The 60,948-nt window shown below is 41.5% G+C and overlaps 2 pseudogenes; both read right to left on the reverse strand.

Annotated features, from left to right (window-relative positions):
- Positions 1-27,406: 27,406 nt before the first annotated feature.
- Positions 27,407-30,692, reverse strand: LOC147003562 (kinesin-like protein KIF11 pseudogene; annotated as a pseudogene).
- A 59-nt stretch (positions 30,693-30,751) lies between these two features.
- LOC147003563 (oocyte-specific homeobox protein 4-like) lies at positions 30,752-54,936 on the reverse strand (annotated as a pseudogene).
- Positions 54,937-60,948: the final 6,012 nt, after the last annotated feature.

Below are 60,948 nucleotides of genomic sequence, written 5' to 3' on the forward strand. Positions count from 1 at the left end.
CCAGCTACAAAGGGACATGGAGGATCAGAGTTGTATGAGGAAAACTAAAATTACACTCAGTCCCAGGGATGCTAACTGTAAATATCCATACATGTGGAGAGCTCTTGGGACTGCTTCTAGGAATTGGGCAGGAATTTGACATTAGGCGAGGACACGGAAGTAGGCTCAGGCAAGAATTTGACTTGGGGCTAAGATCTAGATCTTGATCGTCTTGTACGTCCCTGAATACCACAGGGCTTTGTTTATTGCCTTGCTTGTGCCTTGACTTAGAACTGACCTTATTCTTTGCATGTGCTTAGAATGGACTAGAAAAAACAGACTAGAGAAAAATAAACCCGCTTCAGGCTCAGCAGTGGCTTGAATCGTGTTATGATGTTGTCTAGTTGTCTCTTTCTTTTCAATCCTCAGTCCCTCCCTTGAGACCCTGTTGACTGACTGAGCTGGCTTGGTTACACACAGGGGCTGATTTGTATGATACACATTGAGAGGAGATGTGAGGTCTGGTAATGCCTATTATTAGGTAACCTGGGATTAGGTTTGTTCCTAATGGCAGATTAGATCAGGGGGAACTTGAAGTCTGCCTCTGACCATAATTTGGTATGTTTGTAACTCTCTAGACAGCTCAGAACAACAAAGAATTCTGCTGTGTTCCTTATACTGTTTAGTATTCTATTCCTAAAGTCTCTTTATATCCTGTTCTGATTGATGTAGTCTTTGTATTCCTTGGGGTCCAGACATTCTGATGTTCTCATAATGCCTAGAGCCTATTGACCTATCCTTCTCAACCCAAGGTTTGTGTATTCCTTTACACTTTCTAAATAGGGTCTTGGCAACACTGTGTCTAATTGTGGTCATGCTTCTTATTCTTATGGTTAAAATAGACTAGATATTCTTAATTTAAAAATTTTTTTATTTATTTTATGTATGTGAGTACACTCTATAGCTGTCTTCAGACACACCAGAAGAGGGCATCGGATCTCATTACAGGTGGTTGTGAGCTACCATGTGGTTGCTGGGAATTGAACTCAGGACCTCAGGAAGAAGAGTCAGTGCTCTTAACTGCTGAGTCATCTCTCTAACCCTGTTCTTAATTTTTACTGCAATTAATTTTTATATTTAGTATTGGCTCAGGTTATTATCCTACTTTTAGCTTGACAGTATTTCCTTGTTTTTTTTCATTCATTCATTCATTCCATTTCATCCTGGTTCACATATATCCCAAACTGTCTTTGAATTTTGTAGCTGAGGTTAACCTTGAATTTCTAATACGCTTGCTTCCACCTTCCTAGTGCAAGGAATACAGATGTGGGCCACAATGCTCATCTTTCTGTGGTGCTGGTGTTAGAACTCAGAGCTTTGCGGCAAACACTGGTGACTGAGCTAACTCTTTAGTCCTCAGAATTTCTTAGCTTTCAAAAGGACTATTTTGATTGAATAAGTAATTGGTCCCTTTTTTAATATTTCAAATTAAATAATCCTGGCTGTTTGGCCGACTATTATTGTGTGGCAGAGTTGTGGGAAATAGCCATTGACTGACAGTTTTATTTTAGATGTCAGTGTGTGTTTGTTTATGTGGCTTATCCAATTGTTCAATAGAGAGCTTTATTATTTTAAGGAGGCAAGTTCTCTTTTCAGTTTTAAGTTGGTTCTTATTTTTAAAAGTTAAAGTTCGTTGATGGTGGTGCACACCTTGAGTCCCAGCACTTTGGGAGGCAAAGGCAGGTGGATCTCTGTAAGTTCAAGGCTAGCCTAGTCTACAGGGTGAGTTCTAGGACATCCAGGGCTGCACAGAGAAACCATGTCTTGCAAAACAAGCAAACCAAAAAAGTTAATTACATGCTTTTTATTTGATTTAGTGTGAGTGCATGTGCGCGCGCGTCTGCGTGCACACACAGACTTTCATACCACAGTGTACGTACGTGTGGAGTCAGAGGAAAGCTTTCAGGAATTGGTTCTGTCCTTCCATTATGTGGGTTGCAGGAATAGAACCTAGGAGGTCACATTGAGTAGGAGGTGGTTTTACTCGAAGAGTTATCTCAGTGGCCTGAAAATTGATTTTTAAAAAGCTTACATTTATTTATTGTGCATGCTTGTATTTCTGCACTGCAACATATGTATAGAGGTCAGGAAATAACTTGAGGAGTTTGGTTCTGTCCTCTCATCTGCAGGTTCTGGAGATTGTGTCCACGTTTCTAGGGTGGGCAAGGTTACTGGTCTCTCAAGGTTAGGGTGTGCTCCTGGTGGTGGTGGTGGACTGGACTGTATCCAGTGGGGCAAACCTAACGTCTGCCTTTTGTGGATCAAGCTTTGCTTTTGCTTACATACTAGACACCTGTGAATGGTTATACACATCCAAAACAAAAGGAAACACTAGCAATTTTGATTTAAATATTAGATGTGCTTGTTTTATAAATAGATGAAATAGACATATGTGCTAAAACTATGGGGAAAAGGTAAAAGAAATAAATAACATACTTAAGAATCCAATATGATTTCCTTTTTTTTTTCTTTGTCTTTTTGTCTCAGTATGTAGGCCTGGCTGGGTTTATCAGGCTGGCTTTCAACTCACAGTGATCTGCTTGCCTCTGCCTCTTAGCGCAGCAATAAAAGTTTTGTGCCACCATGTCCAGCTCAGTGGGTAACTTTTCAAAATCAGTGAAATCAAAGTAAACCAGGCATAATAAGAACATAAGATTCATAAATTAATTTTCACGTGTGTATGCACAAAACTGCAATAACTTAAACAATACTGGGGAAAAGGTCCTTTAATAGTAGAATCATAAAAATGAAATGCGAATTTGTTGGGCCATGCAGAGAAGCTCTTGACCTGTTGAGAATAACTTTTGAGATGCATGAGTAAACTTACATAGTTGAAAATGCCTGTGCTCCAGAATGAGAAGCCAGGGTGTGTCATTTATTCCCTTCCTCATTAGGTTCAATAAAATTCCAAATATTAATACAATGAGCTTTGGGGCAGCTTGGCATCTTGAGCTTTGTTTTATACTTTCCTCTAAAATGTGAAGGAAAGAATCTACTCTTCTAAACAAGATGATTTGGATTGGATTCGAATTTAAGGAGAAATGTCCACAGAAATTACTTGTTCAAAAATGTTCTTTTGTGGATGTGATGAACTATCTTGACAGCCTCAGCAAGGACTCTTTTGATGACTCTATTAGGATTCTCTAGAGAAACAACTGAATGGACAAATGAATGAATGGATCTGTCTATCATCTATATCTATATCTATCTATCTATCTATCTATCTATCTATCTATCCATCTTATCATCTATAATCCATCCACCCATGGATAGAGGGGATTTATTAAAGTGACTTACAGGCTGTGGTTCAACTGGGCTTACAATGGCTATATACCAATGGAAGGTCCAAAAATTCAGTACTTGTTCAGTCTAGAAGGCTGGATGTCTCAGCTGTAAACATTAGAATCTCAAACAGGTAGGATCTAATGCCACTGAAGTAGCGGATTTGCCAGAGAGAGCAACAACAAACTGAGTGAGAATTTCTTTCTTCCATGTCCATTATATAGCCTGGGCCACAGCAGAAGGTGTGGCCCAGGTTAAAGGTAGGTTTTTTGACCCCAAAAGATCCTGATTAAAAGTGGGTCTTCTTACATGACTGTGGTGGCTCATGTCTTTAATTCCAGCACTTGGGAGGCAGAAGCAAGTGGATCTTTATGAGTTCAAGGTCAGCCTGGTCTATAGATCAAGTTCTAGGACAGCCAGGGCTGTTCCACAAAGAAAGTCTGTCTCTTTTTTAATTAATTAATTAATTAATAATTAATTCACGTTACATCCCAATATCAGCCCCCTCTCCTCCCAGTGCCCCTTCTTTCAGTTCCTTTCCCATTCCCTCTTTCCCTTCTCCTCTAAAGAGAACCCCTCTCCATATCTATACCCCACCCCACCCCTCTTCATCAATTACTGCAAGACTAGGCTCATCCTCTCTCACTGAGGCTAGACGAGGTGACCCAGTTAGGGGAATGGGATCCACAGGTAGACAACAAATTCAGGAACAGCTCTTGCTTCAGTTGTTGGAAGACCTGCATGAAGACCAAGCTGCACATGTGCTACATAAGTACAAGGAGCCTAGGTTCAGTCCATGTTTGGTTAGTAGTTCAGTCTCTGGGAGCCCCCAAGGGTTCAGGTTAGTTACTCTGTTGGTCTTCCTGTGGAGTCCCTATCCTCTTCAAGTCCCTCACTCCTCCTGACTCTTCTATAAGACTCCTCAAGCTCCATCTAATGTTTGGCTATGGGTCTCTGTATCAGTTCTCATCAGCTGTTGGGTGGACCCTCTCAGAGGACACTTATGCTAGGACCCTATCAGCAAGCATAACAGAATATCATCAATAATGTCAAGGATTGGTTCTTGTCCATGGAATGGGTCTCAATTTGGGCCAGTCATTGGTTGGCCATTTCTTCTGTCTTTGCTGCATCTTTGTCCCTGCACATCTTGTATGTAGGACACATTTTAGGTCAAAGGTTTTGTGGATGAGTTGCTGTCCTTATCCCTCCACTGGAAGTTCTGCCTGGCTACAGGAAGTGGCTACTTCAGGATCCATATCCCCCACTACTAGGAGTTTCAGCTAGAGTTACCCTCATAGCCACCCTAAGGCCTCCTTCATCCTGTTCTAGGTCTCTGGCATATCCTAGAGATGCAACCCCCAGCCTATTTCCATTCTCCACTGCTCTCCCTACACCAGATCCTCCCTTCTCCATTCTTCTCTCCATCCCTTTTCTCACCCAGTTCCCTCCATCCATCCACCTCTGATATCTATTTTATTTCCCCCTTCTGAGAAAGATTCAGTCAGCTTCTTTTTGGGTCCTTCTTGCTATTTGGCTTCTTTGGGTCTGTGGATTGTAGAGTGGTTATCTTGTACTTTATGGCTAATATCCACTTATAAGTGAGTACACACCATGCATGCCCTTTTGGGTCTGGGTTACATCACTCAAGATGATTCCAGTTCCATCCATTGCCTGTAGAATTCATGATGTCCTTTTTAATGGCTGAGTTGTGTAAATGAACCACATGTTTTTTTTTATCCATTCTTCAGTTGAGGGACAGCTAGGTTGATTCCAGTTTCTAGCTATTAAAAATAAAGCTGCTATGAACATAGTTGAGCAAGTGTCTTTGTGGGATGGTGAAGCATCTTTTGGGTACATACCCAGGAATGGTTGGTAAAACTGGGTCTTGAGGTAGAATTATTCCCAAATTTCTGAGAAACTGCCAAATTGATTTCCAGAGTGGTTGTACGAGTTTGTACTCTCTTTCCCTTTCTCCACATACTTGCCAGCAGGGGCTATCACTTGATTTTTGATCTTAGTCATTCTGATGGGTGTGAAGTCACATCTCAGAGTTATTTTGACTTGTAGTTCCCTGATCTAAGGATGTTGAACATTTTTCTAAGTGTTTCTTTGCCATTAAGATCCCCCTGTTGAGAATTCTGTTTAGCTCTGTACCCCATTTTAAAAATTGGGTTATTTGGTTTGTTGTTGTCTAACATCTTGAGATCTTTATATATTTCGGATATTAGCTCTCTGTCAGATGTCAGATCTCTATGAGTTCTAGACTATCCTGATGTATAGGCTGAGTGTATGGTGTATAAATTGAGTTCTGGGACAGCCAGGCTGTTCCACAAACAAACAAACAAACAAACAAATCCACAATGTATCTTTAAAAAACAAAACAATATAACAACAAAATGGGTCTTCCTACTTCAAATGATTTAATTAAGAAAAAAAATCTCTCACAGGTGTACTTGGATTTTAGTTAATTCCAGATTTAGACAAGTTGACAACCAAGAATAGTTGTTATAATGACATTAGACTTCCACAAGTAATTCAAGATAGTCTCTCTCCGTCACAAGATAGTTAACACAGTTCCATCTGTAAATTTCCTTTTGCTATGTGAGGTGGTGTTCATACTTGCTTATCTGTGGGTCATGATGCTCTTCAGTAGGAAAAAAGGGGCATTATTCCAGCTACCATAGGAAAGGTGTCCTTAGATCCTCCTGGCCACAGATGACACATCTACTTCTTAGTTGTGAGCAGTTAGGAAAGAGAATAGCCAACACTTTGACATCTAATGAGGGTACCAGGTTCTGTTGCACCAAACAAGGATGAAGACAGTCACAGGTAAGATGGAGGTCAGCTTGAATGAAACAAGGATGAAGACAGGCACAGGTAATATGGAGGTCAGCTTGAGTGAAACAAGGATGAAGACAGTCACAGGTCATATGGAGGTCAGCTTGAGTGAAACAAGGATGAAGACAGGCACAGGTAATATGGAGGTCAGCTTGAGTGAAACAAGGATGAAGACAGGCACAGGTAATATGGAGGTCAGCTTGAGTGAAACAAGGATGAAGACAGGCACAGGTAATATGGAGGTCAGCTTGAGTGAAACAAGGATGAAGGCAGGCACAGGTAATATGGAGGTCAGCTTGAGTGAAACAAGGATGAAGACAGTCACAGGTCATATGGAGGTCAGCTTGAGTGAAACAAGGATGAAGACAGTCACAGGTCATATGGAGGTCAGCTTGAGTGAAACAAGGATGAAGACAGGCACAGGTAATATGGAGGTCAGCTTGAGTGATACTCATCTGCTCCAGGGGATACTGTCAAGTTGAGTTTTTGGATTTGAGGGCGCTTTATGGTGTAAGTTTCTGGAATTACTGATAGCAGAGATCTTGAATTGAGTGAAGTCTCAGAGTCCATGGGGCAGTCAGGAGATGGAAACCTTGGCAGAAAGCTTAATTTGGCAGTGCTTGAAAGATGGCTTTCCATGGTTGATAAGGGGAAAGAAAGGGTGAGTATTTCCTCCAATTAGGGAGGAAGCCACATTTCAAAGGATTCTTAGTGAGCGAGAGCAACATCTTTAGGGTTCGTGTGTGAGACTACCTCACTCATCACTTGTCTAGATGTTCTGTTAGGAAGCCATGATGAGGATGCCTGGCAGTCCAGCAACAGGGGTTAGTCCTCAGTGTAGCCATATGAATTTATTCTGTTTCCGCTGTCTCTGTGATTAATCCACAGACCTATATGTTACTCTGATCTGAACCACTCACTGAAAGGTATCTTGATGGCAATTGGGTTAAATGAATGAGCATGAACTGGGAAGCCTACAGTTTCGATTAAAGATTTGGAAAATATACTAGGTTAGAAAATGGCCTCTAAAATTGTCAGGCCCTGATCCCTGGAACCTGTGACTATTATTCTCCTAGAGGACCAGAGACTTTGCATAAGTATTAAATGTGTTTGTGTTAGGAAGATTATCCTGGATTACCCATGCAGCCATGTGCCCTTATAAGAGGCAAGCAGAGAGATTTGAATAGACATAGATGTACATAAAAGAAGGTATTGGCACCACAGAGGCAAAGGTTGTAGTTATGTATCCATAAACCAAGAAACGACCAGGAGCTGGTAGAGGCATGGAATTAATTCTCTCCTGAAGCCTCTATGTGGAGCTTAACCCTGCCAACTCCTTAATTTCAGACAGTGATACTCATTTTATACTTATGGCTTCCAGAGTATAAGAAAAAAATCTTTATTAAGGCTTATCTCTTGTTTTAAGAGACTAAGTAATGGAGTTAAAGTAGCCATAGGAATGCAAAAGAAGCACATTCTGCCTGTGCTGGCAGCTATCATGTAATTGGGAGCTAATACGAGAACAAGTCATATATGGGGTGAGAGAGATGTATGGGTGGCTAAGAACACTTGCTGCTCTTCCACTGGACCCAGTTTCAGTTCCCAGCACCTACTTTGTGGCTCACACTTGTTTGTAACTCTAGTTCCAGGGTGATCTGACAACCGCTTTTTTGGTCTTTGGGGAGTCAGGTGTGAAAATTGGCAAAGCACCGTACACATTAACAAAAAAAAGATAACCAATATGAAGACAGCCTAGGAAAAAGATGGAAATTACTGTTTGGAGTGATTGCTGAATGGCTAGATCATACTGATACTGATGTTATATCTGAATTTTTTTTTACCTAACTCTCCAAGCATATGAATGACAAATTCTCTGATGGTCTTAGTCCCAGGTGGGCTAACTATTAGTAGCTACAGAATCTCACTTATAAAACAAGATCCAGTTTTCTGTTTGCTTTTTGTTTGGGTTTGTTTAAAATTGAAGCATGAATCTCTGTGTCTCATCAATTGGCATTTAGTTTTAAATATTTTACTATTTTAAAATCATGTGTATGTGTGAATGTGAATGTGTATATGAATGCAGGTACCTGCAGAGTCCAAAGACAGCATATCCCCTGGAACTGGAGACACAGGTTCACAGGCAATTGTAACCTGTATTTCCTGATATGGGTGCTGGGAAGTGTACTTGAGTTCTTTGCAAAAACAGTATGTCACTGAGCCATCTCTTCAGCTCTTAAAGATTAATTTTTATTTCTATTTGTTTGTGTGTATATGTGCACATGTGTGTGCAGGTGCCCTTTGAGGCCTGATCCCCTGGAACAGGAATTTGTGAACAGCCCAAAGTGGGTGGTGGGATCTGTACTCCAGCTCACTGATAAAGCAGTAAATGCTCTTAATTGTTCAGCCAACTCTTCAGCCCTGGCATCTAGTTTTTTTTTTTTTAATTTTTAATATTTTTATTACATATTTTCCTCAGTTACATTTCCAATGCTATCCTAAAAGTCCCCCATAGCGCCCCCCACTTCCCTACCCACCCATTCCCATTCTTTTGGCCATGGCATTCCCCTATATTGGGGCATATAAAGTTTGCAAGTCCAATGGGCCTCTCTTTCCAGTGATGGCCGACTAGGCCATCTTGCGATACATATGCAGCTAGAGACAAGAGCTCCGGGGTTCTGGTTAGTACATCATTGTTCCAACAATAGGGTTGCAGATCCCTTTAGCTCCTTGGGTACTTTCTCTAGCTTCTCCATTGGGAGCCCTGTGATACATCCAATAGCTGACTGTGAACATCCACTCCTGTGTTTGCTAGGCCCCGGCATCGTCTCACAAGAGACAGCTATATTTGGGTCCTTTCAGCAAAATATTGCTAGTGTATGCAATGGTGTCAGCGTTTAGAAGCTGATTATGGGACGGATCCCTGGATACAGCAGTCTCTAAATGGTCCATCCTTTCATCACAGCTCCGAACTTTGTCTCTGTAACTCCTTCCCTGGGTGTTTTGTTCCCAATTCTAAGAAGGTGCACAGTGTCCACACTTTGGTCTTCATTCTTCTTGAGTTTCATGCGTTTATCAAATTGTATCTTATATCTTGGGTATCCTAAGTTTTGGGCTAATATCCACTTATCAGTGAATACATATTGTGTGAGTTCTTTTGTGATTGTGTTACTTCACTCAAGATGATGCCCTCCAGGTCCATCCATTTGGCTAGGAATTTCATAAATTCATTCTTTTTAATAACTGAGTAGTACTCCATTGTGTAAATGTACCATAATTTCTGTATCCATTCCTCTGTTGAGGGACATCTGGGTTCTTTCCAGCTTCTGGCTATTATTAATAGGGCTGCTATGAACATAGTGGAGCATGTGTCCTTTTTACCGGTTGGGACATCTTCTGGATATATGCCCAGGAGAGGTATTGCTGGATCCTCCGGTAGTACTATGTCCAATTTTCTGAGGAACCGCCAGACTGATTTCCAGAGTGGTTGTACAAGCTTGCAATCCCACCAACAATGGAGGAGTGTTCCTCTTTCTCCACATCCTCGCCAGCATCTGCTGTCACCTGAATTTTTGATCTTAGCCATTCTGACTGGTGTGAGGTGGAATCTCAGGGTTGTTTTGATTTGCATTTCCCTGATGATTAAGGATGTTGAACATTTTTTCAGGTGTTTCTCTGCCATTCGGTATTCCTCAGGTGAGAATTCTTTGTTCAGTTCTGAGCCCCATTTTTTAATGGGGTTATTTGACTTTCTGGAGTCCACCTTCTTGAGTTCTTTATATATATTGGATATTAGTCCCTTATCTGATTTAGGGTAGGTGAAGATCCTTTCCCAATCTGTTGGTGGTTTTTTTGTCTTATTGATGGTGTCTTTAGCCTTGCAGAAGCTTTGTAGTTTCATGAGGTCCCACTTGTCAATTCTCGATCTTACAGCACAAGCCATTACTGTTCTATTCAGGAATTTTCCCCCTGTGCCCATATCTTCAAGGCTTTTCCCCACTTTCTCCTCTATAAGTTTCAGTGTCTCTGGTTTTATGTGAAGTTCCTTGATCCACTTAGACTTGACCTTAGTACAAGGAGATAGGAATGGATCGATTCGCATTCTTCTACATGTTAACAACCAGTTATGCCAGCACCATTTGTTGAAAATGCTGTCTTTCTTCCACTGGATGTTTTTAGCTCCCTTGTCGAAGATCAAGTGACCATAGGTGTGTGGGTTCATTTCTGGGTCTTCAATTCTATTCCATTGGTCTATTTGTCTGTCACTATACCAGTACCATGCAGTTTTTATCACAATTGCTCTGTAGTACAGCTTTAGGTCCGGCATGGTGATTCCACCAGAGGTTCTTTTATCCTTGAGAAGAGTTTTTGCTATCCTAGGTTTTTTGTTATTCCAGATGAATTTGCAGATTGCACTTTCTAATTCCGAATGGCAGAGAAACACCTGAAAAAATGTTCAACATCCTTAATCATCAGGGAAATGCAAATCAAAACAACCCTGAGATTCCACCTCACACCAGTCAGAATGGCTAAGATCAAAAATTCAGGTGACAGCAGATGCTGGCGAGGATGTGGAGAAAGAGGAACACTCCTCCATTGTTGGTGGGATTGCAAGCTTGTACAACCACTCTGGAAATCAGTCTGGCGGTTCCTCAGAAAATTGGACATAGTACTACCGGAGGATCCAGCAATACCTCTCCTGGGCATATATCCAGAAGATGTCCCAACCGGTAAAAAGGACACATGCTCCACTATGTTCATAGCAGCCCTATTTATAATAGCTAGAAGCTGGAAAGAACCCAAATGTCCCTCAACAGAGGAATGGATACAGAAATTATGGTACATTTACACAATGGAGTACTACTCAGCTATTAAAAAGAATGAATTTATGAAATTCCTAGCCAAATGGATGGACCTGGAGGGCATCATCTTGAGTGAAGTAACACAATCACAAAAGAACTCACACAATATGTATTCACTGATAAGTGGATATTAGCCCAAAACTTAGGATACCCAAGATATAAGATACAATTTGCTAAACGCATGAAACTCAAGAAGAATGAAGACCAAAGTGTGGACACTGTGCACCTTCTTAGAATTGGGAACAAAACACCCAGGGAAGGAGTTACAGAGACAAAGTTCGTAGCTGTGATGAAAGGATGGACCATTTAGAGACTGCCGTATCCAGGGATCCATCCCATAATCAGCTTCTAAACGCTGACACCATTGCATACACTAGCAATATTTTGCTGAAAGGACCCAAATATAGCTGTCTCTTGTGAGACGATGCCGGGGCCTAGCAAACACAGGAGTGGATGTTCACAGTCAGCTATTGGATGTATCACAGGGCTCCCAATGGAGAAGCTAGAGAAAGTACCCAAGGAGCTAAAGGGATCTGCAACCCTATTGTTGGAACAACATGATGTACTAACCAGAACCCCGGAGCTCTTGTCTCTAGCTGCATATGTATCGAAAGATGGCCTAGTCGGCCATCAATGGAAAGAGAGGCCCATTGGACTTGCAAACTTTACATGCCCCAATATAGGGGAATGCCAGGGCCAAAAGAATGGGAATGGGTGGGTAGGGAAGTGGGGGGCGCTATGGGGGACTTTTGGGATAGCATTGGAAATGTAATTGAGGAAAATATGTAATAAAAATATTAAAAATCAAAAAAAAAAAGAAATTTTGGGAACTGAACTTGTTTCTCTGAACTGGTACCTAAGATTTTGTTTATCTCTGAGCCCCATTTTTAATGGGGTTATTTGATTTTCTGGAGTCCACCTTCTTGATTTCTTTATATATATTGGATATTAGTCCCCTATCTGATTTAGGATAGGTAAAGATCCTTTCCCAATCTGTTGGTGGCCTTTTTTGTCTTATTGACTGTGTCTTTTGCCTTGAAGAAGCTTTGCAATTTTATGAGGTATCATTTGTCGATTCTTGATCTTAACAGCACAAGCCATTGCTGTTCTATTCAGGAATTTTTCCCCTGTACCCATATCTTTGAGACTTTTCCCTACTTTCTCCTCTATAAGTTTCAGTGTCTCTGGTTTTATGTGGAGTTCCTTAATCCATTTAGATTTGACCTTAGTACTAGGAGATAGGAATGGATCAATTCTTATTCTTCTACATGATAACCGCCAGTTGTGCCAGCAGCATTTGTTGAAAATGCTGTCTTTTTTCCACTACATGATTTTTTTTTTTAAAAGATTTATTTTATTAATATATGTAAGTACACTGTAGCTGTCTTCAGACACTCCAGAAGAGGAAGTCAGATCTTGTTGCGGATGGTTGTGAGCCACCATGTGGTTGCTGGGATTTGAACTCCGGACCTTCGGAAGAGCAGTCGGGTGCTCTTACCCACTGAGCCATCTCACCAGCCCCTCCACTACATGATTTTTGCTCCTTTGTTATTCCAGATGAATTTGCAGATTGCCCTTTCTAATTCGTTGAAGAATTGAGTTGGAATTTTGATGGGGATTGCATTGAGTCTGTAGATTGCTTTTGGCAAGATAGCCTTTTTTACTATATTGATCCTGCCAATCCATGAGCATGAGAGATCTTTCCATCTTCTGAGATCTTCTTTAATTTCTTTGTTCAGAGTCTTGATGCTCTTATCATACAGATTTTTCACTTCCTTAGTTAGAGTTTGTCCAAGGTATTTTATATTATTTGTGACTATTGAGAAGGGTGTTGTTTCCCTAATTTCTTTCTCAGCCTCTTTTTCCTTTGTGTAGAGAAAGTCCATTGACTTGTTTGAGTTAATTTTATATCCGGCTACTTCACTGAAGCTGTTTATCAAGTTTAGTTGTTCTCACGTGGAATTTTTAGGGTCACTTATATACACTATCATATCATCTGGGAAAAGTGATATTTTGACTTCTTCCTTTCCAATTTGTATCCACTTCATCTCCTTTTGTTGTCGAATTGCTATGGCTAGGACTTCAAGTAAAAATGTTGAACAGGTAGGGAGAGAGTCGGCAACCTTTTCTAGTCTCTGATTTTAGTTGGATTGCTTCCAGCTTCTCACCATTTACTTTGATGTTGGCTACTGGTTTGCTGTAGATTGCTTTTTATCATGTTTAGGTTGGGCGTTGAATTTTTGATCTTTGCAAAACTTTTTTCATGAATGGGTGTTTGATTTTGTCAAATGCTTTCTCATCAGCTATGGCTAAGATAAAAAAATCAGGTGACAGCAGATGCTGGCGAGGATGTGGAGAAAGAGCAACACTCCTCCATTGTTGGTGGGATTGCAAGTTTATACAACCACTCTGGAAATCATTCTGGCGGTTCCTCAGAAAATTGAACATAGTAATACAAGAGGATCCTGTAATACCTCTCCTGGGCATATGTCCAGAAGATGTTCCAACTGGTAAGAAGGACACATGCTCCACTATGTTCATAGCAGCCTAATTTATAATAGCCAGAAGCTGGAAAGAACCCAGATTCCCCTCAACAGAGGAATGGATACAGAAAATGTGGTACATTTACAGGATGGAGTACTACTCAGCTACTAAAGACAATTGCCGCAGACCCTCTGGGTCCCTGTGTCTGCGTGGAACGGGGTCTCTCGTCGCAGGTGGGCAAAGCGTGGATGAGCGAGTGACAAACAGACACACACAGGAGAGTTCGTGTGTAGAATCTGAATGTAATGTTACAATTCGAGCTTCAGACTTTTTATACAGAAGACAATAAAGAAGTTGGGTGACATACCCCCAAGGTACAAATGAGGTAACCGGATGCTTAATGATTCTTACACAGAACAGAGGAATGAAAACGCAACAGGTCTAACAGGAACCACCTGGGATAAAATTCATTGATAACAGCTGGGATCAATAAGGGCTCCACCTAAGATTCACTAATCTTAGAAGCCAGGGGCAAGGGCTTCGCGCCCTTGCCATAGTTCCTATTTTAGTCTCTTGTATAGTCCACCTTCCCCTTAGACCATTGTAAATACTTGTGTATGGGTGTAACTCTGTTACATTTCTAAGTGTCTATTCTGGTTTCTCCTTTGGTCTGAAACTTCCTTATTCCTAGTGATGGTAAATTCCTGTGTAAGGGAGTGACTTAGCTTTTACAATCTTACTGAATTCTAAGGCCTCGATCTTGGTCAAGGATGCCCTTGGACTTTTGGGACACTGGCGAAAGGGTTTAGCCATTTCGGAATTCTAACTTAGAAGGCACTTATAATAGGAAAATACTGGAAGAGAGCACATGGATCCATACACTAGACTAACGCGGGAATGGAACACGGGAATGAAAAATTACTGTATGGGTAGGGAATGCCAGACTCCAGGAGGAAGGTTTCCTTGAAACCCCTTTGCCTCATGAGTGACCTTTAAGCCTCTCGGCTTGTCCAGTTGACTCGACCGGGGCGTAGCAGACAATGAATTTAAGAAATACTTAGGCAAATGGATGGATCTGAAGGATATCATGCTGAGTGAGACAATGTCATCACAAAAGAACACATATGGTATACACTCATTGACAAGCAGATATTAGCCCCGAAATTTAGAATACCTAAGATACAACTTGAAAAACATATGAAACTCAAGAAGAAGGAAGACCAAAGTGTGGATACTTAGCTCCTTCTTATAATTTTAAATAAAATACACGTGGATTGAGGTACAGTGACAAAGTTCAGAGCAGATCTTGAAGGAATGAGCATCCAGACTGCCCTACTTGGGGATGCACCCCATAAACCACCACTAAACCCAGACACTAGGCAGATGCCAGCAAGAGCCTGCTGACAGGAGCCTGATATAGCTGTTTCTTATGAGGCTATGCCTGTGCCTGGCAAATACAGAAGTGGATGCTCAAAGTCATCCATTGGACTGAGTACAAGATCCTCAATTAAGGAGCAAGAGAAATACCCAGGGAGCTGAAATGGATTGAGTCCCCATAGAATAAACAACAATATGAACTAATTAGTACTCTCAGAGCTCCTTGGAACTTGTCTTAGCCAGGGTTTCTATTCCTTCATAAACATCATGACCAAGAAACAAGTTGGGTAGGACAGGGTTTATTCGGCTTACACTTCCATACTGCTGTTTATCAGCAAAGGAAGTCAGGCCTGGAACTCAAACAGGGCAGGAAGCAGGAGCTGATGCAGAGGCCATGGAGGGATGTTCTTTACTGGCTTGCTTCCCCTGGCTTGCTCAGCCTGCTCTCTTATAGAACCAAGACTACCAGCCCAGAGATGGTCCTACTCCATGGGGCCTTTCCCATTTGATCACTAATTGAGAAAATGCCTTACAGTTGTATCTCATGGAGGCCCCTGACCAGTGTCTCTAGTTGCATATGTAGCAGAGGATGGTCTAGTAGGCCATTTTTGGGAAGAGAGGCTCTTGGTATTGTGAAGACCATATGCCCCACTACAGGGTAATGCCAGGGTTAGGAAGCAGGAGTTGGTGGGTTGTGAAGCAGGGCAAGGGGAGATTATAGGGGACTTTTGGGATAGCATTTGAAATGTAAAGGAAGAAAATAGCTACTAAAATTAATTGATTAATTAATCAATACACAAATACATGAATACATAAATAAATAGATGCCAGCAGAGTAATTGAAAAGGTAAAGGGAGGTGCTGGCAGCGTGAGAAGGCAAGGCAGTTTTGCAGAAGATTTTGTTAGCATACAGTTTGTCCAGGAGAAGCGAAGCTGAGAATGACAGTAGGCTAGATCAGTTGTTAAATTTAGAGTGTGGCATTGTGAAACTTGGAGAAGGGACTGTTTAAGCAATCTTTAAGAAACCAAGGGAGGAACTGTTGGTATAAATTTTTAAAACAACTGGTCGGGAAACTTGGAGTGAGCAGGGACTTAAGAGAATTGTTCAGTGAAAATAGCCACTTTACAAAAGAGTCCCCCAGGTGGTGCTGGTTTTGAAGATCTAACAGGAGCATAAAGAGCAGCTGAGCCTGGGCACTCTGTAGCAGAGTTGGAGTCCCTGAAGGTAGTCCAGGTGAGGCTACTGGTGAAAGTGCAGGCCAGTTGTAGCTGAAAACCCCAGCATTTTGGAGATAGCAGTAACCATGGGATGGTTACCCAGAACACCAGCAGCAGTGAGATGGATCCAAGCCAGACCCTAGGAGACAAGCTTCTGTGATGCAGAGGTCAGAGCTGCAGACATTCTAATTGGAAAATTGCATTAAAGTTGTCTTTTTTACCTTTTATTAAACATAGCTTCTCTTCTCATACAATATACACCGAAAAGAAATTTCCCTTCCTCTACTCCTTCCACTTCTTTTTCCCTCCTCTTCCAACCGGTTCCACACCATTTCTCTCTCTTACTAGGCTTCTAAGAGGTAACATTAAAAAAAAAAAACAGTAAAATATAGAAGATGAAACAAAAGCTACCATATGGAACTTGGGCCTAACAAACCAAGAGAATTATTCCTGACAGGAATGTTACAGAAACAATATGAAAAACCTGGCAGGAATGGAACAAAGTGGCTACAGTTATGCTAGGAGGGGGGTAGTTTTCAACAACATCTTTTTCCCACTTTATATAAGGTCACTGTATCTGGTATTATGTTGAGGTCTATAATCCACTTGGACTTGAGTTTCCTGCAGGGTTATAACTATGGACTCTGACATATTTGAAAATGTAAGTTCCTTGTATGCTCTTTAGGCACTATGGAACTGGTTTCTATGGGTATATTTGAAGCCATTTGGAATTTATGATGCAAGGAGGAATCTTTGGACATCTATGTGTTTTGAACTGATTGGAGTATGTTCCTGCACTGGAGAACCTTCAAATAGGAAACACATCACAAAATCTCCAAAGAGCACCCATTTACACATCATGCCTACCCAGCATTTGCTTTGGACTTCTTAGAAAGCAGGAATCAGGATTCCTCAGGTGGCCTCCATCTTCCTGACCAACTGCCTCTGATTTCCAATCTCAGTATTCTCAGTATTGCAATAAACATGCAATTAGCTCCTGTGTTAATATCACACTGTCAGACCACAAAAGAGGGCAATTGGCTGTCATCCCCTTAGGATTAAAACTCACAGATCCTCTTCATTTCCACTGGTGTTCTCTCTCTCTCCCAACAAGAAGTCAAGGGCCATGGAACAGGCAGCATCCATGTGATCCCATCCCACCCTCATCTCCTACACAAGAGCATTGATGATCTAATTACCCAGTATATCATAGGGCTCTTACACCTAACCTAGACATACCCTAGTATTGGAACTCTACTCCAGGGACTTGGCCTTTATTGAATCTCTACCCAGTACACCCACATCGGCTCCTCGTTCATCCCCTCACATCCAGCAACATTCCCACCCTGTGGCCTGACTCAGTTGGCAGATATAAGTTATGTAAACTTGGACATGTGGATGACACCTCTTTTGAGACAAGGTTTGTCTGTCTGACTTTGGCTGTCCTACAACTTGATTTGAAGTCAAGGATGAAATTGAGCTCTCAGAGATGGGATTAAGGGATTTTTGTGCTTCCTCTTTAAGGTCTTCTACCTGTTTAGCAGTGTTTTCCTGTATTTCTTTAAGTGAGTTATTAAAGTCCTTCTTGATATCCTCTACCCTCATCATGAGATATGCTTCTAAATCCGGGTCTCTCTTTTCAGGTGTGTTGGGGTGTCCAGCACTGGGAGAGGTGGGAGTGCTGCATTCTGATGATGGTGAGTGGTCTTGGTTTCTCTTAGTAAGATTCTTATGTTTGACTGTCGCCATCTGGTAATCTCTGGAGTTAGTTGTTATAGTTGTCTCTGGTTAGAGCTTGTTCCTCAGGTGATTATGTTAGCCTCTATCAGCAGACCTGGGAGACCATCTGTTTTCTGAGTTTCAGTAGTCAGAGTACTCTCTGCAGGCAAGCTCTCCTCTTGCAGGGAAGGTGCCCAGATATTGGTGTTCAAACCTGCCTCCTGGCAGAAGTTGTGTTCTACTCTCTAGAGGTCCTAAGATCACGTGTAGAGTCCTCTGGGGACCTTGGGGGTGTCCTCAGACTCTGTGCCCAAGGTGCCCCAGTGCTGGCGCCGACCGGAAGTCTATGAGTTTGATTGAAATGTTCTTTAAAATTGGTAGGTCCATTTGTTTCATAATCTCTGTTAGTTTCATTATTTCTGTTTAGTTTCTGTCTGGATAAACTGTCTGTTCATGGGATTGGGGTGTTGACGTCCTCAACTGTTAATGCTTGAGGTTCGATGTATGATTTGATATTTAGCATCATTTCATTGAGATATGTTTAGTAATGTTTCACTTAGAAATGTGGGTGCACATGAGGCTCAAGAAGTAGGAAGACCAAACTGTAGCTGTTTTAGTCCTTAGTAGAAGGGGAAACTAAATGCACATGGGAGGAAATATGAAGAAAAAGTGTGGAGCAGAGACTGAAGGAAAGGCCATCTAGAGACTCCCACCTGAGGATCCAAACCCAGGCAATAGTGTGGATGTCAAGAAGTGCCTGCTTACAGGAGCCTGTTATAGTTGTCTCCTGAGAGGTTCTACCAGAGCCTGACAAATACAGAGGCCAATACTCACAGCCCACCATTGAACTGAGCATGGGATTCCCAATGGAAGAGTTAGGAATGAAGGAGCTGAAGGGGTTTGTAAGGAACAACAACAATATCAACCAACCAGACCTCCCAGAGCTCCAAGGGAGTAAACCACCAACCAAAGAGTACACATGGAAAAGCCCAAAACTCGAGCCACATATGAGTTAGAGGATGGCCTTGTTTGGCATCAATGGCAGGAGAGACCCTTGGTCCTGTGCACGCTCAGAGCTACAGTATACAGGAATACCAGCGTGGGGAGGTTGGAGTGGGTAGGGGAACCCCCTCATAGAAGCAGGGGGAGGAGGAAGGGATAGAGTGTTTCTAGTGGAGAACTAGGAAAGGGGATAACATTTGAGATGTAAATAAAGAAAATGTTGAATAAAAATATTAAGAAGAAAGGAAGACAGAAAGAAAAAGAGAGAGAGAGGAAGGAAGGAAGAAGGGAAGGAAGGAAGGAAGGAAGGAAGGAAGGAAGGAAGGAAGAAGGGAAGGAAGGAAGGAAGGAAGGAAGGAAGGAAGGAAGGAAGGAAGGAAGGAAGAGATTCTTTTGGAGAATAGATATTCAGAATTGAAATGCCATCTTGTTGGATTTTTTTCTTTGAGGTGTATAAGGTTTAATTCCCCATCTCTTTTGATTACTTATGGCTGGAAGTCTATTTTACTAGTTATTAGTATGGTGACTCAAGCTTTTGGGGTCCATTTGCTTGCATAACCTTTTCTAATTTTTTTTACTCTGAGATAGTCTATCTTTGTTGGTTAGAATCTAAAGAACATCCCTATTGATATTGAATGTCTACTGCTAGGACTTGGCTGTAATTGAATCTCCACCCAGGAAAATCTCAGCAGCTCCAATTTCATCCCTGAATATCCAGTGGATACTCTCCCTGTCCCACTGTGTGACTCCTCTATGTATGGTCAAGGTGAGGACATCAATCTTTTTTTTGGTTTTTGGTAGGTTTCTATTTATTTGTTTTTTTTTTTTCCTGGCTGTTCTTTTTGAGAGGGGATTTCATTGGATAAACTCCTTGGCTGTCCTGTAACTCAATTGATAGAAAGAGCTAATGAGGAACTCAAAGGTCTGCCCACCTCTGATTCCTCAGAACTGAGATTAAAGGTGTGATCCACTACATCTGATTTTGAGGATATCATTATTACTTCAGCAGACATACTCAATTCAGATTTGATTGTGTCTGAGAAAATATCACAGCCGTTGCCCCATCATTGGGGGTTTCCAGTTCAGTAGAGATTAGGCCTTCCCTAATCAATAACCACATCGAGAAATGGGTCTCATCTCATTCTGTCATACAGGGGTTTCTTGCCCACTGGGGTCACCTCTTAATTGTTCCCTCCTTTCTAAACAGTTCATGTAGTCATCAACTCACCAGGAAACAAGTGGTCTGCTGCAGCTTCCCCATTCCTGTCTGACCTCTACTCAAAGGACCTGCACTTAAATATCTCTCCAAGCTTGAAACTCATTTTTTTCTCCCAATATTTCCATCCACCCACTCCACAGAACCTCAGATCCATCATGCTTACCCACACTTTGGTGCCACTCAGGTTTCATCCTTACCTCATTTAGGCTTAGTCCTGTAGATTTAATTACTCCTGCTTATTTTCTTTTGTTTTTGTTTTGAGACAGTCTTTCTGTTTTTATAGCTCGTTCTACAGATGACCTAGGGTCAGCCTCCTGAGTCCTAGTTGTGGGTCAGGACAATGTTCAAGACTTAATCATTGTTCCAGAGCAATTATAGGGTGACAATGGGTTAGTGTAGTAATTGAAAATTAAGGGAAAATTGGTATTTGTCTCATGAGGTTCCAGCTTGGTAGACACTGGGGCTGCATCTCTAGTTACTTTCTCAGGAAATAGATTTCTACATAGTCTACTTCCTTGCTTCCTACCCATTATTCCTCATATAAGCATCTATCCTTAGAGGCCAACATCCTGTTCAGTCTTCAACCACCTTTTTTGCCCCCCTTATTCAAGCACCCTCTCCATCCTGGACAATCTCCAATATCTAAATGGCCATTGGAGATCTCTGTAAACATTGTGGTATGTATGAAGATGCTCCAGTGCTCCTCAACAGAGGGCTTAAGGTTTTGAAATTTTGGTGCATAAGTCTCTGCTCCCAGATTGTCCCCAGGCTAGATATCATTAAGTAGAAAATGCTGGTGTCTTTTTGTGAAGGAATGAAGTGTTTTTAAATCAATGCTTAGGAAATTCAGCTTGTTTCCCAGGAGTCCAGCCACTCACAAGTGGAAGAATACAGAATCTCCAGCTGGTCCTTTACTTATTCTCAAAACTTGTCTTTGGGATCACCTTACATTACTAGGCCAAACCCTGGGAAGCTTTCTTGACAACTACAAAGGATTACAATTAATCACAGAAGCACCTGCAAATTCTCCAAAAAAGGATGCGGTGAGGTCTTTGTCATGGTATTGGCCTACATCTTTGTGAGATTCTAAAAACAAACATCAATATTTTGAGGGAGCAAAAGGAAAAATAGGAAGTTATTTTTTCTTATGCCATGCCTTATTTTGTGTATGACTTTGGTCTTTATCTTACCAGGGTCCACGTGTGGATATTAGAAAAGAACATGTGGAAACTGGTTTTGCCTTTCCACTATGTGGACATTAACCTCGGGTTTGATGGCCCAGTCTTTGGTTGCGTGATCACACCAGCTTCAGATTTTTTTTTTTTTTATTTTCAGGATGAGCTCAAACTCACTGTATGACTGAAATTCTCATTTAATTCCTGAACAAATAATGCCATTAGAGATCAAGATCTCTTGTTTGAGCCTCTGCCCTATATGAATAGTTCATTTCTCTTTGCTTAGAAAACTTGTGTCCTCAGGGGACAATTTGTCCTGCTTACTTTTATTATCACTGTGTCTTTGTCTCTGTCCTCCCTGTGTGTGTCTTCTTTCTTTCTTTCTTTCTTTCTTTCTTTCTTTCTTTCTTTCTTTCTTTCTTTCTTTCTTTCTTTCCTTCTTTCTTTTCTTCTTCCTTCCTTCCTTCCTTCCTTCCTTCCTTCCTTCCTTCCTTCCTTCCTTCCTTCCTTCCTTCCTTCCTTTCTTTCTTTCTTTCTTTCTTTCTTTCTTTCTTTCTTTCTTTCTTTCTTTCTTTCTTTCTTTCTTTCTTTCTTTCTTTCAGAAATTGTTTCTCTGTGTTTGCCTGACTCACCTGAAGAACATGCTGGTCTCAGATTCACAGAGATATAACTGCCTCTTCCTCTCAGGTGCTGGGAATAAAGTACTCAGCCTCTCCTGCCCAGTCTTTATCAAGATTCTTTGGCTTCTACAAAGACACTGATCCTACAACTGACCTTTGTATAAGCCAGAGCATTTATATTGCAGAATACTTGACCAGTGTACTTTCTATTGAAAAAAATTCTTACCGATACTTTTATTTTATGTCATGCCTTTTATATCCTAAATGGGCCTCAAAATTGCTGGATAGTTGATGATGACCCTGAGAAAATGGGATTATAGCATGTCCCACCACACAGTAGACTGGCTAGTAAAGATGGTGCTATTTTACACACAGAGCTCCCACACAATACTTTTTTTTGGTTGATTTGCTGAGGAACCAAGGTGGAGAAATAAGGACATTAACCAACCCATGGAATATTTTACCCAAAGTTTGTCAGGTCTAAAAGAAATTCAGGATAAAGTTGGACCACAGAGCAAAAAACTAGACCAATTTGAGACTCATTCCATGGGCAAGGAATGTTAAATCCCTAACAACATTATGCTTGCACACAGTACCTTAGCATAACTGTCTTCTGAGGGGCTCCATCCATTAGCTGAAATAAAGTCAGAGAACCTGAACCAAACACTGAATAGAGCTCAGGGACTCTACTAGAAGATCTGCGGAAAGATCGAAGGCTCAGAAGGGCATAGGAACTCCAGAAGAAGAGCAACAGTGTCAACAACCTGAATATTTGAGGGCTTCCAGAGACTGAAGCACAAACCCAGAGCTACCTTGGGATAGACCTAAACCCTCCACATATGTAACAGATAGGCAACTTGAATTTCAGGCATGTCCCCAAAAAACTGAAGAGGAGACTGTCTCTCAAAACGTGTTGTATCTGTGGATCTAATTATCCTAGCTGGGATGTCCTACTTGGTCTCAGTGGGAAAGGATAAGCCTAGTCCTGCAGAAATTTGATGTACTGGGGTGTAGTGATCCTCAGTTGGGTCTCCCTCTTCTCAGGAGAGACTAGAAAAAAATGAATGGTGTGAGAAGTTGTGGGATATGTGAAGACTGGGAGGAGAAAGGGGTGATATTTAGGTGAAAAGAGAATAAATAATTAACAATTAAAAAAAGAAAATATCACATTTGAATCAATCTGCAGTTCTACCACACATTGTACCATGCAATGTCATGTGCTTCCTCTCTTTCTCGCTCTCTCCCTCTCTCACTTTCTCTATCTCTCTTTCTTAAATCATTTTATTTATTTACATTCCAAATGTTGCCCCCATCCTGATTCCCCCTCCTAGAGTTCTTCACTTCATCACCCCTCACTTTTGGCTCTGAGATGGTGCTCCTCTATCTTTACTCCCCATATGCTCCCAGCCCTCACTTCTCCATTCTTCCTGACACTACACACCCCTCCCATATTCCCCTTACCTGGGGCATCAACGATCTACAGATCAAGCAGATCCTCTCCCACTGAAGCCAGACAATGCACTCCTCTGCTACTATGTGCTAGGAAATATGGAGCAGCACATGTATGCTTTTGGGTTGATGATTTAGTCTCTGGGTCAGGGTTAGTTGACACTGTTGATCTTCCTATGGGGTTACCATCTCCTTTGATTCCTCATGCCTTCCCATAGCTCTTAAGTAGGGGTCCCTGACTGATCTCAGTCCAGTAGTTGGCTGTCCATATCTACACATGTCTGAGTTGGCGACTGGTATATCCTCTCAGAGGATAACCATGATAGGTTCCTGTCTCAAGCACAACCAGACACCAGTAATAGTATTAGGGTTTGGTGCCTGCCCATGGTATAGATGCCAAGTTGTGCTAGTCACTTGATGGCCTTTCTTTCACTCTCTGTACTAATTTTACCTCTTTATTTTTTAGACAGGAAAAATTCTGGGCCAAAAGTTTTGAAGGTAGGCTGGTGGCTCCATACCTCCACTGAGGGCCGTGGCTGGATGTGGTCTCTTCCAGTCCAATCTAACCACTATTGAGCATTTCTGCAAAGGTCATCCTTATTGAGTCCTGGGAGCCTCTCACATTCCAGGTCTTTGGTACTTTCTAGAGGTTCCACCCAACTCTTGTAGCTGCATATTTCCATTCATTCTTCTCACCCACTGGGCTTCTCTCCTGTCTTCTCCCATACTGGATTCTTCCCCCATTTCTGCCCTTCACCCTCCCACCAGTTCCCTTCCTTCTTTCCACCTCCTGTTATTATTTTGTTCCTCCTTCTAAGAGGGATTATAGTATACTCAATGGGTCCTTCCTTTTTTTATACTTCTTAGGGTCTGTAACCAAGGTATTTTGTAGTTTATGGCTAATATTCACCTATACGTGAGTACATACCATGCATACTCTTTTAGGCCTGGGCTCCCTAAGTCAGGTAGATATTTTTAGTTCCATCCATTTGCTTGCAATATTCATGATGTCCTTGTTTTTTCACAGCTGAATAGCACTCCATTTTGTAAATGAACCACGTTTTCTGTATCCATTCTTAAATTGAGGGACATCTGGGTTGTTTTCAACTTCTGGCAATTACAAATAAGGCTGCTATAAAAATAGTGGAATACCTGTCTTTTCAGTATAGTAGAGCATCTTTTAGGTATATGACCAGGGGTGATATTCTTAGGTCTTCAGGTTCCTCTGTCATCACATCCTAGACAGCATGTGCTGGCACTTGAGTCTTTGATCTTAGACATGCTGGTTGCTGTAATGTGGAATCTTATGGTTATTTTAATTTTCATTTCCCTGATGAGTAAGGATGTTAAACATTTCTTTGAGTGCTCTTCGCCATTTGATATTACTCTGTTGAGAATTCTGTTTACCTTTGTACTCAATTTTTAAAATAATTTTACTTATTCATATTCCAGCTATGGGGAGAAGACAGGAAGCCCAGAAGAATCAATGGAAGTATGCAACCTCTGGGTTTAGAATGTACAGGTACCCTAAGGAAAATACCAGAGAGGAGGTGAGGGACTCTCAGGACCCAATGGGAGTGACCTTATCCAAGATGTCCAACAGTGGGGAGAGGCAACTCCAAGAGTCCACCTCCAGTAGATAGTAAGGACCTCAAGTGGAAGGATAGTGTTACCAACTTCACAGTCAAAATTTCTGACCCCAAATTGTTCCTGTCTAAATGAACTGTAGGGACAAAAATAGGAAAGTAACTGAAGAAAAGGAGGTCCAGTGTTCGGCCCAAATTGGGATCCATCTTAAGTCCTGCTACCAATGCCTGACACTCATATTGATGCTATGATATGCTTACAGGAGCCTAGCATGCCTGTCCTCTGAAAGGCCCTACAAGCAGCTGACTGAGGCAAATGCAAATACTTATCCTAACCATTGGACTGAAGTCTGGAACCCCTAAGGTTGAATTAGGAGAAGGATTGAAAAAGCTGAAGGGGAGGGCAACCACTTAGGAAGGACAGCAGTTTAAAATAACCTGGATGCCTAAGAGTTCCCAGAGACTGAGCCACCAATCATGTAGCAGACATGGGCTGGTTTGAGACCCCCAGCACATAAGTAGTAGAGGACTGCCTGGACTGGCCTCACTCGATAAAAATTAGTCTGATCCTTGAGAGACTTGAGGCCTCAGCGAAGAAGAATGCTGTATTTAGCTTTTGAAAACTAACTTCTAGAATTCTTTATATATTTTGAATATTGGCCCTCTAACAGATGTAGGGTTAGTGAAGATGTCCTATTGGCAATGTTTTTTACCTTACAGAAGCTTTTAAATTTCATGAGATTCCATCTGTCATTTTTGATATTAAAGTCTGAGACATTGGTGTTCTTTTCAGGAAAATTTCCCCTGTGCCACAGAGTTCAAGGCTATTTTCCATTTTCTCTTCTATTGGATTCAGTGTATCTGGTTTTATGTTGAAGTCCCTAATCCATTTGGACTCGTGGTTTGTATAAGATGATAAATAAGATAAGATGTACAAATATGGATCAGTTTGCACTCAGGTACAGGCAGAACTCCAATTAGGCCAGCATCACTTGTTGAAGATGCTTCCTATTTTCCCACTGTATGTCCTCAGGTTCTTTGTCAAAGATCAAGTATGCACAGCAGTGTAGGTGTATTTCAAGACCTTCATTGTATTTGATTCATCAACAGGTCTTTGTCTATACCAATACCATGAAGTTTTTATCACTACTGCTCTGTAGTACAGTCTGAGGTCGGGGATGATGGTTTCCATAGACGTTCTTTTATCATTGAGATAACGTTTGGGTACCTCAGGTTTTTTGATTTGCCATATTGTTGAAAGTTGTTCTCTTCATGTTTGTTAAGAATTATGTTCGAATTTTGATATGGATTACTTTGAATCTGTAGATTGCTGTTGGCTTTGTTCACCATGTTAATCCTCCCTATACCTGAGCACGGTAGATCATTCAATCTTCTGAGATCTTCAGTTTCTTTCTTCAGGGATGTGTAGTTCTTGTCATATAGATCTTTCACTTGCATGGTTAGAGTTACACTTAGATGTTTTATATTACTTGTGGCTATTCTGAAGGGATGTAGATTCCCTAAGTTCTTTCTCAGCACATTTATTATTTGTATCAAGGAAGACTACTGATTTATTTGAGTTAATTTTATTTTTATTTTTTTTTTGAACAAAAATTAAAATAATTTAATTTAAAAAATTCAAAAACAATTACCAATTAGAGATTTACCAAAAGCAAATTAGATAATATCCACAGATTAGGTTGACATCTGTTTGTAGAGAAATTTATGCATTATTTTTATTAAAATAACATTTCTATTTCTACAAGGAGTTGGAGAAATGATACAAGAAAATAAATTTCTTAAAGTAGCGTTTTTTTCTAATTTTCTACTAGCTCTTTGTTACAAAGTTCTATTTCTTTTGGTTTTTTTGAAATAGGGTTTCTCTGTAGCCCTGGCTGTCCTGGAACTCACTTTGTAGACCAGGTTGGCCTGGAACTCAGAAATCCCCCTGCCTCTGCCTCCCGAGTGCTGGGATTAAAGGCGTGTGCCACCACGCCTGGCCAAAGTTCTATTTCTAAAGCAGGCATAGTGATGATGTCTGTAGCCCCAGGCCTTGGAAGGATGACTGTCCTGCTGCATAGTGAGTCCAAAGCCAGCCTGAGCTCCATAGTGAGACTGTGCCAAAACCATAACAAGTCACATTTCTCTGAACCGTATACATGAACTTGACGTGACCACACTTACTCTCTGCTTACACTTTTAGGTAGGTGCTCTGGTTCATCTTAAAATGGCCAACTTCCAGAAACAGGCTTATCAAAGCGAAAGAGCAAGGGTTAATATTTCAACAGAGGGAATGTATATATACATTTTTATTATATACAAGGAATAAAGTTTTAAAAGATAAACAAAATAGAAGTTATCATCATAATTGGTAGTTTGAAAACAATCTTGTCATTTCTAAGAGACTTAAAGGCCTTAGAGCGGGGCCTCAAGGATGAGTTAGAGCTTTAGACAGGTCTCCTGTAGTAGGAGCTGACACTACAGGGAGGCTGGTGATGTGTCAGACCTCAGGAAGGAATGAGATGTGTGCGAGGAACAAATGAAGAGCTGGGAAGGAAGGGTCCTTCCAGGGTCAGGTGTTCTGACAGTGATTGTAAAGGTAATCAGTGAGATAGAAGAGTTCCAGGTAAAACCCTGGGTTTCTCATACTAAAGAAACCTTTCTGTAGGCTACAAATGGTTAAGGGACAGGAAAAGGGAGACATGAGCCGAAGACAAACTAGAAAAGGCTGGTTGGAGATAGGGAAATAGCCTTAGCCAGACAGCAAAGGAGATGGCATTCACCAATACAAGTCTAAACCTGGAACAACGATTTCCATATATTTGGTATTTAATTATATACAAGAAAAATACTTACTTGTTACAGAAGAGCTTCTTTATATAAAAAGCTAGAAACACACACACATATTCAATGTAAATCCCAAATGGCACCCAGCTTACTACATCCTTGGACTACAGGGATTATAAAAAAAACTTTCAGTTCAACTACAGTTACTGTGGGGCCCTCATACAGCAGTCCCCTTTTCATCTGTACATATCTTCAGACTGTGGAGTTTCAGGTTGTATTTTAAAGATGACACCCTAAGCCTCAGATCAGCTAGAGGTTTATGGAGGTGTGCAGGGGCAGTCTACTCTTGGAGATGGAGAGATCCGAGGCCTCTTCCACTTTATACTTCTCCACCGGGTTAAGGCCTCTGTTTTCTTTGTCTTTTCCATGTGGCTTTTTACGCTGGAAAAAAGGAAGCCCTCTGCTGGAAGAGCAATCCGCACTGGTGTGTTCAGTTGTCTCTGGACTTACAGGTTCCTCAGTGCACTGCTCCAGAGCCTCCCTCTCTTCATCCATGTCCTGACTGGTCTCCTTGCTGGTTTCTGAGCTGTTTAGCATCATTAGTGGCTGTTTCTTTTGCAGCTGATCAAGCAGCTGCTCTCGTGGTTCAGTTCTCACAAGTGTTGTTGGATATAAATATTTTTTCCTCTCTGGTGTCATACCTGTTGGGATATCTAGTTTGAGATCCTGTTTCAGAAAGCAATTCAGCTTTGTTAACCCAGTCTTTATAGTTTTATCAAGCTCCAGGCTTCCTGCTTTACATTTTTCTTCATCAGAAGTCATCTGAGCAACAAAGGAGCTGTGCTGGTTCTCAACAGCTGTGCTCTGTTCTCTTACTTTCTTAGTGATCTCCGAACTTGAAGCTTTACAACATCCATTTACAAACTCCATTAAATTCTCAAGTTCTTCCTTTCTCTTGCTTAGGCAGGATGCCCACTGATCAGAGAAATGAACTGTGCTTGTGTTCAGGGTCCCACACTTCTGGGTGATCTCTTGGGATACAATCTCCAGGTTGCTGTTGAGTGAACTGCAGTGTCCTACAGACTCTTCAACCAACTGTGTGCCTTCTTGATTAAAGTGTCTGAGTTCTTGTAATAATCCATCAGATTCAGCAAGAAGTTTCTTACTGTGAACTGTTGTTTTATTGATTATATCAGTAGACCTCCGCTCTGTATTTTCTTGAATACTGTTCAGTGGTTTCTGGATGTTTTCATACTTCTTCTCCAAAGCACAGAACCTCTCTGCCCAACTACTGCTTAACTGGCAAAGTTCCTGTGAATGGGTTTCCTTTATTGTCTTCAGGTCTTCAGTTAGGTTTCCACAAAGCTTTTGTGATTCAACCAAGGAAGAAACTGTGTTTTCTCGGAGTTCATGTAAATTGTTACATAATAAGCTGAGAAAACTGTCTATTTCTCTTTTTTGATCTTCTACCTTTTCAGCCACTGTCGATGAAGCCCTGAAAATATGCTGTAGCTGCCTATTTATGTTCAAGATGGAAACCACACCAGGGGCTACGATGGTCTTCAGGGAAGTGAAAAGGTCGGTCACAAGTTCATCAATCAATCCTTGCAGAACACTTTTACTTTGTGCTGCTAACGATTGCTCTTCCAATATCATATCAGAATTCTGAGAAACACGAGCTGACACATTTTCTGGAATAGACATGAGAGATTCAAGTGCTGTCGTGGTAATGGTGTCTAATGCAGAGACACTAGAAGACATCAGGTTACCAAACAGTGTCTTATGAACGTCTAGCATGGCCTTTTGTTTCTCACTGCCATCCTTAATCAATTCTTCCATATTATTAAACAGACTGTTGAGGTTTTTGCCAAAGCTCTCCTGAGCTTCAGCATTGTGTTCATCAATTGCTCTCTTGCGGTCCAGTTTAGAATGTAGGCCAGATACAGCCCTGGTGGTTTCTTTAACTGTGTTAAGCAACTTGCTGGCAGTGTCATGTAGCGTCTTCTCGGTTCTTTCCAAGGCTGAAGAGACGTATTCCTCTTTAACAAGTTGTAATTTTGTTTCTTGCAAATGTTTCTGAGTGGTTTCAAGTTCCTGTGTCTTGGTTTGCAGGTCAGATTTACACTGGTCAAGTAATAACTCTTCCCAGAGTCAAGAGGGATTGGTTGATATTTCCAGCTTCCCGGGCCCTCTTGTCAACAGCTCCAGAACGCCCAATATTTTCACTTCCTGCGAGATCAACCAAATTCAACTTTCCTATTTTAACAAGCTCTTCTCCATCAATTGTTGTTTCTTTCATGTGTATCGTAACAGAGAAAACTGAGTGTGAACGACTAGAGTAAGCATTCATCAAGGTTGCTGCAGTTGTCCTTTTTGCTGCTCCCTTCTCTAAGATTTGGTAGACTTCATCTTTATTGTGTACTGTGATTTCCTCTAAGCCTTTGATTATCACTCCTCTCTTGTTCCGGGGATCATCAAACATCTGCAGCCTTTCAGAAACATCAGAAGATGGACTAAGAAGATCAAAAAGCTCCTCATTATAGATTTCCAACAGGGACACTTTAACTGAAAACTCAGTGCCATTATCAGAAAGTTTCTCAAAAATTTGATGAAGAGTGCGTGGAATTATACCAGCCAGAGGATCCTCCTCCCAGGTATATACTTCATTAGGTGACCTTTCACCTTCCATTGTAAAAGTTTTTCCAGTGCCAGTCTGACCATATGCAAAGATGGTGCAATTATAGCCCATAATAACTTCATCTAGAATTGGACAAACAACACTTCGGTAAACATCAATTTGTTTTGTAGATGCTCCAAACACCATATCAAACGTGTATGTCTTCTTTGAGGTCTTGTCCGTCAACCCTGCAGTCCGTACACTGACTTCTTTCCGTGCATGGTCACATTCCACTACTGAGTGGGCATTAGCTTTCCGCTCTGCCAGATTAAATGGTCTGCATCTCACCACCACCTGGATGTTCCTGCCCTTTTCCTCTTTCTTCTTCAAAGAACTCGGCTGGGACGCCATGACGGTCGAGCCAAAACCTGCCGGCCTAGCGGAGACTCCGACACAGTGAGAACCGGGAGTCGCCTCTCCTCACCCCGGTGCTGCCAAGGCCACGAGGACCAAGACTCGCAGCTCGGCGTCCCCGAGGTCCACGCAGGCCTCTTGGCCGTGGCCACCGCCCCGCAAAAGCCGGACAGGACGAACCTCCTCTGCTCGGAAATCAGCAACCTTGAGTTAATTTTATAATGAGCCACTTTCCTGAAATAATTTTTCATCTGTAGGTGTTCTTTGGTATAACTTTGGGGGTTGCTTTTGCATCCTATCATATCATATCATCTGAAAATAATGATATTTTGCCTTATTCCTTTCCAATATATATCCCCTTTACCTCTTATTGTTCTCTAACTTCTCTAGCAAGAACTGTGGATGGTATATTGAATAGATAGGCAGAGTTTGGGTAGCCTTGATTGTCCCTGATTTTAGTGGGATTGTTTCATGTGTGTATTTAATTTTATGTTGGCTGTTGGTTTCTTTATGATTGCTTTATGTTTAGTTGTGTGCAATGAATTCCTAATTTCTGTATGACTTATAACAGGAAAAGGTGTTGCATATTTTCAATTGCTTTTAAGGCATCTAAAAATATGACCACATCTAAAAAAAATTGACCACAGTGAATTATGTTTTTAATGCGTTCTTAAATTTGTTCTGAGAGAATTTTATTGAGTAGTTTTGCATTGCTATTCCTAAAAAAAGTCGCTCTGAAGTTTCTTTGTTTGTTGGGTCTTTGTATCATTTAGGTATCACAGTAACTGTGGCTTTGAAAGACTCCAAAACTCCCAAAGGGAGGCACTTACTCAAGCCTCGGGTCAGCCGCGCACCCAAGAAGACACTGAGACCGAACTTAAGATGTATAGAGAGTAAGATTTAATACAGCAATGACAAGAAAGAACATAAAAAGCACATATACCAGATATCTGGGGTCGAAACTCATGCAGCCAGCAAGGTGGTGCAGAGGAGATTCGGCAATTGGCCCAAACTTTTCACAGGCTTTTATAGGAAATAGCCAGGGGAAAAGTAGAAGTTTTACGTCACCAAGGTGTTCTGCCAAGGGGCTTTACATAACCAAGGGGTCGTGTCCTATATTTTGGCAATGTACTCGATCTATTGGAACATTCTGGGGTGGTACCAGGAGGCCTCCATCTCAAAAATGTTCTTGGCATAGTCTTCAGTTAGGAGGGGTAGGACTAGGTTTTTTCCAGGAGACCCCTTATCTAAAAAATGTTCTTGGAGCAGTTTCCAATTGGGAGGGGGTACCTTGGGGTAAAAAGTTCAGGAGTGCTCCGGGAACAGTCTCTGGATGGGAGGGGTAAGAGAGTTCAGGAAAAGTTCAGGTGTTCAGTAATTTTCCCTCTTTCATTCCCCCCTTCTTTTAGTAAATAATTCTAATCTTAGAATTTCAGAAGTCTATATTTTTATGCGGAGAATACTGCATTTACCCTATTTTAACATGGGAACAAAAACAGAATAAGAAGCATTAGTAAACAGAACTAGGCAGGGGCCCTTTTAGCGAGGCTTGAGGGTCTGGGCATGATGCAGGTGCACGTAGATCAGATCTCTGGCTGGAACTGGTGAGATGTCCTTGGGGTACCCAGCTCGTTCACTGTCTCAGCTGTTGGGATCCCTGGCGCGATGTCGTCCGCGTACTCAGTCCAATTTTTCCCAGTTGTGACCAGACCACCTGCAAGCCTTTTAACTTAGCATACAGATCATTATTATAACAGCATAAGTTTAAACACATCATTTAAGACTATGATGGGCATAGGAGTTTCATAAAAGGATTTTAAAAAGAGTAAAACTGAATCAAGAAATAGGGCATAGGGAAGGAACACCAAGTTCATGCCAGTCTCCACGATTAATTTTGTCAAGGTCTGTCTTAGAGTTTTAAACTAATTTTTATCTATCCTGAGCTCTGAGGTCTATATACACAATGTAATTTTTATTTGACCTCCAAATGCTTGGCCACACCCTGACTTACCTGGGCAACTATTGCTTTTGGCACTCTGAACCTTGGAAAAAAATTTTCTTTAATAGTCTTCTTGATGACTATGTGAGCAGTATCATTTATCCATATTGAGAACGTCTTTTTCTGCAGATGTCAACAGCTTTCTTTGTCTGCATATTGTTCCATACAGTGGCAAAAGCATACCCGCTGTCAGTGTCATTTATAAAGCTTGTATCAAAACCACAAATTTAGCTTTCTGGGCTGAAGTCTCTTTAGGGAGGCTGCTGGCCTAGATCACCTGCTTTTTGTCCACTGCTGCACTGCTGTCCCCGCCTTCCGCTTACCTTTAACCATGAGGCTACTGCCATCCGTGTACCAGTTTAAACTTTCAGGCCAAGGCTGATTTGATCTTTACCTGCGGAGGTAAGTAGCCCCCTCTGTTGGTAGATGGTCCCATGGATATGAGCTGCTTTCCATCTACTACTGCTGCTCCTGTGACAAAGCTGCTGCCATCTGTGTACCAGGCAGGCACACCTGGCCAAGGCTGATCAGTCAGATCTTTCCTTGTTCCAATTTTATCAGCACATTGATGTACAGGAGTGGAGTCATCCGCCAACGGGAGGTGGCAGGATTGAGGATGGCAGGTGGAGCAAAAGTTACTCAATCATTCAGCAACAAATTCTGGTAGTGGGTATAGTCACATGCTGACCCAGAGTAAGCTTGTCAGGGCCCCAGAGTAAAAGGCTCAGTCAAATCTGGCAAAGCCAGGGCGGGGGCTGCAAGCAAGGCTGCCTTTATGCTGTCAAAGGCTTTTTGGTGTTCCTCAGTCCAGGTGAATGGGACTTTTTCTTTTCAGAGCCTGCAAAAGCCCACCGTCCCCAGAAACTCACGTACTTGGCGCGGGGTGGTGGGGGTTGGGATCAGCATCACAGTCTTTTTCTTGGCTTCGGTGAGCCACCGCTTTAGCTGAGCTTTCTTAGCCGATACCCGGTACCCCAACTCACCCAGTTCATTCAGGAGCTTCTAGGAGGGCCAGAATTTTTTCTTTGTCTTTGATGTCTCTGCCTTCAGCCAACCGCAGGGCTTGGGTTAGCGCCAAGAGTTCAGCCCTCTGAGCCGAAGTTCTTTCTGCCAGAATGTCAGAGTGACGAGTAGGTGAAGACTCAGCAGGTTAGCAGGGGAAGCGAAGGTCACTTGTTCTGTCAAAAAAAGCTCTAATAATGTGTCCATCAGTCAGGGAAACAATTGAATCATGTGTCCCTGACCAGAAGCCACTATGTGCAGACAAGCAGGCCATCCCTCAGTCACCAGGTCTAATTTTTTAAGTGCCACTGGTCTTTTAGGGTCCCAATTTCTGAGTAAGAACCTCTTTGGCAATACTTTTGTTCTCAGTCACATTTAGGAGTCCCAAAGTTGGGGACAACATTAGGGCAGTCTCAATAGCATCTAAGGCCATCCAAGGTTGTTCTTTATTTCTTATACGAAGGGCTGTTTATCTTTTTAATGCAGCAAAACCTGGAATCCACAGTTTGCAAAGACCTGTAGTGTCCAGGGACCTTTTAAACTTGCTTTGCACTGGTCAGTGGAGGAATATGAAAACACAGTCTCTTTTTAGCTGCTTCAACAGGTAGACTACCAGTCTCTTTTAAGGACTCAGCCTCTGTGTTAGCACCCCTTCTGCTATCTTTTTCATGAGGGGGGTTCCTCTTCTTTTTGTTAGGACAGTCTCTCATCCAGTGCTCTTCTTTTTCAACAGCAAACACTCTGATCTTTTAGCCAAAAGCTTTCCTTTTTTTTTTTGTTGCCAGGTACTAAGTTTTCTAGTCTCCCTGACTTTTGTGACCAGCATTTCATTTCTCTTATCTTTTTTAGAAAATTTTCTGGCTCCCTATTTCTTACAGATCATCTCTAAGTGCTAGCATTATTAGCAAGTGTCACTTTGCTAGGTTCTAGTCTTTGTCATTTATCTCTCTTTGCTCCTATTTCTTAACTGCAATGGAGATCTCATATAATGTCTCTCTTTCTATCTATATATATCTCTTTCTTGTCTTTGCTTACTTTGAATGTTATCTAATTATTACATCTATATTCTGTCACTTAACTTTTTTCATAGTTTACCTCTATTTACTGTTAGATCAGATTGATGGGACATTTTCAGTCCCACAGAGACGAGACCTCATCAGAGCCTGGCAGTTAGACCCATAGGTGCTCCTTACCTTGTATGTCTCCCTCACCGGAGCCCAGAACAGACTCACTGCTAACAACTCAGGGCAGTGCCTGAGAAGAGAAAACACATGGGGCAAAGAAGGGAGTGCAGTTTTCACATCTGGCTATACCAAACCACTGATATTTCAAAATGAACACAATTTTTCTGTTAACAGTTAACAAGAGACAGGATACAGGGGACAGGGAAATGAGCCCTTCTCCCACCCAAGAGGCAGGCAAAGGCTGAAAACAAATCCTTTGATGTGAAGAGCCCAGCGCCGAGTCTCCGCTGCGCGCCGCCGGAATGCAGCGTAAACTCCTGGGAGTGGCAAACAAACACTGGCAGGCAGAGGCAGCAATTTAACTATTTAACTACTTGATAGACACCCTGTGCTCTCTGCACTGTCTTTGGGGAGGGAGCACGCAGCCAGGCAGGCACAAGGGAGTGCGGGTAGACTCTGGGGGGGGGGGACCAAAGGAGGGACGCGGCTGTAGTCGGCCCCTCCCCAGCTGTGGCAGGCTTCACGGCCACTCCGGGACTGGCAGGCGGGGGCCGGCAGGCCGCTGCACTTACCACCAGCATCTCACAACTCGCCTGCGGGGCACAGACAGCCTCTGCTGCTGCCGTGCCCGCAGAAGCCAGAACCTCAGCGCCACTGCTGCTATCAAAGCCCTACCCGCGCTGCCAAAGCCGGAAATTCTTAGCCCAGCTCTGCAATCTCAGAGCTCTTTTGAGCAGCCTGGGGAGGACCTGCCTGGTGGTTTTCTTTCCTTTTAAAACCATTTCTGACAAATTCTGTCCCGACGTCAGTCCAAGTCTACAGTCGGCAAAGGGTTAACACACACACACACACACACACAGTCTGTCATGTGGCCACAAACAAGCACACTCGTCCACGCCTGGACTTACACAACCAGCCAAACACTATTTTCTGACGGGGTCAGATTTCACATTGACTCTTTTTCCTGATAGGGGTGGGATTCTACATCCACTCCCGTTCTGGCAGAGAGAACACTCTCTCTCTCTTTCACTCTGCCAGGCAACAGCCAGGTCTTTTTGACTGTTCTGTACCCTGGGCACTCCCTCCAGGGTCTCCCTTGGAACATCTTTTTTGGGGTGCAGACTGTGAGGCCATAGACAGTCGTCCTCTCACAGCCACTGCCAGAATAAACCCACAATCTCAGAATACACAAATGCAGCAGTTCCACACCTACACACCCAGCAGACTGTCCCATTTCTAGAATAATAGCAAACAACAAGAGCAGACACAAGATTCAGACAAAAAGAAACCAAAAACAGCGGCGACTTCCCGTCGCCCACAGGCAACTCACAGATTCAGATGGCCTTTCCAAGGCCGGCGGCTCAGACCTTCCACCTAAGTGATGGTCTCTCGGCCTTCAGAGGGGTCCGCCAAGCGTCCTTGGCCCTCCCCTTGTCTTCCTGGGGCGTCCCCCAGGGCGATCGGACGGTGAGCACCAGGCACGTCTGTCTCTACTCACCCCGCGCTCTCTATTGAGACCTGCCTGGTCTCCAGCTCCCGGAGCACGGTCTCTGGTGCTCGTACTGAGCACAGAGCGTCACGCAAAACCAGAATTGCGATCGCACCAGATACAGATTCAGATGGCCTCTCCAAGGCCCACAGATTGAGACTCTCCTGGTCTCCAGAAACAGAACACAGACACCAGACCAAAGCAGAACAGTAAATCTTACTTCTGAGTGGGTCCAGGACTTCTGGGTGGTCGCGCTGATTCCCGGCCAATGCACCAAATGAAAGACTCCAAAACTCCCAAAGGGAGGCACTTACTCAAGCCTCGGGTCAGCCGCGCACCCAAGAAGACACTGAGACCGGTACTTAAGATGTATAGAGAGTAAGATTTAATACAGCAACGACAAGAAAGCACATAAAAGCACATAAACCAGAGCCCTATAAAGCAACAGCAAGCAAATACATGAACTAGAGCTCTGGGGTCGAAACCCACACACCCCGCATGGTGTAGAGGGGATTCGACAATTAGCCCAAACTTTTCACAAGCTTTTATAGGAAGGAGGCAAGGGGGGGAGCAGGGCAGGGAAAATACAGGTTTTACGTCACTAAGAGATTCAGCCAAGGGTTTTTTTCAAAGTGCTTTTGCAACCGCGTCCCACACTTTGGCCATGTACTTGATTCATTGGAACTGAGGTTTTTACTCACACCCTTATCTCAAAAATGTCCCTGGCACAGTCCTTAGTTGGGAGGGGTTGGACTGGGTTCGTTCCAGGAAACCCTTATCTCAGAAATGTCCCCGGAACAGTTTTCATTTGAGAGGGGGTCTGACTCTGGTGTGAGAGTTCAGAATGTACTCTGGGGTGAGAGTTCTGGTGGTCAGTAATTTTCCTCTTTCATTAGCAAGATCTCATGATTCATTGAATTTCCTCAGTTTCTGCAATGTCTCACCTTTATGATTTTCTTAACTTGGATACAGTCTCTGTGCTCTTTAGTCGGTTTTGTCAAAAGGTGTATTTATCTGTGATTTTCTCCCAGAACCATGTCCCAGTTTTGTTGATTCTTTGTATCTTTCCCTTACTTTCTTATTTGTTGATTCCAGCCCTGAGGTTTTCCATTTTCTTCCATTTACTGCTCTTAGGTGTGTTTGCTTTTTTTTATAAATATAGCTAAATAGAGAATTAAATAAACCATACCCAGAAACATACAAAGACAAACACACACAGTAAGAGAGAGGGGGGAAGAGAGACAGATAGACAGACAGAAAGGCAGTGACAGAGAAACTGAAATTGTGTCCATTAAACCAACAATTAATGAACTGACCATGGTGCTTACATAATAGGATGTTTCTTATATTTAGTGTTGAACAATCTCTAACTAACCCTTTGGGTGGAACAACAATATGAACTAACCAACACCCCCAGAGCTCTTGTCTCTAGCTGCATATGTAGCAGAAGGTGTCTTAGTCGGTCATCATTGGGAAGACAGGCCCCTTGATCTTGCACACTTTACATGCCCCAATACAGGGGAATGCCAGGACCAAGAAGTGGAAGTGTGTGTGTAGGGGAGCAGGGCAGGGGGAGGGTATAGGCCACTTTCAGGATAGCATTTGAAATGTAAATAAAGAAAATATCTAATAAAAATAAAAAAATAAAAAATTCTCAATAAAATCGTCACAAACTGAATCCAAGAACACATCAAAATGATGATCCCTCATGATCAAGTAGGCTTCATCCCAGGGATGCAGGGATGGTTTACTATAAGGAAATCCATCAATATAATCCACTATATAAACAAACTCAAAACAAAAACCACATGAACATCTTGTTAGATGCTGAGAAAGCATTTGATATAATCCAACACCCATCCATGATAAAACTCTAGGAAAGTTCAGGAATTCAAGACCCATATCTAACAATAATAAAAGCAATATACAGCAAACCAGTAGTCACCATAAAACTAAATGGAAAGAAACTTGAAGCAATCCCACTACAATCAGGGAGTAGACTAGGCGGCCTACTTTCTCCCTACCTATTCAATGTAGTACTGAAAGCCTAGCCAGAGCAATTAGACAACAGAAGGGCACCAAATTGATACTAATTGGAAAAGAAGAAGTCAAAATATCACTATTGCAGATGATATGATAGTATATACAAGTGACCCTAAAAATTCCACCAGAGAACACCTTAACCTGATACACAGCTTCAGTGAAGTTGCTGGATATAAAATTAACTCAAACAAATCAGTGGCCTTTCTCTACACAAAGGATAAACAGGCTGAGAAGGAAATTAGGGAAACAACACCCTTCACATTAGTCACAAAAAATATAAAATACCTTGGTGTGACGCTAAATAAGGATGTGAAATATCTGTATGATAAGAACTTCAAGTCTCTATAGATAGAAATCGTAGAAGATCTCAGAAGATGGAAAGAGCTCCCTTGCTCATGGATTGGAGTGATCAATATAGTAAATATGGCTATCTTGCCAAAAGCAATGTACAGATTCAATGCAATCCCCTTCAAAATTCCAACTCAATTCTTCACAGAGTTAGAAAGGGCAATTTGCAAATTCATCTAGAATAACAAAAACCCTAGGATAACAAAAACTATTCTCAACAATAAAAGAACCTCTGGTGGAATCACCATGCCTGACCTCAAGCTGTCCTACAGAGCAACTGTGGTAAAACTGCATGGTACTTGTATAGTGACAGATAGGTAGATCAATGGAATAGAATTGAAGATGAAGAAATGAACCCACACACCTATGGTCACTTGATCTTTGATAAAGGAGCTAAAACAATCGATTGGAAAAAGACATTATTTTCAATGAATTGTGCTGGCTTAACTGACTGTTATCATGTTGCAGAATGTGAAATGACCCATTCTCATCTCCTTGCACAAAGCTCAAGTCTAAGTGGATCAAGAAACTCCACCTAAAACTAGAGACAGGGAAACTTATAGAGGACAAAGTGGGAGGAAAACCATGAAGATATTGGTACAGAATAAAAAATTCCTGAACAGAAGAACAGCTGTGGCTGGTGCAGTATGATCGAAAATTGACAAATGGGATCTGATAAAATTGCAAAGCTTCTGTAATGAAAAGACACTGCCAATAAGACAAAAAGGCCACCAACATCTTGGGAAAGGATTTTTACTAATCCCAAATCCGATAGGATTATCCAATATCCAATATATACAAAGAACTGAAGAAGCTGAACTCCCAAAATATCAAATAACCCCATTTAAAAATGGGGCAGAGAGCTAAACAAAGAATTCTCAACTGAGGAATACCGATTGCCTGAGACGTACCTGAAAAAAATGTTCAACATCCTTAATCATTAGAGATATGCATATCAAGACAACCCTGAGATTCTACCCCACGCCTGTCAGAATGGCTAAGATCAAAATTTAGGTGACAGCAGATGCTGGCGAGAATGTAGAGAAAGAGGAACACTCCTCCATTGCTGGTGGGATTGTAAGCTTGTACAACCAATCTTGAAATCAGTTTGGCGGTTCCTTAGAAAATTGGATATAGTAATACCTGAAGATCCAGAAATACCTCTCCTGGCCATGTACCCAAATGGTGTTCCAACTGGTAATAAGGACACATGCTCCAGTATGTTTCTAGCAGCCTTATTTATAATAGCCAGGAGGTGGAAAGAAGCAAGAGATCCATCAACAGAGGAATGAATACTGAAAATGTGGTACATATACACAATTGAGTACTGCTCAGCTACTAAAAACAATGAATTTAGGAAATTCTTTGGCAAATGGATGGGTCTGGCGCATATCATCCTGAGTGAGGTAACCCAATCACAAAAGAACTCACACAATATGCACTCACTGATAAATGCATATTAGCCTAGGAACTTAGACCACACAAGGGACAATTTGCAAAACACATGAAACTCAAGAAGAAGGAAGAACAAAGTGTGGATACTTCGTTCCTTCTTAGAATGGGGAACAAAATACAAATGGAAGGAGTTACAGAGACAAAGTTCAGAGCTGAGATGGACGGAAGGACCATGCAGAGTCTGCCCTGACCGGGGATCCATCCCATAATCAACCACCAAACCCAGACACTATTGCATATGGCAGCAATATTTTGCTGACAGGACCCTGTCTCTTGTGATGCTATGCCAGTGCCTGACAAATACAGAAGCAGATGCTCACACTCATTTATTGGATAGGATACAGGGCCCCCAATGAAGGAGCTAGAGAAAGTACCCAAGGAGCTAAAGGGTCTGCAACACTATAGTTCGAACAACAATATGAACTCACCAGTAGCCCCCAGAGCTTGTGTCTCTAGTTGGGTATGTCATAGAGAATGGCCTAATTAGCTACCAATGGGACAAGAGGCCATTGGTATTGAGAAGATTATATGCTCCAGGACAAGGGAGTGGTAGTGGATAGGTTGGGGAGCAGGGTGGTGGAAGGTTAGAGGGGACTTTTGGGAAGGCATTTGAAATGTAAATTAAGAAAATATCTAATAAAAGAGGCTCCTGCCTCTTCAGAGACAAGCAGGTCTCCAAACAATGGATTTGAAGGCTTATTCACCAAAAAGAAAGAAGAGTGGAAGTGTGCTGTTTATTCTGTACAAAATGAGAGCTCTTCCCTAAAATGTGTGGCTTGTGAAGCCTCCAAGCCATCTCTTAAGCCACATTAAGCTCATTCAGCTTTTACAGTGGGCTCAAAGTCACAGTCAAATGAATCTGCAGGAAGTCAAGTGGGAACAGAATTCAAAAGTAACTTTCCTGAGAAGAATTTTAAAGTTGGCATTTCAGAGAAGAAATTTAAATTTGGGCATGTGGATCCAGAAAAACCACCTTCCTTTGCCTTTCAGGGTGGCTCTAATACAGAATTTAAGTCAATCAAGGATTGATATATTGGAGAGATCAGGAAATCAAGGCCCATTCCTAAACATCCTAGAAGCAAATTACTGCAAATGAACATCCAATAGCAAATTAAATGTAGAGATATTTGAAACAATCACTTAAATCAGGGACAAGACAAGGATGCACACTCTTCCCATATATATTCAATATAGTACTCAAATTCTAACTAGAGCATTAAGACAATATAAAGGGATCAAGGGGATGGCAAAGAAGAATTAAAGGTATCACTGATTGTAGACTATATAAGTGTGTCCATGAGTGACCCCAAAAATACTATCAGAGAACTACTACATCTGATAAACAGCAAAGGGACTGAACGTGAAATTAACTCAAATAAATCATTAGCTTTCCTTATACCAATGATAAACAGGCTGAGAAAGTATTTAGGAAACAACACCCTTCACACTAGCCACAAATAATATAAAATCTTAGGGTAACTCTAACCAAACAAATGCAAGATCTATATGAAAATGACATCAAGTCTCTCAAGAAAGAAATCGAAAAAGATCTCAAAAAATGAGAGTTCTCCCATGCTCACACATTGGCAGAATTAATATAGTAAAACTGGTCATCCTACTAAAAGCAATCTACAGATTCAATGCAACCTCCCAAAAAATCCTGACACAATTCTTCCAAAACATCTAAAGAGAAATTCTCAAATTCATCTGGAAAGCCAAAAATCTACAATAGCAAAAATAATTCTTTTTTGTTTGTTTGTTTTTTCAAGACAGGGTGCCTTTTGTAGCCCTGGCTGTCCTGGAACTCACTCTGTAGACCAGGCTGGCCTCAAACTTAGAAATCTGCCTGCCTCTGCCTCCCAAGTGCTGAAATTAATGGTGTGTGCCACCAAGCCAGGCTACAAAAATACTTCTTAGAAATTAAAGAAATCCGGGCATGGTAGCACATGCCTTTAATCCCAGCAATCAGGAGGCAGAGGCAGGCTAATTTCTGAGTTCAAGCTCAGCCTGGTATAAAATGTGAGTTCCAGGATAACCAGGGACATAGAGAGAAACCCAGTCTCGGGAAAAAAAAAAGAAATTAAAGAACTTCTGGGGGAATCAACACCCTTGACCTCAAGCTAGACTACACTGAAATAGTGATAAAAACAACTGTATGGTGTTGGGACAGAGATAGCCATGTTGAAAAATGAAATAGAATTGAAGATGCAGAATAAAGCCACATCCTTATGGACACTTGATCTTTGAGAAAGAAACCAAAAATATACAATGGAAAAAAGAAATCACCTTCTATAAATGGTCCTGGTGTAACTAGCAGTCTGTACACTTAATAATGAATATAGAGACATATTAGACACAGTACACAAAGCTCAATTCTAAGTGGATGAAGGACCTAAACATAACACCAGACACAAGAAATCTAATCTAATAGAAAAGAAAGTGAGAAAGAGCCTTGAACTCATTGTCACAGGAGGAAATTTTCTAAACAGAAATCCAAAATGGGATCTCTTCAAACAGGAAAGCTTCTATAAGTCAAAGGACATAGACAATAGGTAAAATCGGACACGTATAGACTGGGAAAAAAATCTTCACTAACCCTACATCCCAGGGAGATAATATCCAAAATATATAAAGAACTCAAGAAGCCAACCACAAAAAAATAAAAAATAAAAAATGGGATATAGAACGAAAATGAGAATTCACAACAGAGGAATCTGAAATGGCTCAGAATCACTTGAAGAAATGTTCAAAGTCATCAGTGATCAGGGAAATGAAAATTATATAGATCTTGAGATTCTACCTTACAATACCCAGAATGGGTAAGATGAAAACCTCAGGTTACCGCACATGTTTGACAAGATGAGAAGAGAAAGGAAGACTCATTATTTGCAAGTGGGATTGCAAACTGGTACAACCACTCTGCAAATCAATCTGGAGATTCCTCAAAAAATTAGAAATAGATCTACATGTAGACAAGCTATAGCACTCTTGGGCTTACACCAAGAAGATGCCACACTATGCCACAGAGACACATGTTGCACTATGTTCATGGTTTCCTTATTTATGATAGCCAGATGGTGGAAACAACCCGGATATCCAACAAAAGAAGAATAGATATAGAAAATATGGTTCGTTTACACAATGAAATACTACTCAGATATTAAGAACAAGAATATACTGAGTTTGCAGGCTAAAGGGGAGAAATAAAAAGTATCATCCTGAAAGCCATAATTCAAAACCAAAAGGATATGCATTGTATGTACTCACTAATAAGTGGATATTAACCAAAAATATAGAATGCCCAGGATACAATCTACAGAAAGCAAAATTTAGCAACCCAAAGGTCTAAAGTGAGGATAATTCAATACCACTTGGGAGGTAAAAGAAAGCAATCACAGGAGCTAGGACAAAGGGACCTGGGACAGAGGGACCTGTGTGGGAAAGGGGACAGAAAGAGGTAGATGGGGACATGATCAGGTATTGGGTGGGGGGAATAAGAAAGAAGCCCCGAGGGCCAACAAAATAATGGAAACAGGCAACTCTGGGAAGTAGGAAGTAGGGGGACACCCCAGAAAGTAGCCAAGTCCTTTGGGGGGGGTGAGACTCTCAGGTCTCAAAGGGAGGAACCTGAGATGAAATGCCCTACAGTGAGGTGAGGGAATTTGTAAAGCCCACTTCAAGCAGAAAGATAGGACATCAAGTGAGGGATGGGATTACGATCCCACAGCAAAAATCTCTGACCCAGAATTGTTCCTGTCTGAAAGAACTGCAGGGACAAAAAAATGGAAAAGATCCTAAGGAGAAGGAGGTCCAGTGACAGGACCAAATTGGAATTCAGCTCCAGGGGAGGCACCAGAGTCTGCCACTATTACTAAGGCAATGGTGTACCTACGAAAGGGGGCCTGTCATGACTGCACCTGGAAAGACCCAAAAAGCACTTGAAAGAGTCAGGTGCAGATATTTATGCCCAATAATTGACAAAAGCTGCTGACACTTGTGGTTGAATTGGGAAAAAGCTGAAAGAATCTGAGGAGAAGATTGACTCTATAGGAGGGTAGAATTCTCAACTAACTTGTATCCCCAAGTTCTCTCAAAAACCAGGCCACCAGTCAGGAAACATACACCAGCTGATACGAGGCGTTCAACATATACAGGAGAAGACTGCTGGTTCTACACTCAGTCAGAGAAGATGTGTCTAATTCTCAAGAGACTAGAGGAACAATGGAGTGGGGATGTCTTCTATGATAGGGGTGTGGCGGGTAAGGTGGGGACATCCTTGTGGAGACAAAAGAAGGAAATATGAGATATGGAACAGTCATGGGGTGATTAGGAGGGATATAAAATCTGGACTATAAAAAGGATTACATAAAGTTTACATTAAAAAGGAATATTATCATAAATATAAAGAGAGAGTCCCAGTTTCTCCTCCTTTCTGCTGGACAATCAGCCACAAAACAACTAATAAAGGGCCATTGAACAGCCAAGATCCAATGGACCCCATTCCACCCACTTCTTCTAAACAAGATCATTCATAACATAATTACCCTGGATATCAAAAGGCTCATTCACCTAACACAGATGCCCACTGTTATTGAACTTCTATACCAAGGACTTAGCCTTATTTGAATCTCCCTATACAGGACCCTCCCACAGGCTCCTCCTTGCATCCTCTCATAGCCAGCATACTTTCACACCCTGGGGCCACACCCAGTCTGTAGCCACACCTTAACACCTAATGGAAACCTGGCCAGATGAAAGACAATTTTTGTTTGCTTTTCTTTCTTTTTTTTCTCTTCTCTTCTTTTCTTCTGAGACAGAGTTTCTCTGTATGAACTGTGCTGTGTGTAAGTCAAACTGAAGACAAGGCTGAACTAGAATTCAAAGGGATGCACCTGCCTGCTCCTTCCCACACAGGCCTAGGATTAACAGTATGTAACAAACAACTGACACATCCTTTGAGATTTATTCCCCTTTCTGGCTCCATCCAGAAAAATATTTTCTTTATATATATTGGATATTAGTCCCCTAACTGATTTAGGATAGGTAAAGTTTCTTTCCCAATCTGTTCATGGTTTTTTTTTTTTTTTTTTTTTTGACTTATTGACTGTGTCTTTTGCCTTGCAGAAGCTTTGCAATTTTATGAGGTCTCATTTGTCTATTCTCGATCTTAACAGCACAAGCCATTGCTGATCAATTCAGGATTTTTTCCCCCTGTACCCATATCTTCGAGGCTTTTTCATACTTTCTCCTCTATATGTTTCAGTGTCTCTGGTTTTATGTGGAGTTCCTTAATCCACTTAGATTTGACCTTAGTACAAAGACATAGGAATGGATCAATTCCCATTCTTCTATGTGATAACTGCCAGTTGTGCCAGCACCATTTGTTGAAAATGCTGTCTTTTTTTCACTGGATGTTTTTTGCTCCCTTGCCAAAGATCAAGTGACCATAGGTGTGTGGTTTCATTTCTGGGTCTTCAAGTCTATTCCATTGGTCTACTTGTCTGTCGCTATACAAGTACCATGCAGTTTTTATAACAATTGCTCTGTAGTACAACTTTAGGTCACCATGGTGAATCCACTGGAGGTGTTTTTAATCTTTGAGCAGAATTTTTGCTATCCTAGGTTTTTTGGTATTCCAGACGAATTTGCAGATTGCCCTTTCTAATTTGTTGAAGAATTGAGTTGGAATTCCAAACACTAGTTCTCTTTATCTTGTACAGATTTTTCTCTGTTTGAACACTTCTTCAGGGAACAGCCTTATATACCTTGTCTGGGCAGGAACCTCAAAGCTCCGCCCACTCTTTGGCTCCTCCCACTCTGTGGACCTGCAAATTCAGTAGATAAACACACCCTTCAGTGCCACTGGGATTTTGGCCCCACCCTAGAGAGTCCTTGTCTTATTGATTGAATTACATTTTTTGTTTTGGTTTGTTTATTTGTAAGTCAGGGTCTGTCACTACAGGAAGTTGTCTTCACAGTCTATAAGGTGTCTAGTTCTCCCAAGAAAACAAATTCTTGCTTATTTAGGGGAAAACTTCCTACAATACATTCTATCAGCCTTGCTGGCGGTATACCTTAATTCAAACTACTCAGGAGTCAGAGGCAGGTCATCTCTGTGACTTCTAAACCGCCTTTCTCTACACAACACTTTACTGGACAAATAGAGCTACACAGAATTAAACAACCTCAAAATTAAAAATTTGTATCTATAAAGATGAATATTGTTTTAATCACATTCTTTCTCCTCCCCACGCTCTTATTCACATGTATACCCATCATACTTCAAAGCATTCTCTTAGCCATTCTGACTGGTGTGAGTTGGAATCTCAGGGTTGTTTTGATTTGCATTTCCCTGATGATTATGGATTTTGAACATTTTTTCAGGTGCTTCTCAGCCATTGGATATTCTTCAGGTGAGAATTCTTTGTTTATCTCTGAGCCCCATTTTTTAATGGGGTTATTTGATTTTCTGGAGTCCACCTTCTTGATTTCTTTATATATATTGGATATTAGTCCCCTATCTGATTTAGGATAGGTAAAGATCCTTTCCCAATCTGTTGGTGGCCTTTTTTGTCTTATTGACTGTGCCTTTTTCCTTGCAGAATCTTTGCAATTTTATGAGGTCTCATTTGTCTATTCTCGATCTTAACAGCACAAATCATTGCTGTTCTATTCAGAATTTTTTTCCCCTGTACCCATATCTTCAAGGCTTTTCCCTACTTTTTCCTCTATATGTTTCAGTGTCTCTGGTTTTATGTGGAATTCCTTAATCCACTTAGATTTGACCTTAGTACAAGGAGATAAGAATGGATCAATTCGAATTCTTCTACATGAAAACTGCCAGTTGTGCCAGCACCATTTGTTGAAAATGCTGTCTTTTTTCCACTGGATGTTTTTAGCTCCCTTGTCAAAGATCAAGTGACCATAGGTGTGTGGTTTCATTTCTGGGTCTTTAATTCTTTTCCATTGGTCTATTTGTCTGTTGCTATACCAGTACCATGCAGTTTTTATCACGATTGCTCAGTAGGACAACTTTAGGTCACCATGGTAAATCCACCGGAGGTTTTTTTTTTTATCCATGAGCAGAACTTTTGCTATCCTCGTTTTTTTGTTATTCCAGACGAGTTTGCAGATTGCCCTTTCTAATTCGTTGAAGAATTGAGTTGGAATTTTGATGGGGATTGCATTGAGTCTGTAGATTGCTTTTGGCAAGATAGCCATTTTTACTATATTGATCCTGCCAATCCATGAGCATGGGAGATCTTTCCATCTTCTGAGATCTTCTTTAATTTCTTTCTTCAGGGACTTGAAGATCTTATCATACAGATCTTTCACTTCCTTAGTTAGAGTCAGGCCAAGGTATTTTATATTATTTGTGACTATTGAGAAGGGTGTTGTTTCCCTAATTTCTTTCTTAGCCTGTTTATCCTTTGTGTAGAGAAAGGCCATTGACTTTTTTGAGTTACCTTTATATCCAGCTACTTCACCAAAGCTGTTTATCAAGTTTAGGAGTTCTCTGGTAGAATTTTTAGGGTCACTTATATATACTATCATATTATCTGGAAAAAGTGATATTTTGACTTCTTCCTTTCCAATTTGTATCCCCTTGATATCCTTTTGTTGTCGAATTGCTCTGGCTAGGACTTCAAGTACAGTGTTGAATAGGTAGGGAGATAGTGGGCAGCCTTGTCTAGTCCATGATTTTAGTGGGATTGCTTCCAGCTTCTCACCATTTACTTTGATGTTGGCTACTGGTTTGCTGTAGATTGCTTTTTATCATGTTTAGGTATTGGGCTTGAATTCCTGATCTTTCCAAGACTTTTATCCTGAATGGGTGTTGGATTTTGTCAAATGCTTTCTCTGCATATATGGCTAAGATAAAAAAATTCAGGTGACAGCAGATGCTGGCGAGGATGTGGAGAAAGAGGAACACTCCTCCATTGTTGGTGGGATTGCATGCTTGTACAAACACTCTGGAAATCTGTTTGGTGGTTCCTCAGAAAATTGGACATAGTACTACGGGAGGATCCTGCAATACCTCTCCTGGGCATATATACAGAAGATGTTCCAACCAGTAAGAAAGACACATGCTCCACTATGTTCATAGCAGCCTTATTTATAATAGCCAGAAGCTGGAATGAACCCAGATGCCCCTCAACAGAGGAACGGATACAGAAAATGTGGTACATTTACAGGATGGAGTACTACACAGCTACTAAAGACAATGAATTTAAGAAAGTCTTAGGCAAATGGATGGATCTGGAGTGCTGAGTGAGATAATGCCATCACAAAAGAACACATATTGTATACACTCATTGATAAGGGGATATTAGCCCAGAAATTTAGAATACCCAAGATACAACTCGCAAAACATATGAAACTCAAGAAGAAGGAAGACCAAAGTGTGGATACTTAGCTCCTTCTTATAATTTTAAACAAAATACCCATGGATTGATTTACAGTGACAAAGTTCAGAGCAGATCTTGAAGGAATGACCATCCAGAGACTGCCCTACTTGGGGATACACCCCATAAACCACCACCAAACCCAGACACTAGGCAGATGCCAGCAAGAGCCTGCTGACAGGAGCCTGATATAGCTGTTTCCTGTGAGGCTATGCCAGTGCCTGGAAAATACAGAACTGGATGCTCACACTCATATATTGGACTGAGCACAAGATCCCCAATTAAGGAGCAAGAGAAATACCCAGGGAGCTGAAATGGATTGAGTCCCCATAGAAGAAACAACAATATGAACTAATTAGTACTCTCAGAGCTCCTTGGAACTTGTCTTAGTCAGGGTTTCTATTCCTTCACAAACATCATGACCAAGAAACAAGTTGGGTAGGACAGGGTTGATTTGGCTGACACTTCCATACTGCTGTTTATCAGCAAAGGAAGTCAGGCCTGGAACTCAAACAGGGCAGGAAGCAGGAGCTGATGCAGAGGCCATGGAGGGATGTTCTTTACTGGCTTGCTTCCCCTCCCTTGCTCAGCCTGCTCTCTTATAGATCTAAGACTACCATCCCAGAGATGGTCCCACTCACATGGGGCCTTTCCCCTTTGATCACTAATTGAGAAAATGCCTTACAGTTGAATCTCATGGAGGCCCCTGACCAGTGTCTCTAGTTGCATATGTAGCAGAGGATGGTCTAGTAGGCCATCATTGGGAAGAGAGGCTCTTGGTATTGCAAAGACCATATGCCCTAGTACAGGGGAATGCCAGGGCTAGGAAGCAGGAGTTGGTGGGTTGCGGAGCAGGGCAAGGGGAGGCTATAGGGGACTTTTGCGATAGCATTTGAAATGTAAAGGAAGAAAATAGCTACTAAAATTAATTGATTAATTAATAAATACATAAACACATGAATACATAAATTAATAAATGCCAGCAGAGGAATTGAAAAGGTAAAGAGAGGTGCTGGAAGTGTGAGGAGGGAAGGCAGTTTTGCAGAAGATTTTGTTAGCACACAGTTTGTCCAGGAGAAGCAAACCTGTGAATGACAGTAGGCTAGATCAGTTGTTATAATTTAGAGTATGGCATTGTGAAACTTGGAGAAGGGACTGTTTAAGCAATCTTTAAAAAACCAAGGGAGGAACTGTTGGTATAAATGTTTATAAGAAGTGGGCGGGAAACTTGGAGTGGGCAGGGACTTAAGAGAATTGTTCAGTGAAAATAGCCACTTTACAAAAGAGTCCCCCAGGTGGTGCTGGTTTTGAAGATCTGACAGGAGCATAAAGAGCAGCTGAGCCTTGGCACTCTGTAGCTGAGGTGGAGTCCCTGAAGGTAGTCCAGGTGAGGCTACTCGTTAAAATGCAGTCGAGTTTCATCAGAAAACCCCAGCATTTTGGAGATAGCAGTAACCATGGGATGGTTACCCAGAACACCAGCAGCAGTGAGATGGATCCAAGCCAAACCCTAGGAGACAAGCTGTGATGCAGAGGCCAGTGCTGCAGACATTCTAATTGGAAAATTGCATTTAAAGTTGTCTTTTTTACCTTTTATTAAACATAGCTTCTCTTCTCATACAATATACTCAGAAAAGAAATTTCCCTTCCTCTACTCCTCCCACTTCTTTTCCCCTCCTCTTCCAACAGGGTCCACACCATTTCTCTCTCTTACTAAGCTTCTAAGAGGTAATATTAAAAAAAACAGTAAAATATAGAAGATGAAACAAAAGCTACCATATGGAACTTGGGCCTAACAAGTCAAGAGAAATATTCCTGATAGGAATGTCACAGAAACAATATAAAAAAGCTGGCAGGAATGGAACAAAGTGGCTACAGTTATGCTGGGGGGGGGTAGTTTTCAACAACATCTTTTCCCCACTTTATATCAGGCTCACTGTATCTGGTATTATGTTGAGGTCTATAATCCACTTGGACTTGAGTTTCCTGCAGGGTTATAACTATGGATCTACCTTTATTCTTCTACAGGGAGATATCTAGTCTGACAAGCACATGGTGATGTCCACTCACTAGGTGTGAATTGTTATCTTCTTCATCAAAAAATAAGGAATTGATATATGCATGTATTTATGTGCAGGTAGTAAGTTTAATCTAACTGATAAATGTGTCTGTTTTTATGATAATACTCTACTGTTGTTAATAACATAATTCAGTGTGTAGTACATTTTGCTGAAGGTGAGAGCTTCAGCTGTTCTTTTATTATTCAGGAGAGTTTTTCATAGTCTGGGTTATTTGTCTTTCCATAACTAAGTGGAAATTGTCCTCTGAAGATCTGTGAACCATTGTATGGGAATTTGGATGGGGATTGCACTGAATCTATAGATTGCTTTTGGTAGGCTGGCTGAGCATTGGAGAATTTCTATCTTCTGATACCTTCTTCAATATTTTTTCCTGAAGTTTTTATCATAGAATGGTTTTACTTGCTTGGTTAGAATTGCCTCAAGATATTTCATATTATTTGGGGCAATGTTAAAGAGTTTTTGCCTAATTTCCTTCTTAGTCAAATTGTAGTTTGTATAGAGAGGGGCACTGATTTTTCTGGTTAATTTAACACTACAGGTACTCTGCTGAAAGTGTTTATCAATCATAGACATTCACTAGTGCAATTTTTCAAGTCACTTCTGAACATTGTCATATCATTTAAATAAAGGTACTTTGACATACTCCTTCCCCATATGTATCTCCTTGACCTCCTACAAGTGTCTTCTTGCTTAAGCTAAGAACTTCAAGTAATGCATTGAACAGATATGGAGAGAGTGGCAGCCTTGACTTGTTCCCGATTTTAGTGGAATTCTGTCAATGTTATGCCTGGTTCTTCCTCCCAGACTCTTCCTCCCAGAAATAAGTCTCAGATTCAAAAATATTTTAAAATAGCATGTGTAGGGCTGGAAAATGGCTCTGTGGTTAAGAGCACTGGCTGCTCTTCCAGAGGTCCTGAATCAGTTCCAACAACCACATGGTGGCTCACAACTATCTGTGAAGGGACGTAAGGCTCTCTTCTGGTGTGTCTGAAGACAGCTATAGTGTACTCGTATACATAAAATAAATATTAAAAAAATACCATGCCTATAAATTTTAGCTCCTCTTTGACTAGATCATAGCTTAGATGACTTAATTGTATTACCCTACCTTCTTCTATGTGGTTGATTACCTGTGCTCAGGAACTATGCATCTGTCCTCCCTGACCCCCACATGTTCCTGAAGACAGGTGTATTAACTCACCTGGAAATTCAACACTCAGGAGAAGCAAGAAGATGGCATGAAACACTGTGACAACCAATAATCCATGCTTCCCCTGATGTGAAGAGCAAGAAAGATACTATTGCTTTGATATTGAAGGATGAAGACTCACAGTCAAGAGGAAGGGATATGGAAAGCTCCTGCCATAACACCTATTCATATGCCAACTTACCCCACCTCCCAAGAAAGTAGCATACTAGTTATAGAGGCACTGAAGAGAACACTTAAATGGGTTGGGATACAGAAATGTACCTTCCCACAATGGGTGACTAATGGAAGACGTAGAAGGAGAAGGGGTATATTCTGTTATTGGGAAGTCTATGAAGATTATGTTCCCATACTCCAGTGAGAATACAGATGACAGAAATATGTCCTTTTTATAATTTTTTATTTTTTCACACTTTGGGGAAGGGGAGGGCACAAAGGTTGGTAGACATAGCAGGACAGGGAAATGCGTGCAATCAAGTGCTAACCAATGTAAAAATAGGAGAGAATCAATTTAATTGCTATGTTCAATAAATTACTGTACCCTTTTTGATACATTGAAAATAAGTAACACTAGAGTAATTGAGACATTTTCACAAAATCTTCCTTGAAAGCTTTCTACCTCATGTGTTCAGACAATCAGTCTCCAAATTTAACCCATTCACTTTGGTAGATGGAGAGAGGAGTGCCCCAAACTTCTGGATCAACAGTTCTTAGATGACATCCACAAGTCAGAAGTGCTCAGGGAAGTCAGACAGTGACACTTGGTCTGACACAGAATCCAAGTCACTGAGATGTACAGGGAAGAGCTGGTCTTGTAAAGCAGTCTGGTCTTAAACACCTGTGAGTGTGTATTGAGCAATGGGTCTCCCTTGGATGCCCAAATGTCAAAGCTGTGCTGGTATGTGGAGTTTGGGCTATTTCTGGATCTTGGTCTGCAGCGGGGTGTGCAGATAGTGCACAGACTGATGATTGACAGAGTATACTCTCCCCTGTTGCTGGGTTTCAGTCAGCCTATAGAGACATCATGGCATCACTTAATAAATTCTCATTAATATGAATAATGGACAAGGTTGATTCCGGGTCTGAGAACATACTTGGGCTGAAAGGAGGAGGAAAGCTGATATGAGATGTTCCCTCCCATGTAGAAAATATGGATTCTGAGTCTGGAGATGTACTTGATGGGCTGCATGGAGGAGAACTGAACACAGACTGTCTCTCACCCAAGGTCTCCTGACAGGCAGAGCTTGGCAGAGAGACCGTGCCTTTAGGGCTTTCAGTTTTTTCACAGGAATCCTGGCCATGCATCAAATTTTGCACCGTGTTCTTCTCCCTGTCCTTCCTTGGCTTCTTAGACCTTGTATTCTTTTGATAGTTTTCACAGACCTGATCCATGTTGGAAAAGATGGCCATCTGGTCTAGGGAATTACTCAAGGGGCTGAGTTCAGGAAGAGGGCTCAAAACTGATGGTGTCTGGCACATGGAGAAGGTGGATTCTGAGTTTTGGGTCACACTTGGAGGTCCGAGTTGAGGAGAAAGGCTTAATCCCGAGGGTATGTCACACGGAGATTCAGCAGTGGCTGGTGTAGAAGGTGAGGAAAGAACGTTGGAACAGCCAGACCTTTCACTAGATAGGTGCCCCGTTTCCCTGGAAAGTTCTCTACATTTCTGCCTTTGATGCTCTGAGATAATGTGGCTCTTGCTGGGACACATCTCTACCAACGGTTGATCAATGAGGGAAGAGTTGAATTCCTGGTGAGGGGAGTTCCTTGATGGTCTAAACTCAGGAGGATAGCTGACATCCACATGTCTCTGGCACACAGAATCTGGACTGGCAGCGAAATCAGGAACTTCACCACCACTGCTGGAAGTAGGCCTATAGTGAGGTCCACTTCCAATTCTCAGAGGGAGTTGTGAACTCTTCCGACATTCTTTAGCTCGTCTGTTCTTGAACCAGGTCTGGAAAACAAAGGAGACATCAGAAGAATACCTGATTGCCCCTAACCGGGCCACAGTTTGAAGCCTTTGGATGGGAGGTGTTTTTATAGTAATAGAAACTGCATGAGGCAGAAACAGAGAAGTCTGAGGCTGTAAATCCCTAAGAGATTGTAGTAAGGTAGGATGTATATGACTTGAAACCAAAATCTGGGGAAGATTCAGCTAGTGTGTCCTGTGTCTTAGTAGAAGCTGTGGTGTATGGGTCTCTAAGACCCTGCAGGATAATAATCTTGACTCAAATTGGTACCAGGTTGAAGAAGAATGAGAGGTCCAGCCCTAGAGGCCTGACTATTCACCATTCACAAATCACCAAGGTGCCCTTAGCACATAAGAAACACAGAGTTCAGGTAATTGATCGAGGAAGAGATCCATTTGGTGTTGAACAGAGGGAAAAGAGAGAGGCATACCTGGATCTTGTATTCTGTCACACCAATCAGTAATGCCAGTACCTTCCGTTGTTCCAGGTCTGGGTTCTGGCACTGATGAAAATGTTCTTGCAGCAGACACTTTTGTTCTTTGGAGTACACAGTGCGTTCCTTTCAACACTTTCTTGGAGGCCAGGTTGTTTGTTACAATATTTATCCGACAGCGGCATAGAACCTATGGGAACAGGGAAACCAGAACTCACTGAGGGTCTTGAAAGTATGTGATGACTTGGCTGCCCTGAGAGTCTTCTCAGAGTTGGTAAACCTGGGCCCATTACATCACTTGGTTGCATTCACATATCTGAGTTTCTGGATAGTTCTTGGGACTCTTGCTGATGTAGGTCCCTTTCATGGAGTGAAAGACTTGATTGCAGTGGAGTTTTTGGGGTCACTAGAGGACTCTGACACATTTGAAAAGGTAAGTTCCTTGTAGGCTCTTTAGGCACTAGGGAACTGGTTTCTCTGGGTATATTTGAAGCCATTTGGAATTTAGGATGCAAGGAGGAATCTTTGGACATCTATGTGTTTTGAACTGATTGGAGTATGTTCCTGCACTGGAGACCCTGGAAATAGGAAACACATCAAAAGAGATCGTGAGAGCACCCATTTATACATCATGCCTACACAGCATTTGCCTTGAACTTCTTAGAAAGCAGGAATCAGGATTCCTCAGGTGGCCTCAGTCTTCCTGACCAACTGCCTCTGATTCCCAAAATCAGTATTCTCAGTATTGCAATAAACATGCAATTAGCTCCTGTGTTAATATCACACTGTCAGACCACAAAAGAGGGCAATTGGATGTCATCCACTTAGGTTTAAAGCTAACAGATCCTCTTAATTTCCACTGGTGTTCTCTCTCTCTTCCAACAAGGAGTCAAGGGCCATGGAACAGGCAGCATCGATGTGATCCCATCCCACCCCCATCTCCTACACAAGAGCATTGATGATCTAATTACCCACTATATGATAGGGCTCTTACACCTAACCTAGACCTACCCTAGGATTGAAAATCTTCTCTAGGGACTTGTTTTTTATTGAATCTCGACCCAGGACACCCACATAGGTTCCCCTTTCTTCCCCTCACATCCAGCAGACATTCCTACTATGTGGCCTGACTCGTTGGCAGATATAACTTATGGAAACTTGGACAGGTGGAAGACACCTCTTTTAGACAAGTTTTGTCTGTCTGACTTTGGCTGTCCTACAACTCGATTTCAAGACAAGGATGAAATTGAGCTCTCAGAGATGCACCTGTCTGTGACCAGCCTGTCAAGTTCCTGGAATAAAGGCATGTAACACTGTATTGGACTCATTCTTTGGGGAGTCCTGCCCTCTTTGGTTTCATCCAGAAGAAATTTCTTCTACAATCTTCTGTGACCATCTCAAAAAAATATCTCTTCTCATGCTACTGCCCAAGTTAACCTGCTCATTCCTGCCCACTGTTGTCACCTTGTAATTACCCTCTCTTTTCTTTCTCTTTCTTTCTTTCTTTCTTTCTTTCTTTCTTTCTTTCTTTCTTTCTTTCTTTCTTTCTTTCTTTCGTTCATTCTTTCGTTCTTTCTTTCATTCTTTCTTTCATTCTTTTGGTCATTCTTTCTTTTTTTGTTCTTTCATTCTTTCTCTTTCTCTCTCCTTTTCTTTCTTTCTTAGTTTCTTTCTTTCTTAGTTTCTTTCTTTCTTAGTTTCTTTCTTTCTTTCTTTCTTTCTTTCTTTCTTTCTTTCTTTCTTTCTTTCTTATTCAAAATTAAGACTGGCCATTGTACATGTTCCTCACTTTCAGAATCCCACTATAATAACAAGCTAGCCCTCAATATCAGAGAGTCCCACTGCCAATGGGTCCAGAGAAGTGGGATAAAGTGTGTGCTCCATATACCCAATATGGTTACCTCTTCTTGTTGAATGAGGACCTGTTTAGTCATAAAGCTGACAAGGTGTCACATTTTCCTGTCAAAATACCACCACCATGACTTATTTTAGCCACCCCAGACCTCACTTTCGTCCCAAGACCACTGGAGATCTTATTGTGTGTTCATCCAAGTCCTGCATGACCTTGTAAAAGGAAATAAATCAGAGAAACCCCACAGTTTAAACCTCCTCTTGTCAAGCCTCTCCATCTAATGATTCAGACTTTCTATACAACAGAGCTCTCAGACCAGTGCCTAGAATTCCGAACAGAGCACCTAGGAGCCTCCTTAAGCTCATTCACAGACTGCTTGAATCCCTGCACCTGACTGATTCTCAGCTCCTAATTTACATATTTCCTGCCTATCAAGCAACCATACAAGCCAAATAGTGTGATCCAAGTTCCCCTTCACTTTCTCTCAGAATTCCACACCATGATACCCCCTTCACACAACAACCTGAAACATTTCATGCAGCCCACTACCTCAACAGCTATCTAGTGGGCTGCTGTATTTTGGCCAATCTGCTATTTGACTTCTATTCAAGGACCTGCACTTACATATCTCTCCAAACTAACTCTTTGGAATCTTTGCACCCTACGAACTTTCAAATCCATTATACGCATTGACATTTGGTGCCACACTGGTTTCAGAGTAACTGCTTAGAGCCCTACTCTTATGGGTATAATTCTACTTGTTTTGTTGTCTTTTGAGTCAGAGTGTCTCTACTAGTACAGGCTGTTCTAGACTTATTGAACATCAAAGGGCTCAGGTCTCTGCTTGGTTGGAACACAAAACCACAGTAGCTGAGCCAGCAACATGGGGTTTTATCTGCCGTCTAGTTCTTTCAACCATGAGCCCTGCATGCCTCGGTTTTCCAGTGTTAACATCTATGGGGAAACATCTGCACTGCTCCTGTCTTTTCTCCACACTGCCTACTCAACTCTGGGGATGTGTTGGACCTCAACTTCCAAACATGTACACCAGCTGCAGAATGATCACAAAAAGCTCTTCATCTGCTAGCTCCCTCTCTCCTCTTTTAGATTAGCCACCCACAACAAACCCAACGTATACAAAATATATTCAGGAAAACACTCACCTGACAAACACCAGTTCTCTTTATCTTGTACAGATTTCTCTCTGTTTGAACACTTCTTAAGGGAACAGCCATATATACCTTGTCTGGGCAGGAACCTCAACGCTCCACGCACTCTTTGGCTCCTTCCAGTCTGTGGACCTTCAAATCAGTAGATAAGCACACCCTTCAGTGCCACTGGGATTTTGGCCCCACCCTAGAGAGTCCTTGTCTTATTGATTGAATTACAATTTTTTTTTGTTTTGTTTATTTGTAAGTCAGGATCTGTCACTGCAGGAAGCTGTCTTCACAGTCTATAAGTTGTCTAATTCTCCCAAGAAAACAAATTCCTAGCTATTTAGGGGAAAACTTCCTACAATTCATTGTATCAGCCTTGCTGGCGGTATACCTTAATTCAAGGTACTCAAGAGTCAGCGGCAGGTCATCTCTGTGAGTTCTAAGCTGTCTTTCTCTGCATAACACTTTACAGGACAAATAGAGCTAGACAGAATAAAGCAACCTCAAAATTACAAATATGCATCTATAGAGATGAATATTTATGTAATCATATTCTTTCTCCTCCCCACGCTCTTATTCACATGTATACCCATCATACTTCAAAAGCATTCTCTTAGCCATTCTAACTGGTGTGAGGTGGAATCTCAGGGTTGTTTTGATTTGCATTTCCCTGATGATTAAGGATGTTGAACATTTTTTCATGTACTTCTCAGCCATTGGGTATTTCTCAGGTGAGAATTCTTTGTTTAGCTCTGAGCCCTATTTTTTAATGGGGTATTAGATTTTTCTGGAGTCCACCTTCTTGAGTTCTATATATATATTGGATATTAGACCCCTATCTGATTTAGGATAGGTAAAGATCCTTTCCCAATTTGTTGGTGGCCTTTTTTGTCTTATTGACTGTGTCTTTTGCCTTGCAGAAACTTTGCAATTTTATGAGGTCTCATTTGTTGATTCTTGATCTTACAGCACAAGCCATTGATTGCTGTTCTATTCAGAATTTTTTCCCCTGTACCCATATCTTTGAGACTTTTCCCTACTTTCCCCTCTATAAGTTTCAGTGTCTCTTGTTTTATGTGGAGTTCCTTAATCCACTTAGATTTGACTTAGTACAAGGAGATAGGCATGGATCAATTTGCATTCTTCTACATGATAACTGCGAGTTGTGCCAACATCATTTGTTTAAAATGCTGTCTTTTTTCCACTGGATCATTTTTACTCCCTTGTTAAAGATCAAGTGACTATAGGTGTGTGGTTTCATTTATGGGTCTTCAATTCTATTCCGTTGGTCTACTTGTCTGTCGCTATACCAGTACCATGCAGTTTTTTTCACAATTGACCTGTTACTTTAGGTCAGGCATGGTGATTACACTGGAGGTTTTTTTTTTATCCTTGAGCCGAATTTTTGCTATCCTAGGTTTTTTGTTATTCCAGATGAATTTGGAGATTGCCCTTTCTAATTTGTGGAAGAATTGAGTTGGAATTTGGATGGGGATTGCATTGATCTGTAGATTGCTTTTGGCAAGATAGACATTTTTACTATATTGATCCTGCCAATCCATGAGCATGGGTGATCTTTCCATCATCTGAGATCTTCTTTAATTTCTTTCTTCAGAGACTTGAAATTCTTATCATACAGATCTTTCACTTCCTTAGATAGAGTCAGGCCAAGGTATTTTATATTATTTGTGACTATTGCTAAGTTTGTTTTTTCACTAATTTCTTTCTCAGCATTTTTAAAATTTGTGTAGAGAAAGGCCATAGACTTGTTTAAGTTAATTTTATATCCAGCTACTTCACCAAAGCTGTTTATCAAGTTTAGGAGTTCTCTGGTGGAATTTTTAGGGTCACTTATATATACTATCATATCATCTGGAAAAAGTGATATTTTGACTTCTTCCTTTCCAATTTGTATCCCCTTGATCTCCTTTTGTTCTCAAAATGCTCTGGCTAGGACTTCAAGTACAATGTTGAATAGGTAGGGAGAAAGTGGGCAGCCTTGACTAGTCCCCAATTTTAGTGGGATTGCTTCCAGCTTCTGACCATTTACTTTGAAGTTGGCTACTGGTTTGCTGTAGATTGCTTTTAATCATGTTTAGGTATGGGCCTTGAATTCCTGATCTTTCCAAGACATTTATCATGAATTGGTGTTGGATTTTGTCAAATGTTTTCTCTGCATCCATGGCTAAGATCAAAAATTCAGGTGACAGCAGATTCTGGCCAGGATGTGGAGAAAGAGGAACACTCCTACATTGTTGGTGGGATTGTAAGCTTGTACAACCACTCTGGAAATCATCCCGTCGGTTCCTCAGAAAATTGGACATAGTACTACTGGAGGATCCTGCCATACCTCTCCTGGGCATATATCCAGAAGATGTTCCAACCAGTAAGAAGGACACATGCTCCACTATGTTCATAGCAGCCTTATTTATAATAGCCAGAAGCTGGAAAGAATCCAGATGCCCCTCAAAGAGGAATGGATACAGGAAATGTGGTACATTTACAAAATGGAGTACTACGCAACTACTTAAGATAATGAATTTAAGAAATTCTTAGGCAAATGGATGGATCTGGAGGATATCATGCTGAGTGAGATAATGCAGTCACAAAAGAACACATATGGTATACACTCATTGATAAGGGGATATTATCCCAGATATTTAGAATACCCAAGATACAACTTGCAAAAAATATGAAAATCAAGAAGAAGTAATACCAAAGTGTGGATACTTAGCTCCTTCTTATAATTTTAAACGAAATACCCATGGATTGAGTTACATTGACAAAGTTCAGAGCAGATCTTGAAGGAATGACCATCCAGAGACTGCCCTACTTGGGGATACACCCCATAAACCACCACCAAACCCAGACACTAGGCAGATGCCAGCAAGAGCCTGCTGACACGAGCCTGATATAGCTGTTTCCTGTGAGGCTATGCCAGTGCCTGGCAAATACAGAAGTGGATGCTCACAGTCATCCATTGGACTGAGCACAAGTTCCCCAATTTAGGAGCAAGAGAAATACCCAGTGAGCTGAAGGGGACTGAATCCCCATAGAAGAAACAACAATTTGAACTAATTAGTACTCTCATGGATCCTTGGAACTTGCCTTTGTCTGGGTTTCTATTCCTTCACAAACATCATGACCAAGAAACAACTTGGGGAGGAGAGGGTTCATTCGGATAACATTGATATGTACCAGAAGATGTTCCAACTGGCAAGAAGGACACATGCTCAACTATGTTCATAGCAGCCTTATTTGTAATAGCCCGAAGCTGGAAAGAACCTAGATGCCCCTCAACAGAGGAATGGATACAGAAAATGTGGTACATTTACACAATGGTGTATTACTCAGCTATTTAAAATAAAGAATTTATGAAATTCCTAGGCAAATGGATGGACTTGGAAGGCATCATCCTGAGTGAGGTAATCCAATCACAAAAGAACTCACATGGCATGTACTCACTGATGAGTGGATATTAGCCCAGAAACTTATAATGCCCAAGATACAAGATACAATTTGCAAAACACATGAAACTCACGAAGAACGAAGATGAAATTGTGGATATTTTGCTCCTTCTTAGAATTGAGAACCAAACACCCATGGAAGGAGTTACAGAGAGAAAGATTGGAGCTG

Source organism: Mus caroli, unplaced genomic scaffold, assembly GCF_978045245.1.
Source record: "Mus caroli unplaced genomic scaffold, Mus_caroli_1 scaffold_8, whole genome shotgun sequence".
In the NCBI taxonomy this organism is placed as follows: Eukaryota; Metazoa; Chordata; class Mammalia; order Rodentia; family Muridae; genus Mus; species Mus caroli.